At 40.0% G+C, this 72,089-nt stretch overlaps 1 pseudogene; it reads left to right on the top strand.

The window, feature by feature from the left end:
- Positions 1–14,192: 14,192 nt before the first annotated feature.
- LOC122806197 lies at positions 14,193–51,360 on the top strand (annotated as a pseudogene).
- Positions 51,361–72,089: the final 20,729 nt, after the last annotated feature.

Genomic DNA, 72,089 nt, shown 5'->3' with positions numbered 1-72,089 from the left:
GAAACAGTTAGAATATGCAGGCACTATAAGCCTTTAACCAGAAATTCCCTGCTCAGAAGGGCAGAGTCCAGCCTCTCCTCCCACAGGAGTGCAGACCGCAATCCTTCTTAACGTAAAATAACTGGCCTGAAGCCCAAGTGCTTAAACCAGAACTAATACACTTTTAGAATAACAGACAGAATATATATATATATATATATATATATATATATATATATATATATATATATATATATATACATACTATATATATGGATTCACTTTCAAACCTTGAAATACTGAAATTGTCAAATTTCAGTATCTCGAAACAAAAATATTGTAAGTTAAAAGCACGAACCACAGAATTTGTCCCAGGGCAATTAAACACGTGCCCAGAACTACAAACAACATACCGTACCATTGTAAATCCATCTAGGTGGAGGGCTATGACCCCCCACACTCCCAAGTGTAGGGGGCTGCACCCCCATACCCCCCTAAATATATATACCAACTCTGGAATAGCACTACAGTAGGGAAAAGGGCATATCTCCCCACAATGGGCAAGTGTTTATTTGCCCTGGGATAAATTCCATGGTTTGTGCTTTTCACTTTCGATATTTGATTCTCAAGATACTGAAATTCGACAATTTCAGTATTTCGAGGTTTGAAAGTGAACTATGTGGGAAAACAAAAAACAAAAAAATCTTGCTTTCTTCCCACTTTCTGGAATTTAAAAAAAAAATTCTGTTACAGATTTGCTGTTCTGAACTGTTTGTAAATTTCTTGGAGGCCATTGCTTGCTTGGGCTAAAGGGAAGTCTCTGTGTTCATTAGTGGCAGTGGTAAACACTGAACAGCCTGCCTGCCCCTGTGGGAGTGGTTACTGCCTAGAAACTGTAGTTTTATTGGCCATTTTGGGTCAATTCCAAACTCCTTGATCCCCCTCTCTTAAAACCCTCTTTTGCACGTTTTTGCCCGTAGCGCAGTATCGGGCAGCGCCGCTTAATCAGGTCTAAACTATTCCCGGCTCCACAAAGTCTGCTCTTCACTTTTTCCCTTAGAACTGTTCCAAATCTCAAAGTAAGCACTCTATTTTCCTTCTAAAACCCAGCAGTAGCTAGGATAAGTGTCTTATAAGTAAGCACTAATAAACTAAAGTTCTACACCCTCTTATATTCCCTTTAAGTACTTGGCTCCCTATTGGTCCTTTTTGATCAAGTCAAAAAGTAATTCCTTATACTATTCTGGCATGTCCAAAAGTAAGTTTCAGGTTTACTCTCCAGTCCATCTGGTGAATATGGGAATCTTGAGGCAATGTTACAACTGCCTTATGTACACAGACCACCCTCTCCTCTTCCCAACAAACTCAAATATATGTGAGAGATGCAACTATATAGCCAAACTGGAGGCTGAGCTCTCTCAACATAGTACTGGTACGGTCAGTCTGGAGGAGAAGGTAATCACACACACCACAAATCCATTCTCACATAGACCTATCGCAACAGCAAACTAAACACATAAACACACAAAAACATACTCAGAGGCTCTAAATAAAAATCTGCCCAAGCAACAGAGACCTCCAAAGCAGACATCCAAGCAACTGCTACCCCACAACAATACCCATCTATCACATAGTTCACAAAGTCAGTGTGCCACACAGTCACTGCCCTTAAGGGTAAACAACACACCTAATACACTTGTAATAGGTGAATCTATTGTCAGACACACTGACATCCCTCTCACCAGGCTGAACAAGGAGAAGGTCACTGTAAGCTGCCTGTCGGGTGCCAGGATCTGCCACATAACAGAAGCACTCAGGTCACTCCAAAGCAAGTACAAATATGACTCCGTCATTGTCCATGCTGGTGTGAATGACCTGAGATGTACCTCCCTGGATTACATGAAAAGAGACATAGAGGAGCTCTCTGACCATGTGGCCCAGGCCGGTATGACCCTGACCTTGAGTAGCATCTTACCCTCACCAAGAATGATACCACAGTATAAAGACAAAATGATCAATTTCAACAATTGGCAAAAGTATTGGTGTCACTCAAAGGGGATCCAGTGTCTGTCAGCCTGGAATGACATGCTTGACAACCCACGTTGCTTGGCTAGGGAAGGCTTGCACCTGTCACCCCTGGGTTTTCGAATACTGGCCAAGGCTCTTGCCACCCCCATAGTGCCTTTTTAAGGCAAGGCTCAAAAGATAAACCCACCTCCTTAGACAATGCAAGGAAAAAGAAACTAAGGGTAATGCTGCTCAATGCCAGAAGTCTAAACCTCAAGATGCACGCACTCGAGGCTCTCCTCAGTATGGAAAATATCAATATCTGTGCAGTAACAGAAACCTGGTTCAAGGCTCCCGAGAGCACCCCAGCACTACCAGGCTATACCTCATACCATGCTTTTCAGCCCCAAAACTCGGACCGAACCACAAGAGGAGGGGGAGTATCCATATTCATCAAAGATACCCATACCTCCAGGCTAGTGGCACTGCAAGAAGCATCTGAGACCATCCATGTGCAACTAACAGTGGGCAAAACTGCCTTCCAGTTTGTAGCCTGCTACAGACCACCCTCCCAAACTCAGGAACCCCACTCGGCTTTCCTGAAGACACTGGAGAATATGAAGGTCTCTCCAAACACCATTATATTGGGTGACTTTAACTACCCAAACATAGACTGGGAGCACTACTCAAGCCCCAACACCCTAGCCCAATGATTCCTAGAAATTATAAACTCAAATGCTATGGAACAACTGGTCACCACTCCCACAAGAGGGGAAAACATATTGGACCCGATCATCACCAACATGGGGACTCTATGTTCCATACCAGAGGTATACCCCTCATTGGTAAGATCTGACCATAAATTAATCACTATGGACATCCATATCCCATCCCCACCCCCAGCAAAGGAAACCACAGTCAAAAACTTCTCAAAAGCAAACTTCCCACTTCTCAAAACCGGGGTGGAATCCTTCAAAGCCCCAGGGCCAGTCGAAAATATAGCCCAAACCGCAGAATCCTTTACAAATGCATTCTATGGATACCTACAGGAATGCATGGATCGTGCTATCCCATATAAAACCAAGACACACTCCTCCAAAGGCAGGAGACCTGTCTGGTGGACCCCAGCCATAAATAAGCTGTACAACAGAAGGAGGAAGCTGCTACATGATAGAGCAAAATCCCTGAAAGGGAAGGCAACTCTGATCAGTACTAGCAAGAAACTATGATCCCTCATAAAATCATCTAAGGCTAGCTTCAAAAGAAAAATTGCACAAGACGCTAAAGATAATCACAAGGCTTTCTTTAGTTATGTCAGAAACCTGGGTGGAAACTCCCAGATATGTTCTGAGTTAGTACAAAATGACAAAAAATACACTGAACCCACAGACATTGCCAACATCCTGGCAGACAGGTTCAGTGCAAACCCCCCCCCAAATGAGCAAATGACTATCCCAACAGAGTGTAGCCTCCCTGACATCACAGATGCACAGGTGAGAGCTGCCCTCTCCAAAGCAAAAAACACAGCATCAATGGGACCGGACTGGGCTGCGTTTTACATGAGCTCCAAGAAGAACTGAACCCTCACTTAAAATCACTGTTCAGTCTCAGCCTTATAACAGGATATGCACCCAAAGAATGGTGTACAGCAACAGTGGTCCCACTCCATAAAGGTGGTGCCACAATAGACTCTGGAAACTATCGCCCTATAAGCCTAACTAGCTTGGTCTGCAAAGCTATGGAGCTTATCATCATGGAACTCATAAACAAAGACATTGGGAACCTCCAAACACTGGATCCTACCCAATTCGGCTTTGTTAAGGGCAGATCTTGCCTCTTGAACTTGGTCAATTTCTTTGAAACAGTCACCAAGGCCATAGACGAAGGGAAGGTAGTCCACACAGCCTACCTTGACCTTGCAAAAGCCTTCTACACAATACCCCACTCGGGCATCATAAATAAGCTCACCAGCTTAAATATAAACCCCTATGTCACAAGATGGGTTGCAAACTGGCTTAGGGATAGAACCCACATGGTTAGAATTGCAGGTGCCATGTCAGACTCTAAACCAGTTACAAGTGGTGTCCCACAAGGCTCAGTCCTGGGACCGCTCTTGTTCAGTATATATTTCTCTGAGGTACAGGCTTACACAGGAGGACTATGGCTGGCAAAGTTTGCAGATGACTGCAAACTGGGGGCCATAATCGACTCTCCAGCTGACACAAGCATCCTCCAAAAAGGTCTCACAGAGACGGATAACTGGTGCCAGAGCCATGGCCTAAAGCTACATGCCAAAAAGTGCATAATCATCCCCTTTGGGAAAAACAAAGTGCCCACAAATTACCACATAGGTGGTAATCCATTACGTACGGAAGAAGTAATGAGGGATTTGGGGACCCAAGTAGATTGCAATCTCTCCTTTGACAATCACATTGCCAAAGTGGTTAGAAAGACATTCGATATAGCCCACCTTATCATGAAGGGGTTCACATCTAGATCAAGAGAGGTCACTGTGCCCCTCTACTCATCACTCATCAGGCCCATAATTGAATACAATGCCCCCATTTGGGATGTACCTTACCCGACACCTGCTACAACTAGAAAGACCCCAAAAGTACCTCACCAAGAGGATCAAGGGACTCAAACAGATGCCCTATGCAGTTAGGCTAAAGAAACTCCAGCTCTACTCAGTTGCTTACCACCTACTCAGAGGCGATCTGTGCCTGACGTATAAAGCCACGTCCAACCCAGAATTAATGGACATGCTCCACCTCAAGAAATCCAAATCCATCAGAACTACACGCTCCAGTGACTTAAACCTCAGCACAGAAATAAATAGAACATGCTGGAGGGACAGATTCATATCCCAGAGGCTCCCCTCACTCTGGAACAAAATCCCAATCCATGTCAGACAGAGCCCCTCAATGACCGTCTTCAAGAAGAATCTTGATGTTTGGATGGGAGATCGTAAATTTATCCCTGGGATCTCTTCTATGTCACTGCTAGACAGAGGCACGGTAAACTAACCTTAAATGGGCTATCTTCTGTAACCTACTATACAGAGGCACAATCAACTAATCTAAGAAGGGTGGCGAAAGCCAAACACACTCTGGCTAGGCTTGTAAATGTCCTAGGGCAGATAGCCTAGTAACATCCTATGAACCTATGATATATATATATATATATATATATATATATATATATATATATATATATATATATATATATATATATACATATATATATATATATCAATACAGATCAGATTCACATTGCCGAAAGTGCAGTTCTCTGAATCACATTTTGCCGAGACCACTTGTATTACACTTCTCCGAAATGGCACTTTGCTGAAACGGAAAAGAGTTAAACAACATTAACTAATTTTCTCTTATTTCCATTGCGCCCCCCACACCCCCTGCTAATTATATACACTAACGCCGTGATCACACTACAGTGACAACAGTATATTTGTTCATACACACTGCAGTGCAATCGTAAAGTGCCATTTTGGAGAAGCGTAAATTCGGAGTTATGGTCTAGGCAAAATGTAGTTCGGAGAACTGTACTTTTGGCAATGTGAATGGGAACCATACACACACACACACACACACACACACACACACACACACACACACACACACACACACACACATATATATATATATATATATATATATATATATATATATGTATAGTTCCCCTTTATAATCTTGAAATATTGAAATCTCGAATTTCAGTATATCAAGAGCATGAAGGAGAATTTTCAAAATAGCAAAAGAGCATAATCACAAATTTGAATATCTCTAATTTGCAGTTATGGCTTTACGCTAAGTTACTTGCAGGGTTTTGTGTGGTGTCCCGTGTAGTGTGTGGATTTAGGTGCGATTTAAGGTAAGTGAGTGTTTTGTAAGGGTTTTGGGTGGGACTTTGATTGTATGTGAGTGTTTGTAAGCTGTACGTGTGGGTTAGGGTAGGCAGGTGAAAGTATGAGTGTGAAGTGTTGGATGTGTTGGTGTTTGTATATGTGTGATGTATGTGTGTGTGTGTGTGTGTGTGTGTGTGTGTGTGTGTGTGTGTGTGTGTGTGTGTGTGTGTGTGTGTGTGTGTGTGCATGTGTGCGTGTGTGTGTATGCGCACGCGTGTGCGAGAGGGACTGTAGAATGTCTGGGTGTGAGTTTGCTGTCATTTTCTGTTTGTGAGATCTCAGAGTTAGTATATGTAAGTAGGGGGATGTGGGTGGTGCAGCAGGACTTGCCCCCCTGCTAATATGCAGTGTAGGTGTGTTGAATTGTGTTATTGTGTTTGTGTATGTTTTGTTGTTTGATTTGTTGTAGTGTGGGTAGGATGGTGTATGTGTTGTGTGGTGTATGGTGTGTTAATGTTCGTGATTTTGCGTTTCGCGGTTTTGGGATTTTGAGCGTTCACCTTTATGGTTTTGAGAAACTGAAATTCGAGATTTTGAGATTATAAAGGAGAACTATTTATATATATATATATATATATATATATATATATATATATATATATATATATATGTGTGTGTGTGTCTGTGTGTGTGCATATATATGGTTGTACTTAATTTGGTCGAATGCTTTTTTGGTCAAAAAAGTATAGTATAGCTTCATTATGTGAGAATGGTAGTTTGTGGGAATGGTTGATTGAGCAACTGCTGGTTTGGCTGACATAGGTAAATAGCTTTTTGGTAGGGCTGGGAGTTCATGATCAAGTATGTGTTTGTTAGGGTCAGAGAAAAGGTTAGATAAGGAGATAGGTTTAATGTATGTGTGAGTGTGTTTGGATTAGGTTAGAGTAAAAGTCAAGTAAGGTGACATATTTAGTGGTTTGTGTATGTATGTGCATGGGTCTATATCACTTCAGCAAAGTGACAGTTCAGGGAATGGCATTTCATCGGAAATGCCATTCATCAAAATCCACTTTTTATCGCAATCTCATTAGTAACAGTTCAAGAAACAGCATGTTCGATGTAAGTGAACTGAAAATGCCATTCGCTGATCTGAATTTTCTCTGAAGTAATATAGACACATGTGTGCTTGGGCACATGTGCATGCTCATGCAGGTGTGTGTGTGTGTGTGTGTGTGTGTGTGTGTGTGTGTGTGTGTGTGTGTGTGTGTTTGTGTAGTTCTGCTGATTGCCCGAGCTGTTTTTTGTAGTGGTAGTATTACCAAAAGTTTTTTTCAAGGTAAGGTATATGGTTAGAACAAGTAGCATTGTTAAGTTTAGCATTACCAAGGTAGTGGAGGGGGTGCCAGTCATAACCTTGCATCTGCTGCAGATCCTAACACTAGCCATGTACCTTAATTAAAAAAAAAATGCTTGAAAACTACTACTATTCAGACAAATTTGAGCTTACTTTTGTTAGGATAATAGTTGCACATCAGAAATAAAACTTTTGTTTCCTTTTCAGAAACACTGGGGATACATTATTTGTGTTGTCAGTATTATGAATGGTCAACATGTTTTGTTTGATGTTTTATTTTTCAGTCATTTAAAATGTCAACCATTAATGATATAATCACGCAAATGCATATATCCTCCTCTCTTTCTATGTGTGTGTGTGTGTGTGTGTGTGTGTGTGTGTGTGTGTGTGTGTGTGTGTGTGTGTATATATATATATATATATATATATATATATACACACACACACACACACACACACACACACACACACACACACACAGAGCTCTCTGTTTTTCTCTCTCTGTCTCTCTGTCTCTCTCTCTCTCTCTCTCTCTCTCTCTCTTTCTGTATGAATGTATATAAGCAATAACCCATGTCTGGGTGTGGGTATTGCTAGATTTACCCATAGCTGGTGTGGTTTGGTCACAAGGGCGAAGCCCGAGTGACCAAATAAAGACAACCATGGGTAAATTTAGCATTATCCACACCCAGATGTGGGTTATTGCTATTATACAATGACATTTAATTAAGAAAAAATAATACTTACTTTTCTTAAATAATGTCTTTGTATAATACCTCCATGGTTCCCTTCCGTGTTTTTCCGCTATCCTGGGGCTTTTTCTGATGTACTGCACATGCATGTGTTCCCACACTTACACAGTACATCAGAGCTGTGTAGAGGAAGCAATGGAGCAAGGAAGATCTCCGTTGCTTTTTTAAAGCTATCTCACTATGTCAAATGAGTTTGACATACCGAGATATCTTTAAAAAAAGCAATGGAGAAAGAAAGATCTCTGTTCCCTTTTTTAAAGCTATCTCACTATGTTAAACGAGTTTAACATAGCGAGATACCTTCTATCTCGCTATGTTAAACATATAACATAGCGAGATTATAGCAACGAAGATCTTCCTTTCTCCGTTGCTACCTGTGCTCACACAGAAAAAAAAATCAGGACATATACTAATGGAAAAAGTCCAGGCGACCAGACCTTTTCCATTAGTATATGTCGGATTTAGAATGGGCACGCTGGCCAATCAGCATGCATGTTTTGGAATGCTAATTGCCAGTCATTGTACATTTGTATAATTATATATATCTATAATATATATATATATATATATATATATATACACATATAGAGATCGATATAGATATGGATATATATGAGTAAATAATGAATAATCACAAACGAGATTGTTCAAAACACAAAACATGGAATGAACTCATCAGTGATTACCATTTATTACAAACTAAATCATTTAAAGAAATAATCATAAATGTAAAACAGTAGGTTATGTTTATTTCCAAAACAAAAACAAAAAATAACTTTTACTTGAGGAGCTATTCTTAGTCCACCCCTGATACCTCGTAGCTTCATCCTTAGCATTTTTTTCCCAATATACTCAGCATCCCTCCTCAGCACATGCCCAAACCAATGTAATCTTGTCTCTCTGGCTTTGTCACCAAACCTTCCAACCTGGGCTGACCCTCTAATATACTTATTCCTGATCCTGTCCACCCTTGTCGCACCCAGTGCAAATCTTAACATCTTTAATTCTGCCACATTCAGCTCAAACTCCTGCCTTTTTGTCAACGCCACTGTCTCCAACCCATATAACATAGCTGGTCTCACTACCCTCTTGTAGACCTTCCCTTTCACTCTTACTGGTACTCTTCTGTCACAAATCACTCCTGACACTCTTCTCCACCCACTCCATCCCACCTGTACTCTCTTCTTCACCTCTCTTCCACACTCACCATTACTCTGAACTATTGATCCCAAGTATTTAAACTCATCCACCTTAGCCACCTCTACTCCTTGCATCCTCACCATTCCTCTATCCTCTCTCTCATTCACACATATATTCTGTCTTAGTCCTGCTGACCTTCATTCCTCTTCTCTCTAGAGCATATCTCCATCTCTCCAGGATCTCCTCCACCTGTTCCCTATGCTCACTACAGATCACAATGCCATCTGCAAACATCATAGTCCACGGGGACTCCTGTCTGATCTCTTCTGTCAACCTGTCCATCACCATTGCAAATAAGAAAGGGCTCAGAGCTGATCCTTGATGTAATCCCACCTCCACCTTAAACGCATCCATCACTCCCACTGCAGACCTCACCTCTGTCACATTACCCTCATACATATTCTGTACCACTCTTACATACTTATCTGACACTCCCGACTTCCTCATAAAGTACCACAACTCCTCTCTAGGCACCCTGTCATATGCTTTCTCTAAGTCTACAAAAACACAATGCAACTCCTTCTGACCTTCTCTGTACTTCTCCATCAACACTCTCAGAGCAAACATCGCACCTGTAGTGCTCTTTCCCAGCATGAAACCATATGCTGATCACTAATCATCATGTCCCTTCCTAACCTAGCTTCCACTACCCTTTCCCATAACTTCATGCTGTGACTTTATCAGTGTAATCCCTCTGTAGCTACTACAGCGCCGCACATCACCCTTATTCTTAAAAATCGGTACCAAAACACTTTTTCTCCATTCCTCAGGCATCCTCTCACTTTCCAAGATTATATATGTATATATATATATATATATATATATATATATATATATATATATACATACATAGATATATATATATATATATATATATATATATATATATATATATATATATATATATATATATATGGGATTGGTACTGATCCCCAAAGGAACTTTTAAACGAAGCACAAATAGCCGGGCTTACTTCCGTGAATGTACTTTTTACCGAAAAAGCACTTTTGCGGAATTATGCCTGCAGCTAGAGGGAGTCGTGGAGGAATGACTGTTGCGGTGATTGTACTATGGTGTGGATAATGGAATATTCCCTTTTCTTCACTGTAGTGCAATCTCGGAGTGAGAAAATTAAAGTAGGGGGTGTGTGGGGTGCAGGGGGGCTTGCCCCCCTGTATTAAAATAGATTTATCATTTTTTTTAGCGCATTTTAACCAAAGTGTTTTTCAGTGAAAGCGCTTTCGTTAAAGTGTGTTTGGACTATTGAACTTTCATTCAATAGCCCTAGATCCATATATATATATATATATATATATATATATATATATATATATATATATATAGATATATACCTATCTATCTATCTATATATATATATATATATATATATATATATATATATATATACATGTAAATTTGTGTGTGTGTGTGTGTGTGTGTGTGTGTGTGTGTGTGTGTGTGTGTGTGTATGTTTGCATGTGTGTGTGTGTGTGTGTGTGTGTGTGTGTGTGTGTGTGTGTGTGTATGTATCCCCCCGTCTATTTAATAATACTGGAATTTTACATCTGTGATGAGACTGCTCAGTGAGTAAATCTGACATGCAGGTATATAAGTAGTTAAAACTTTTTTCCCACATTACTTGAAAATAGAGGGTGTTTTTTCCCATTAGTTGTTATTCTTTAAAACACATTGTAGCTTTTTCCCATCCTGATGATTCCCACAGACAGTTGGCAGTGATTACAGGACGGCTTGTAAGCTGGGATTTTTCCAGGCATGACTAAGTTGTAAAAAAGCCCCTATTTCCCGAACTCGAACAGTAAACATAGTTCACATCCTCATTACCATCCTCTGTGACCCACAGAGAAAGTTTTTTATTGATGAAATCATCACATGCCTTCTCTTACAAAGACAGAAGAACTCTGCTGGTATGAGTTTATACTTTTGTTTTTTTTTAGATCTTTACCACTAGTGACTGATAAGTATTGAATTAATTTCTCTTTTATACACATATATCATGCATATTTTGTTTTTATAATGTCATTATGACTTTATGATGTGTTTTGTATGACAACTGTGTGTATTTTAAATTTTTTTCTTTTAAATGCATGGAGGACGTAGATTTTAATTTTACAATCAGCCTATAGAAATGATGCTTATTACTGGCTGTCAAAAGATTTCTGAGTTAACCACATACCTTATTTATTCCCTTTAATTCTAATTTCTGACAAGTTACTTAACTCTCTCATTCAAGTAATAAATGCAGTAAAACAAGAAAAAATATTAATATATCTCCTAGCTGAACAGATGTAGAATTTGAAAATAATGTATTATTTGATTACTGGTTTTATTTCAATGGAACAGAAATAAATATTTCAAGCAAAGACAACATAATATTAAAATAAAAAAATACACTTACATTTTTTTAAACTTTTGCAGATTAAAATCTTGATGAAAACATTACTGCTATGACAGGATATAATGAGCTCTCAAAGAACTTGCTTAATGCAGCTAAATGAGCCTACATATAACTCATAATACCCTGGGTTGCTTAAATGCTGGTAAGGCTGTACAACTGCACATTACCTTTTGGTTTTTATCCAGTGACCAACAGGATGTGTCACATAGTGCAAGAAAATTGATAGAGGCATACAAAGGGTTCCTGTGTTAAGAAACACACATGCACGTGCTCACATGTATACACACACACACACACACACACACACACACACACACACACACACACACACACACACACACCACATGCATGCGCATATAGGCACATAGCTTTTCTACCTGATTAAAAATGGTACCCATTTAGGATGGCTCTTCCAAAATGACATCATAAAATGTACGATGAAATCATATTTCAAGAATAAGAATTAGAATGTGAATTTTCATTCTTCTCTGAAATTTCAAAATAATGTTGGTATAAATTACTCCAGTTCATCAAATAATGAATTTGGAAGACATTGGCTAATCTTTGTATACCTTATATAAGAATTGTTCTTATCCTTTTTCTTTAATGCTTCCTTAACATTTCATTCACTTCTAATTTGTTTTCCCATTACCCAGCTCTACCCATATCTTCCAGGTGACATAGGGGCTTCCATTCTTTCTGTCAATAGCCAGTTATCTGGTAGCCAGTTTCATTAGATTTACACCTTTCTAGAATCACTTTGTCTCCTCATTTCTTTTACAAATCTTGCTACCACATACTCTTTGCTGCAAATGCTGCCTTTTCCACACAAAAATGTCACAGTGTTCACTGCATTCCCATCTAGTAATCCTAAAAGACTTACCTGAATCAACAATGTATCCTGTTCATCTTTTCCACAGACACATATGTGAGTAGGGTAAATGACGATGCTTATTATATCTTTTCAGATACACATTCTGCAACAAACTTTACATAATTGTAGATAGCTTCTTATGCTGATATTTCTAAATGTTAACTGGCAAGCCCAAAATAGGTCTGGCAACATAAACCTTAAATTAGTAGTGCATATGTTAAACTTGAAAAATATTATGTGTTACTATGCTTTCTCCTAGTTTCATGGCAACATATCATGATTGGGCGAAAAACAAAATCATCACATTCCAAGCTAATTTCTATTCTTGCACAGTTCTGAAGTTTTGAAAGCTATTTGATGGGTGAAGGGAGAGTTTAGAGTTGTCTGCGGTGTGTGTGTGTGTGTGTGTGTGTGTGTGTGTGTGTGTGTGTGTGTGTGTGTGTGTGTGTGTGTGTGTGTGTGCGTGTGTGTGTGCGTGTGTGTGTGTGTGTGTGGATGTGCATGGGTGTGCGTATGTATACATGTGTGTGAGTGGTGTGCGTGTGTGTGTGTGTGTGTGTGTGTGTGTGTGCATTCACAGGTGTGTTTTGTGTGTGTGTGTGTGCATGTGTGTGCGTGTGTGTGGGTGTTTGTGGGTGTATGTGGGTGTGCATGGGTGTGCATGGGTGTGCGTGCGTGTGTGTGCATGTGTGTGAATGGTGTGCGTGCATGTGTGTGTGTGTGTGTGTATGCAAATTTTTATACATGCCCAAGACATATTGCCATGTTTTGTGTGATACAGAAGTAAAGCATATAGTTTTTTCTATATACAGATTGTACATCCAAGGAAGGTCATTATATTGTTAATTTTCAAATTTTCACTGTAAAAATGTCAATAATGTTTTCAAGCTTTTTTCCCTGAAAATCCATCATTTTTCATAAATGCAGTTTGGCACAAACAAAGTTGTCCTGGACTCATGAGTAAAGTGTAGGTGGGGGAGAGCTAGGCTGGGGATTAAGGGATTGGCTAATCACTAGAGTCATGACAAGGTAGGTAGTGAAGGGGGATTGGAGTAGTTAAGGAAGTGAGGTAAGGAAGGGTGGGACTCAGGATGGGTTTAAGTGTGGAGAGCTAAAGGAAGTAGTTACATTTGGCATGAGATGGGTTTCAATGGGGATTTCCTATTAAGTCCACGGTGGAGTTGTGGGGGGGGGGGTTGTAAGAAACTCCGTTCAGTGCAAGGGAAAGAGGACATTTTGGAAGAGCTGGTAGGTAAGGAGTGTAAGGCAGGGCGTTTGTGGGGTCCATTTGATATGCTGCCTTTTGTTAGCTACAAAGTGTGACTGTTGGGGTTAGTGCCAAAGAAACAGCCTGGGAAGTTTAGATTGATTCATCATCTTTCATTTCCAGAAGGGAGGTCAGTGGATGATTTTATTGGGGATGAAGAAGTTAGGGTGCGTTACGCCTCTTTGGACAATGCAGTGCAGGTGATCAGGGAATTTTGGGAGCCGTGGTTGGTTAAGGTTGACACTGTATCGGCTTTTCGTTTGTTGCCCATCAGGAGGGAGGATTGGCCATTGTTGGAGATGAAGGTATGCGGTAAGTACTATTTTGACACTGCCATGCCGATGGGTTGTTCCATGGCATGTGCGACATTTGAGAAATTTAGTACCCTTTTACATTGGATTTGGAATCAGAGGGTGGGGAAGCAGAAGGCGGTGCATTATTTGGATGATTTCTTGTTAGTTGGGGAAGGGACGGTGGGATGCAGGAATTTACCAGTATGTGTGAGGAACTGGGTGTACCTTTAGCACAGCACAAAATGGGAGGTCTAGCAAGAGCGTTGCAGTTCCTGGGGTTAATGGTAGATGCAGAACGGGGATTGTTTCATCTACCTCAGGATAAGATAGAGAGGTTGCGGTCAGCTATACAGGGGGTGTTTGACAAGAATAAGACTCGGGTTGGTTCAGTCATGGAACTGTTGGGTCTTCTGAACTTTGCCAGTCAAGCAGTACATCCGGTTCGGATGTTTTGCAAGGTGTTAGCTTATATGCTGAAAGGGGGTAGGAGCAAACATCAATGGGTTAAGGTGACCAGGCTAGTGCTGGAGGATTTGAAGTTGTGGGATAATTTTGTGCGACAATTTAATGGTATTTCCTTTTGGCAATCAGATTGGGTAGGTCAGGAAGAACTTCAGTTGTTTACGGATGCAATGGGTGGTATCGGCATGGGGGCTTAATTTTGGGGGAAGTTGGTTTACAGCGCAATGGCCTCCAGACTGGAATGAGGAATGGAGGTGTGATGTCACTTTTTTAGAACTGATGCCAATATGGGCAGCTTCGGTGGTGTGGAAGGAGCAGTTGAGGAATAAGCGGGTAGTTTTTCATTTGTATAATATGGCTGTGGTGAAGGTGTTACAAAAGAAGACAGCTAGGGCAGAATTGCTGTTGAGGATATTGCGGAAGTTGGTATTACAGAGCCTGTTAATAAATTTTTCTTTTACAGCGGTACATGTGCCTGGTGTTAAGAATGATATTGCTGATAGTTTGTCCCGCTTTTAGTTTTGCAGGTTTCGAGGGTTGGCTCCAGGGGCAGTCGAGGTGCTGGAAACACTGCTGGAGGAGGTGTGGAATCTTGGGACAGGCTAGTCAGGCGTCTGGTGCAGCATTCCTGGGCTTCTTCTAAGAAGAAGGCATACGGTAGGGCTCTTTTTTGATTTTAATCAATTTGTTTTGCGATTGCCGGACGAGGTAAGGGTATGGTCAGTGGAATTGTTTTTAACATATGTGGCTACTGCATGGGAGAAAGGTAAGGCTTCGCAGACAGTTAAAGTGGATCTGGCGGTTATTAGCAATTTTGCTAATTTTGGGGCTTGCAAGATTTTATGAAGTTCTGGACATTAGGACTTATGTTGAGATGGTAGGGGAGGGTGATGGTGGAGCGTAGGGATACATGGTTGCCAATTACAAGGGGGATATTGAAGATTTTGTTAATGGGTTTAGGATTATTACATGGTGGGTCGCTGGATTATTTTATGTGGGGCACTATATGCACGTGGTTATATTTTGGCACTTTCAGGGTATCGGAATTGTTAGGTTCCTTAAGTTGGAAGGATCTTATAGTGACTGAGAAGGAGGTCAGCACTGTAATACAGAAAAGCAAGATGGATCAGTTGGGTAGGGGATGTATGGTAGTGCTCAAAGCAGACAGGAACCTTCACTTTTGCCCAGTAATTTGGATTACAGAATTTAGGAGGAGGAGGTTGTGGTGTTCAGAGAGGTTGGTGTTTTGTTCAAGGGATGGCAGGGTAGTTTCCAGTAGTAAGTTTATTACTTTAATTAGGAGGATTTCTGGTTGCATGGGATTTCCAGCTGAGAAGTTTGCGGCTCATTCTTTTAGAATTCGGAGGGCTTCGGATTTGGCTAGACAGGGCAGTTCAATTGCGGTTATTAAGAGGGTGGGCAGGTGATCCTCAAATGCCTTTTTACCTTATATTAGACAGTAGTGTTTGTGATTATTAACAATTTTTCTTTTTCTTTTAGGGAAGCTTATACTCATTTTGGGCCATTTGTATATCCACTGGACTGAGAAGCATCCTTTAATCAGGGAGGATGGAAGTAATCTGGGTTTATCTTATTTAGGATGTTCTATGTTTTGGCATGGGTTAGGGGTATTCATTGGAATAGGTTGCTGTTTGAATTTCAGAAGGCTAAATCACGGATAGGGTGTCCTGATATAATAATAATTCATTTGAGAGGTAATGACTTAGGTATTTTGACTAAGAAGTTATTAGCGAAGATTATTTTGCAGGGTTTGTGGAGACTACAGGATAGGTACCCGGGTATGCAAATTGTGTGGATGGAGTTGATTCCTCAATTGTATTGGAGGGAGGCATGCAGTTATAAAGCTATTGAAAGGGCCAGGAGGTTTGTTAACCGTACATTGGAGGGGCAGCTAAGAAAATCGGGGATACATATCATTCAACATGGGGACTTTGGGCAAGGAGAGATAAGTTGGTATCATACAGATGGAATTCATCTGAAGGAAATTGGTTTGGATTTGTTTAATTTGCATCTCAAGCTGTTTCTACAAGAGATGCTGCAGGTTAAGGTTTAGGAGGGGGAATAGTCTGGGATCAGGCTGGTGGTGGAGAAGAGGGACAAGATTGTTCTCTTCTGTTCCCCCTCTAAGGATGTGGTTTGATTTGGCCAATGGTTTTGTGTGGTGGAAGGTGAGCAGGTATGCTGCCTATTACTAATGGGGGGGGGGCAGGTACGCTGCCCCGGTGTAGGAAGTTTCAGGGTGAGCAAGTACGCTGCCCTGAGGTATAATCGAGCAGGGTGAGTTGTTATGCTGCCCTGAGGATCGTTGTGGCTGAAGGCAATTGATATTGTTTATATGTTTGAAGTTCATATTATGATAATATATAATAAAGGTTGTCAAATGGCTTTGTGTGTCTAGAGTGGTTTGTTCAAAGGGGGGCCGGGACAAATGCAGTTTGGCTCAAACAAAGTTGTCCTGGCCCCGCGAGTGAAGTTTAGGGGGGGGTGGGGAAGAGCTAGGCTAGGGATTAAGGGATTGGCTAATCACTAGAGTCATGGCAAGGTAGGTAGTGAAGGGGGATTGGAGTAGTTAAGGAAGTGAGGTAAGGAAGGGTGGGATTCAGGATGGGTTTAAGTGTAGGGAGCTAAAGGAAGTAGTTACATTTGGCGTGAGTTAGTCCCTCCCACCCTTCCTTTTTTGGTGGAGGAAGATTTGGTTGGTTGGAGCGGAGAAGAAGGACAACATTGTCCTCTTCTGTTCCCCCTCTAAGGATGTGGTTTGATTTGGCCAGTGGTTTTGTGTGGTGGAAGGTAAGCATGTACGCTGCCTATAATTTGTATGTGTGTGGGGGGCAGGTACGCTGCCCTGGTGGAGGAAGTTTCAGGGTGAGCAGATACACTGCCCTGAGGTGTAATCGAGCAGGGTGAGTTGTTACGCTGCCCTGAGAATCATTGTGGCTGAAGGCAATTGATATTGTTTATATGTTTGAAGTTCATGTTATGATAATATATGATAAAGGTTGTTAAATGGCTTTGCGAGTGTAGAGTGGTTTGTTCAAAGGTGGGCCAGGGCAAATCGCTAATAGCACGACATGCATACATTTTGCTGTTCACTTTTGTAATACAGAGGGTTATGACTGGGTCTCTGATCATAACTAAATTGTTTTGCACTTTTTTATGATACAGATATCAAGAAACTCACCTTGACAGGAAAGTGATGCAAAGATCAAGAGGGGAATATCGATGTCAATCCCTAGGATATATAACAACTGAGGTTTGACCAGAGAGACCTGATCACAGTTCTTTGTAGTTCAAGTCATACTTCTCAACTGTCCAGAATTTCACAGAATGTCTAGATTGTTTGCCTTATATTTTTGGTCTATTTCTAACAAAATTTGTGGTTTTCTGACAAACCACTGAAAGCTGAAGTCTCTAAATAATGACAGACATTTGTGTTTCAGGCTTCATATCTTGTAGAAAATGTATGCTAATGAAAAAACTGTTATTATAGCAACATTCTTAATTAATAAGATGAATAGTTAGAATTTTTGTCCCAGATTTTGGACTTTGCCACCCGTTATTTTTTGTACTCTCCTGAATTCTTGTGTTGAAAGGTTGAGAAATATGATACATGGGGGCTTAGCTGACTCAGATAAAAAGTGTAGGAGCATATTGTATTTTACAGCTTTGAAAACTACAAAACACTTAGTGCCAGATTTCAAAAGACTTGCTGTCAGTATAAGTGACTTTTTCCAGAGTTATCCTGTCATGATTACAAAAGACTTGCTCTCAGTTTAAGTGACTTACTACTTTGTATGACTCATCTATCAATCAGGTTTACATGGGGCCAGAGTCCAAAAGACTTACTCTCAAATGTAAATGACTCCAGTGGAACAAACAAGCAACATGTGGGATAGCTAGTCCCAAAATGAACCACCGGCAGCACTGTTAAATCCATTATACTATACTTTCAATTTTGCACTGACGGTGTAGCAAACCATTTCTTTATGGTATGAGGCATTTTTATGAAAAAAATATTAAACAGTTCCTCAAAATGTGGTAAAGGTTTTGAGTATAACCACAGATGTATTGTTTCTAAACTGTAGTAACATTAAGACAAAGTTTAGAGATGTCAGATAAATAAATTGCATACATATACAAAACACAAAATAATGTAAAGCTGCTCGTGCAGACTCCAGCCTTAGAGGATATTTAATAAAGAGTTAAATGATTCCTGATTAAGAAATGCAATAGTAGTAATTAATTCTAATTAGAAAATGGACAAACTGTACATCAATACACTTACTGGAGAATGAACGTTCTCAGGCAGGGTATAAATGTACAAGTAATGTCTGGTAAAAAATTAGTCCGCCGCTTCACAGCAGCATATCAAGCTGCCGTGGAACTTGGACTGAAAAAAAAATAATGGCCGCCATAAGCAGCAGTTCTGCTGTTTAGCAAACGTAAAATGTAAAAAAAATAAATAAAAGAAAAAGAAAGAGACTGTGTGTGTGTGTGTGTGTGTGTGTGTGTGTGTGTGTGTGTGTGTGTGTGTGTGTGTGTGTGTGTGTGTGTGTATGTATATGTGACATCAAGAGAGTTGGAGAGAATGTGAGAGCGATCATGTGTCACGGAATGCGTGTATGAATGCAGGGGAGACTGTGTGTATATGTGAGAGATCGAGAGAGAGTAAGAGCAATCTCGTGTGTGTGTGAATGCATGTATTAAAGCAGAGGAGACTGTGTGTGTAAGAGTGAGATTGACAGTGATGCTGTGTGACTGAATGCCTATATGAAAGCAATGAGACTGTGTGTGAGAGATTGAGAAAGAGTGAGACTGATCTTGTGTGAGTGAATGTGTGCATAAACGCAGAGGAGACTGTGTGTGCATATATATATATATATATGTGTATGAAAGCAAAAGAGACTGTGAATGTGTGTATGAGAAAGAGAGAGAGAATGGGTTCTATGTTAAATAGTTGTGTTTTACTTTTATTTATTTTTTAAGTACTGTATTATTTGTTTTATGTATTTTTGATGTAAAATGATTCCTCCAACACCATTAGCATATACTACAGCAAGTTTAAAAGATTAGGCAGAGGAACTATTTTACATTAAAAATATGTAAAAAAATAACATAGTACTTAAAAAAAATAAGCAAGTAAAACAACAATTTTACAGCGAACTAATTCTCTAAGCACAATAATGCCCTCCAGGATATGTGTTAATGTGTAATTAATGCCCTTTCATGGCTGTAGAGGCCTTCTGCCTGTAGGGTCAGGTCTCATAACACACCTGGGCAGGTGTTAATTACACATTATACAACAACCCCCCATTAATATTCCAAAACGTGCACACTGATTGGTCAGCGTGCACGTTGTAAATCAGAGTTATAGTAATGGAAAAAGGTCTCCATTGCTTTTTACAACATGTCTCGCTATGTTAAACGAATTTACCCACGGTTGGTGTGGTTTGGTCACGAGGGTGAAGCCCGAGTGTCCAAACAAAGACAACCGTGGGTAAATCCAGCAATACCCACACCCAGAAGTGGGTTATTGCTATTATTGCATCTCCGTTGCTTTTTTAAAAGCTGTCTCACTATGTTAAACCCATTTAACATAGCGAGACACTTTAAAAAGCAACGGAGATCTTGCTTTCTCCGTTGCTTTTTTCAAAACTGTCTCGCTATGTTAAATGGGTTTAACATAGCGAGACAGCTTTAAAAAAAGCAACGGAGATTCTCCATTGCTTTTTTAAAGCTGTCTCGCTATGTTAAACTCCTTTAACATAGCGAGACAGTTTGTAAAAAGCAACAGAGATCTTGCTTTCTCCATTGCTTTTGCCCACAGCTCTGATGTACTGTGTAAGTATACGCATGCGCAGTACATCAGAACTGCTGCAGAATACCAGACAGCTGTGAAAGGGCAGCAAGGAGGCATTATACAATGCCATTATTTAAGAAAAGTAATTTTTTTTTTCTTAAATAATGTAATTGTATAATAGCAATAACCCACTTCTGGGTGTGGGTAATGCTGGATTTACCCACAGTTGTCTTTGTTTGGACACTCGGGCTTCACCCTCGTGACCAAACCACACCAACCGTGGGTAAATCCAGCATTACCCACACCCAGGCATGGGTTATTGCTATATTAACGTACACCCTGTCAGGCATTATTGCTTGCTTAATTCCATTAATTCTAAAACAGGTGTCTGTTTTTACTAGTTAGGAAACACTAAGCTCCTAGTAAAGAACAGAAAAGTGAAGTTTCATTAATTTTATTATTTCTGACTTTAGGTCCTGTTGTTACTAGTTAAGAAACACTAAACTCTTAGTAAAGGAAAAGTAAAATCAGTGTTATTTACTCAGGTCTGGAGTCTTTAAAATGCAACCCTCTTACAGTCACAGAGCCATGGTGAGCTACAATCTCTGCAGTCAGTTCCTCTATATAATTAAATGTTTTGCTTCACTTTACAGTATCATTTTACAAGTACACTACCATCATTCTTAATAAGGTTATGTCACATGACCCATTTCATAAATTAGCAAACCTCTTGACTCCCAAAAGAATTGCAAAAATATGATATATCCTGTCTATCTTGCACAGTGTAACTAAAAAAGGTATTCAGTTCAAAAGTACTAAACAAAATTTGCAGGTACATTCTCCTCACAGACCATATGATACTGTGTTTTATTAAACACTACCAAAGCTCTTACTCACAGAATGAGTAAACTGTCTGCTCATAATCAGAATTTTCAAAATTGCTTTACATGTTATTTTGCCGACCCTTACCTATCTTCTTTTTGTTAATCACAATTCCTTTAGACCACATCCTGCAAGATAGTTTAAACTATTTCAACCATATTTGCCCTTGCCATGATGAATCACTGACACCATCATCAAGCCTCCTTTTTCACATTTTCTAACTCGGTTGGACAGCTGTGTCAACTCCCACCATCTCCCTGTCGATTCAATGCTACTCTTCTACCTTCTTTGACAATCCTGCCTTAGTGTCACAGTAGTTCTGTCACACTATCCGTCAGTCTCTTTGCTGGATGTCCTTGTTTCTTCCTGCCTTCTTCCTGTCTGCTCAAATCTTATTCACCACATTGTCTTCTGCTTTCCTACACATGTCCCTGAAACACCATAAACTGTTCTTTTTGACTTTGTCTGCAATTGTAGCTACTTGGGCTTCAGTTCTGATGACCAATTTATTTTTTCATCTGTCCTACAGTGTGCATCCTACCACCCATCTCAGCCCCTTCAACTCCATCATCTCTATCTCCCTTAACTGCTCTGCCTTCACTGACAGGTTTCCCTGCCATACAGTAGTAATGTTCCGTCACTGTTTTATACACTTTACTTTTTAGCTTTGTTGGCATTCTTCTGTCACACACTACCCCTGACATTCTGTGCCAGTTAGCTGCAAACCCTTTAATTCTAACTTCAGCCTCCTCATTCAAACTGTCTCATCAACCTTGCCTTCCAGATACTTAAAGCTGTTAACCTGTTCCACTATTTTCCCATCTATCTCACTTCTCAACTTCTTCTGACTTCCCCCATTTGCTGCCATTACAGCTGTTTTAACGGTACTCAGTTTTATCCCATGTGCCTTCAGCTTTGCATTCCAATCCTCAATCATTTGCTGAAGTTCCTGTTCAGAATCTGCTTGCCATGCCTCATCATCTGCATACAGCAGTTTAGTTAACCTGTCTCCCTCAGTCATGTTTACTAATGTAGCCCATCACCACTGTAAACAATAGTGGGCTTAGAGTTGAATTGTGATGCACACCCACTCCCACTGAGAACTTTCATGAGTGCATCAGGAGTTTGATGCCTCTGTACAGTTGTGCATGCCTTCTTTGCTCTTTTACACCAGCACTAAAATGATTATTCTTCAATAAGCTGTAGTGGTGCAGTGGTAGCGTTGTTGCCTCACAGCAAAAGGTTCTCCCGTTCGATTCTCGGCGAGAGCGCCTTCTGAGTGGAGTCTGCATGTCCTCCCCGCAGTCCAGTGGCATTCAAAAGACATGCGTGGAATGGGCGTACCTTCGTTGAAGGTTGGGCATCGAGCTGGCACCTCAGCACCCATAAAAAATCTACTGCCAATTATTAGTGGACCAGAGTTCCGCTGTGGTGACCCCTAACCGGGAAAAGCCGAAAGAAGAACTAGAATGATTATTCTTCAGCTAGCTGGGATATGCCTTGCTCTCCTTATTGTTGACTTACCTCTGAAGTCATCTCTCCCCTAAGTTGCCCAGCATCTTCATCATATCTGCCATGACCTTTAACTGAGCCTGCTGCATTCTCTAATTTAATTTTACTCAGTACTATTCACACTTCTTTCTCTGTAGCCTCTGTCTGAGGCAGGGCAGCTTCTATGGGGATTTCTCTATTCAGAAGCTGATGGAAGTATTATTTCCATCTGCCTTTGATGCCTGAGGGCTGGTGAGCAGGTTGTTACTGGCATCCCTTATGAAGAGTATCTGATGACTGTTTTCTTTATTTTTCTATCTTTGCCTTGCAACCTAATAGTTTCTTTGTGCCATCTACTGAGCCCCTTTCAGAAGCTGGTATAGTACCTCTGATGCCTTGATCTTTGCTATTGTAACTGCTCTCTTAGACTCTTTGTTAACCAGCCTGTATTCCACCTTAGTCTGGTCTGTCTTTTCTATATCCCACTTTTTCCTGTGCCCCTTCTTTCTTTTGATGAATTCCTGCATCATTCTACCACCAGCTTTTCTTATTTACCTTATTTCCATAGCTGGGTCAGTCACATATCTGTTCTATAGTACTCACACATACTGTTTTGAGACTGTAGCATTCTTCTTCAGCTTCATCTATTTCATCTTCTTCCTGAGGTTCTAGAGCCATGTGTACTTCCTTGAACGTTTGTGTTTTCTCTCATGACAATTTCTTGGTTTTCAACCTAGTCTCTATTGACCTTAGAATGTTCTATGACCACTGGTGGCAGCTGATTATCACAACCAGTGGTTTATGTTATGGGCCCACTACTTCACTGGGGATGATTTTTCTTACTTGGGGAAGTATATTTGAGTTGCATGTTGGCAACTATCATATGTGATCTTCTGATATTCTCTTCTGCTGACCCATGTGTTGATCACTATAAAGCTATTTGTCAGACAGACGTTTAGAATGGCATCTCCTTCTTTATTCATGTTTCCCTACCCATATGGACCCAGGCAGTCATCATACCCTGTTCTGTCTGTCCTGATATGCCACCTTGCATAACTTTCATTAAACTTTCAAAAGCTGTCTGCAGTTCTTTATCCCCTTCCCCCCAAAAAGCCAAAAAATATATGCTGTATTTCCCGTTTTAGGAAGGAGATGTGAATTATATAGCCAAAGCTAAGCAATTTGATTACTGAAAGTGTCAAAACTCTTACCTGCTATCCATTTCTTGTTTGTTTATTGATTGTTTCTTTTTACTTTTTTCATTATTATTTTGTCAATTTCCTCTTTTTATCCATTTCTACTTTTGCTCTTTATGTCTTTGATTTAGAAAGTCTTTCTCACCTGGCTGCTTCATACATTTAGAAACTACTTTCTTGAAACTGTACCGTATGTTTCTTAACTTCTTTCTGCATAAATTACTTCTTACACTTCTTCATTTAGAAGCCAGTTATCTTATCTGATCAGATCATTAATTCATATGTTGTTTTCACTCTGCATGTCACCTTGTCTACTGTATTGCCAATCATGGATGAAAGCATTTTTGAATCACTTCACGCACATAATGTATGTTGGCACACAACAGATAGATGGATAGATAGATAGATAGATAGATAGATAGATAGATAGATAGATAGATAGATAGATAGAGGTAGAGCAAAGCATAGGTGGATCAAAAAATATGCATTTGACTGGACCTGTGACATTTGATTCCTACTCTGTCTGATGGACGCGTTTCAAGACTTACATGTTATCAAAATAACATCAAATTATTATTTCCTTACTATAGGTGAGATGTCCTGCAAAATAGTAGTTTCTGGAAAAATATCTCTTATGTAGTTCTTTGACTTCTGAAAGGGGTAGTATGAAAAAAATCCCTGCTATTTGTTTCAAAAGATCTTTGTTATATTGAACCACTATATTCTATTATTTATAAAGGATTTTCTTCAGACAAATCATAGTACATAAGTAAATTATTCCTTTTAACTAATCTATGCTTATGGATATTGCTTATTTCCAAACTAGTATCCAAAGAACACTATACATTGCTTATGTTTATATATTTCTTAATAACATGCTTGTGTGGAATTCATTTCTTCCTAAATAATGCTTTACAGGTGAATAAACTAGTAAACCATTTATTTGATGTCAAATATAATCAACTGACAATGCAACGATACTTCAACATTTCCCAATGAGTTAGGTCATGGCTGAAGAATGCTCAACAATGATAAAAAGTATGTAGACTTATTTACCACCTTTAATCACAAATAAGAACATATTGCCTCCATGTTATAAAACTATTGCTGAAATGTAGGAGCTGGCATATTAACACATCTGAATACCTGTTTTGAGGTATGTGTTTTATGGCTTTTGATGGATGAGTTAATACTCTGTAACTACTTCTAAAACTATATGTAAAGTATAATCAGAGCATTATTCCTCTGCGCAACAGGACTTTGAAACCTCCAACCAGATTAATGTCTATATTTTCACCTTCCTGAGCCACAATATTGTTGAGATCAACTCCAAAACTCAAAGATTTTGGCATCAGTGAGTCATTCCTCTTTCCTAAGAATATGGCCCTGTATCAATGAACAGCTTTAGAGCGTTTTGCATTGATAGATTAGAAAATCCTTGAGTGAAATCAAAGAAAACAAATCAATAAATCCAAATAATAAATAGTTGGAATATGCCTGCATTAAAATTCATTAGAGACTATAACTAAATTAAATTTAAATTAGGTATGTAATAAATGTAACCTAAGTAGGGTTGCATGGGTTTGGCACTGTTGACAAGGGAGGTGTAGAGGTGCTTTCCCATTTGCAAAAATAGGTTTGATTTTTGTGCAGTCATTGTTTGGCTTTTGACACAAATGGGTTTGAATAATAGCCTTTTATCCTACAGGCATGCTCTTTTAGGAGTGCTACAGACATTCTGACATATAACTCCCTAGTATAATGAGTTTGTAAGGTCACTTTATTTGCCTACCAGCCTATCCAGTACTCATCCCTTTACCTCAGTGTCTGATATTGTACATGGGTCCACTGATTCTGATTACTTACACTAAACAAACTTAACCCTACTGAGTACACGAGGAAAGGAAGGTTTCTTAAGAAATGGTAAATATGAGTAGACGGTTATATGGCCTCTGTCAAAATCATTGTCCCCAAGTTCTGTTCCAGTCTGAAGCTCCAATTTGCACAGATTGTCTGTATTCTGAATGCTTGAGAAAATTGTACTGCTAAACAATAGACTGAGAATTTGACCCACTGTTTGCCCAGCAAAGGAGAATAATGGAAGTCTCCCTTAGGGATGGATAATGAGCAATATCAGATGAGTTCTGTTATTCTTATTACGTACAAAATGTGGAATTCAGGAAACCTTAGGACTAATAAGGAAATGATTTACAATGCATGTTCAAGAACAAAAATTGCTTCAGACTGTAAAAAATACATAAAGATTAACAAGGAGCAGAACATTCTAGACATTCTTTGTGTTTCTAAGGAAATGACTTGTTATGTCATGTCACACTTTACTACTGTTGATGTGCAGTGATCATGGGGTTATAAAGGTTACATTTTTTGCTAGACAATTCTAACAAACTAATATCTCAACCAATGCACAGAAGTTTAATAACAGATTATATGGAAGTGAAAAATCACCACGTAAACGATACATTTGGTGGAAAAAATGTAAAAGGACTGTGATAAGTCTGTAAAGATAAACTGTTTAAATAAAAAAAAAAAAAACAATAAAAAATTCACTATCAGGCTCTAGGAACACAACATCAGGAGGGTATATTTTCATAAGAACAAGATACTTCATTAAGGTGAAACACAAAAATTAAAGAACTGGAAAAGAGGTTGAACTTTAACTTTGAAAAATGAAATAAACAAACTGGACAGACAAATTAAACAAAGGGCCCAGATTCCAAAAAGACCTGCTCTGTAATGACCAGTTACACTGAGCAGGCTGAGAGCATGCATTTTTGAACCTGGTCCCTATAGTAAGTCTTACACCAATTTAAGTCACTTAAACTGACATCAGGTCCTTTGGAATCAGGGCAGACCTATGCTGAGAGTAACTCTTTTTGAATGTGGCCCATAGTGTGAGACAAGATCAAGAGAACTTTGAAGAAAATGTATACAAAGGTACTGAACATTTTGTAGACAATTAAGATGTATTAGAAATAGAGACATACAAATTATCAATTTGTGCAGGTTCTAAAATTTATTCTCAGACACAACCAATTTTAAATATATTTACAAAGTCTTATGCAAAACAGTTTGGCTCCACAAAGAGGGTGATACATTTTTCTAATAACATCCAGGTAAACTCAGATATTGAAAACAAATTAGAGTGTATCGGAAAAGAACTATACAAACTGCACCTAAGAAAAGCACTGTGAAGACATGGAATTAGTAACAATGACCTAAGAATGCTTTGGCATGAACTTACAGTATCATTATATTTGTAATTTAATAGGTCATTTAAATATGGGAAGATTCCTCAAGATTGGAGGGATGCACTTGTTAAACCTATCTTTTAGGGAAAGGGAGCAGGACAAACCCAAGGTCATACAGAGCCACAAGTTGACTTTCATTTTGTGGAAAACAATGGATAAAGTCATTTTGGATTAATTATTGTCAGAACTGAAAAAGTTGGGACTTGATACCATATGTCAACAAGCATATGTTGAAAATTAATCTATAAGTACCTGTAACATAATATTCTATAACAACAGAAAAAGCTATAAATAAAAGCTTTCGGTGTGATATAATTTATAAAGACTTAACTTTAGCATTGAATAGGGTCATGCACAAAATAAACTGATCAATAAATTAGAATAAGTACTGATGTACTCTTGATAAGATGGATAGCTGCATGGCTTACAAATAGGACATTTCAGATAGCATACAGCAAGTGGATAGGTGAATTTCTAGGGTACAGTCAGAGTGTCATACAGGACTCTGTCCTAGACCCATACTTGTTTAGGTTGTATCTTTCAGATCTATATTTTTCATTGCATGTGTTGTAATGGCTGTATGCAAATAATGTGAAAATGAGTAAACTGAGTACATGCATTACAGATAGGGCATTTTTTGCGAAATAACTTGACTAAATTGACCATTTGGACATAGGAGAATAATATGCTAATAAATACATCAAAAACTAAACATATGAGATTTGGGAGCCATAGACTGAATGGTGAATATTTAGTAAAGCACAGAGTGATTGAAACTGTAGATTCAATCAAGGAACTGAGTATATAGCTAGGCCCAGTTTTACATAAAAGGAACACATTCAAGTATATAGCTAGGCCCAGTTTTAAGTTTTTCTAATCATACCATCCGATTTGTTAATGATAGTTATAGGTTGCATCAAAGCATTTTATTAGATCTAGGGAATAAGAAATGATGAAATCATTGTCTGCTAGTTACATTTGACCCATAGCTGAGTATGGAATAACAATATGGAAACTTTATAAGAAGACAAGCATGAGTAAATTAGAAAGAGTATAGTGGAAATATTATCAAGGACATCTATGGATATGAAAATTTAAGTTATTATGAAAGACTAAAACATCTTGACTTGTACAGTGCCTCATACAGACATGTAGAAGGAGGCCTTATTCTGGTATATTGGGCAGTGAGATACAACTACCTCTGGGTATGTTTAGGGTTATCCAGAAGTAGTAGAGAATCACCAGATATTCTACACAAAAGATGTAGACATATATATGGACAAGTGCAAAGAGCACTTCTGGCTGACATCGAAGATTGAAACAATACTAGTATCATAAACTTTAATCATACCTTGACTTAGGAATGGAGTCCACTCCCATCATGGTTTTAGAAACCCCCAAAATTTGAAGAAATTAAAAAAGAAAGATTATTTAATAATGAGAGGTGGTTCTCTGAGAGAGTAATTGAAGAATGAAATAGACTAGCACATTGCATTAAAGCAAGAACTTGTTCAGACATTTTTAAGAACAACCTAGGTACTTATTTTGGGAATAACTGTTTTGGTATATTGGCAGGCTAGAAGGGCATTATTGCCCATGCCTGAAATATTTGTATGTATACATGTACAAATGCAAATATCCTCATGGGATATTTGTTAATTTAAGTAAGGCAAGATAATGGCTCATGATTTTGAGCACTTATAGGTTGTAACACAATACGGAATGTCATTGTTCAGTATCCCATTAGGAATGTGCACAATCCCAGACTGATGCTAGCAATGTTGGGCTGCAGTACATGCAGTCATGTGGCTCACCACTGCACACTGACATTGTTAGAGTAGAGGATAGTGCTTGACTAGATACAGGAGTAAATGGGAGCTAGTTGCTGTATCTGCTCTGTGGAACAATATGCTGCCCATATTTAATATATAATTATTAAAATAACCTAGCTGCCCATATGCCAAACTGTTACTGAACTCTAAATACTCCTCAATGGCCCTACAGCATGATGCTGCTGCAAACAGCAGCTTATTGAGCAGGGGGCACTGCAGTAAGCTTCTATGGGGATCAGCATAATAAGCTGAAGTAATTAATGATCCCTGTCACTGAATGGCAAAAATATATCTCCACAGGATGCTGTCAGTGAATTGTGTGATATTATTAACTTCTTATTCATACACACATGCTGGTAACATACATAAGTATGGACAAATTAAATAAGAACTCTTGGATAAATCACAGCTTTAATAGATCCTCTTTTATTTAATATCATCATCAATACACTTCACAAGGCCTCTAAATCTTTTGTTATACAGCATGCAGAGGATTTTACCCTTGACTTCTTTTCCCCAGCCCTTACCAAATTCCCCCCAATAATTACTCAGGGCTCCTTCTCTTCTGTTGAAACTTGGCTACTCTATGCCTGTCTCCTACACAACTCCAACAAAACCAAACTCATGATATTCACTCCAAAATGCCTTATAGAACTACAACTCTATTTCAGTATTAACTCTGAAAACATCACATTCTTAGTAAGTATCTCAGACATAGATCACTCAGTGTCAAAATAGATGAAAACATAATGTTTGACCATTATATAGCTCAAGTAATAAAAAAGCACTCTAAAAACTTGGTGGCCTCTATAGATCCAAACCTTACTTTACCAATACATTCTTAGGTTCATAGGTGTGTATTAGGCTAATGGCCCTGGAGCCTATACAAGCCTAACCCATAGGATTATCCTGGCATCGTGCCACCCGACCTTAGTTCCCAGTGCCTCTGTTGAGTAGAGCCACTGGAGAGATCCCCGGGGTGAATTTTCTATTTCCCAACCACTCATCAAGATTTCTCATGAAGAAGGCCAGTGAGGTGCTCTGTTTGACATGTATGGGAAGTCTGTTCCATAGTATGGGCAGCCTCTGGGTTATGAACCTGTCCCTCCAGCATGTTCTGTTGATTGTGGTAATGAGGTTGAGATCTCTAGAGCATGTGGTGTGGAGGGATTGGGATTTCTTCAGATGTAGCATTTCTAACAGGGCTGGGTCAGACATGGCTTTGTAAATCAAGCAGAGATTGCCTCTAAGTAGGCGATATGAGTCAGAGAATAATTTGAGCTTTTTGAGTCTGTCCATATAGGACAAATATTTAAGGCTTAGGATCCTCTTTGTGAGGTACTTTTGCAGCCTTGACACTAGAAAAGCAATAGCATCTACTTATTACCTTCATTTCTGCATGTGCCTCCTGTACTTAAAATCTTAAACCACCCCCAAAACCAAAACTGGACTTGAGACAATAAAATTGCTAAACTGGCTACAAATTTGCCTTCCTACTCCCACCACTGTCTAACCATTATTGAACTAAAATGGATAGAGCTTCCAAACAAGCTTCTCTATTTATATTTATTAACATTTCACACTCTACCCCATCACACAGAAGTTTCCACATCCATTTAGAATACATTACACATTTACTTACCGGACAGAAATCGTGACTCCAATAATCATCTCCAATAATTAATCTTTCCTTATGACAATCAAATAAAACATCTCAGCTGTCAATTATTTCTAGTATAAATATGCTGCAAAGCTTTGAAACTCCATTCACTCCAGCTAAAGCAAATAGAAAATCTCCCTATGTGTAAGCTACATCTAAGCCCACCTTAACCAGTCATTGCTATATTCATACCATACTACAGATAAACTCCAACCATAACAGCATAACACCTCGTCATGCTTAATTTTTCTTTCTTCTATAATTCTATACCCTTCAGCCACAAATGGACTTAAAGAACTATCTTGTGCATACCAGCACTTTTGCTCTGTTGACTTGTTTTATAAAGTAAATATTATGCGCAAAGCTTCTGTATTATTTAGCATGCTGTGAATTACTGTATCATTTCGTATGTATCAATGTCCTGTAACTGCACTATACGATCATACTTGAATGTGTTCCTTTTATGTGAACCTTTTGTTCCCTGGCTTCCACTGAAAAAGGTTATGCAAGATTCCCAGTCAGATTATCCCAGTAAGCAAATGCTAATTAAAAAAAAAATAAATAAAGTAAATACACAAGCAAAAGAAAAAGAGGTACTTCTTAGCTTTCAAATATTGCTATAGTCATACAGTCTAAGGTCAGAAACTACTTCCATTTCTCATTAAATCCAGTAATAAACTCAACTAGATCTATGAGGTTGATTAAGTTGTTCTTTAATTATATCAGAAAAAAAAATGAAAGAAATCTGTGTCATGTTTCTGTGTAGTGAAGTGCTCACCCAGCTATGGACCATAAAAATTTACTTGCAGGAAGTTTTGAGGAAATGTACAATAAGCAAAGTCATATAACATAGTATACAGGTAGGAGGAGAAATCCATTATGTATTTAGAGAAACACCTGGCATGGAATTAAGGAGAACTTTACTTAATTCTTGTCAATCACATTAACAGAATATTAAAATGTGGGCACATCTTTGATCTATAGCAACAAGTTGCATTGGTACCAGTTCATAAAATGTGTGTGAGGGGGTTCACATCCATCCTAATCGAATGTAGTCTTTTCAGCCTAACATAATGTTATATAAGGTCATGGAGAGAAACATTTTTAAGAACAACCTGGGCACTTATATAGGAATAACGTTTTTTGGCACATTTGTAGGTAGAAGGGCATTGCTGCCCATGCCTGAAATATTTGTATGTATGTATGTATGCATGTATTCTCATGGGATATTTGTTGATTAAAGTAAGACATGGAGCTTAATACACATTTCACTAGTGACCTATTTCTGTTAGAAATTGAATAGCACACTTTTGTTAAGAGGAGATTTTGCCTTTTGAATTGTGTGAATTCTTTCAAAAGGGTTTAAACCTCATGCTGCTATACAATTTGACTCTTCCTCATAGAGAAATAACTGATGAATTAAAAACAAAAAATGCAGATCTGCACATAATTCCACGTGAGTAACAATGGTTAAACACCAAGAAATTAGAGTAGGTGGTTAACTGGTGCTCCTAATGATGTTTACTAGTGCTGCTCTTTTCAAATTTAAATGAAGGAAGATGATCTATGAATAACCAAATATGCTGATAACCACAAACTATGTAAAATAATTGCTTCAATAAGGCATGCTGAAATGATCCATTATGGCATATAGAAATCTGTCATCTGTGCTAGTAATAATAATCTCACCTTTAAGGCCAATAAATGTAGTGTCAGGAGACTTGACAAAAAAGGACTAAATTATGATTACAGACCAAATGGTCAAGCCACAAAAAATGACATTGTCACTAAAGATGAAGGAGCAGCAGTTTAAACTTTGAACAGTGTGTAACTAACAAAGGCAAAAAGCGTCTTTCATCTTATTATAAATGGCATGTTTGGTTACTCCAGGGAAATCATAGTACCACTTTATACACAATCTATCTGACCTATCATTAAATACAGACCTGTGTTTTGTAGACTTTCAAGAAGATCCTGAAACAAATTGAAACGCTACAGTACTCTGTTAGGAAAAGCATTGCGGTGAAAAACTTGAGCTATTCAGAAAGGCTTCAGGAACTGTAATTATATTCTGTTTCTACAAGTTACAAAGAGGTGACTTCTGCCTTGTGTGAAAATGCCTGTTTGATCTGTTTGAAAGCCTATACCAGGAAATCGCTGCTTGTTTCAGATAATGACAAAGAAAAAAAATCAGTAATAGTTTTCAGTAACCTTCTTTTAAAATAATACATGGCTATATCTGTGTATGAATACTTCCACATGCACATATGTACACATGCAACCATATATACATATAGATAGATAGATAGATAGATAGATAGATAGATAGATAGATAGATAGATGGGTAGATGGATATTATTTGGGCAAACAAGGAAAGCATCGGACAAAAACTAGACAAGCACAATTGCTTGAAAATACAACCTATGAAAGAAAGAAAGAAAGAAAGAAAGAAAGAAAGAAAGAAAGAAAGAAAGAAAGAAAGAAAAAGAAAACTTTAATTTTTTTTGTGGGGGCTGCATTCCCTGATAATTATATATACCAATTCCAAGATAACATTGCATTGAGAAAAGGGAAAATTCCCTGATCCCTGCTCAGGGCCAGTGTCAGCATTTTGGGGGCCCCAGCAAATGGCAAGTTGGGGGAACCATGTGACAGTTCCAAGTATCCCGGTGTCACTGCCATCCTTCCTTAGCAATCTCTTAGCTTCTGTGCAAAGTTTTAAGAATAGTACGCACAGACTGATCTGTAGCTGCAGTGCTCATATTCCGACAGGCCTGTGTACCACAATGTGAATGCCCCATTGTATACTACAATGGGACATTCACAGTTACTGGCATCTATTTGCAACAATGGTACATTACAACAACTCTATGTACAGGGCTGGACTTAGGTGGAATAGCACCCTAGGCAATGCCTGCTGTTTTATGACCCCCCCCGACACATATACATATATGCATCTCCCAGTACTCACCTCCTCTTTCCTCAACAGTGGGCTCTCCACACCATGGACATTTATGTTTTTCTTCCTTTTCTCACATTTTGTCTTACTCTTCAACTTTTTCAAGTAGCCATGACTTTCAATATGCACTGAAGTGGATATTAAGTTTTTTTTTTCTTTTTAAATGACTTTTTCATCCAACGATAACTTGAACAGAAATTATGACTGAGCAAAGAAATTTAGTGTTGCTGTTCAGCTTTAGTTTTCCCTGAAACCTTGCAACATGCCTTTTCTGGCCAAAACAGCATAATAATAATAACCACTTAGGAAATAATGGAATTAGGCTGTGACCCCCCCAGAATCCCTGGATGCCTTTTAGAGCATTTCCAAACCATTAAGCCAATGGTGGCTTGAACAAAAATCACCAGTAAGGCAAGACTTTCAGTCCTATTTTTTTTTTTCATTTCAAGAAACCCAAAAGTTGTGCTCAAAGCTTAATGTCCACAGCTGAAAAATAGTAGCTTATAATAAATCAACAAGCCAACTGTTGTGTAGTTGTGAGAATACACATATCTTATCTGGAAATACTGCCTGCCTTAGCAATCTCTTAGCTTGTGTGCAAAGTTTTAAGAATAGTACGCACAGACTGATCTGTAGCTGCAGTGCTCATATTCCGACAGGCCTGTGTACCACAATGTGAATGCCCCATTGTATACTACAATGGGACATTCACAGTTACTGGCATCTATTTGCAACAATGGTACATTACAACAACTCTATGTACAGGGCTGGACTTAGGTGAAATAGCACCCTAGGCAATGCCTGCTGTTTTATGACCCCCCCCCCGACACATATACATATATGCATCCCCCAGTACTCACCTCCTCTTTCCTCAACAGTGGGCTCTCCACACCATGGACATTTATGTTTTTCTTCCTTTTCTCACATTTTGTCTTACTCTTCAACTTTTTCAAGTAGCCATGACTTTCAATATGCACTGAAGTGGATATTAAGTTTTTTTTTTCTTTTTAAATGACTTTTCATCCAACGATAACTTGAACAGAAATTATGACTGAGTAAAGAAATTTAGTGTTGCTGTTCAGCTTTAGTTTTCCCTGAAACCTTGCAACATGCCTTTTCTGGCCAAAACAGCATAATAATAATAACCACTTAGGAAATAATGGAATTAGGCTGTGACCCCCCCAGAATCCCTGGATGCCTTTTAGAGCATTTCCAAACCATTAAGCCAATGGTGGCTTGAACAAAATCACCAGTAAGGCAAGACTTTCAGTCCTATTTTTTTTTTTCATTTCAAGAAACCCAAAAGTTGTGCTCAAAGCTTAATGTCCACAGCTGAAAAATAGTAGCTTATAATAAATCAACAAGCCAACTGTTGTGTAGTTGTGAGAATACACATATCTTATCTGGAAATACTGCCTGCCTTAGCAATCTCTTAGCTTGTGTGCAAAGTTTTAAGAATAGTACGCACAGACTGATCTGTAGCTGCAGTGCTCATATTCCGACAGGCCTGTGTACCACAATGTGAATGCCCCATTGTATACTACAATGGGACATTCACAGTTACTGGCATCTATTTGCAACAATGGTACATTACAACAACTCTATGTACAGGGCTGGACTTAGGTGAAATAGCACCCTAGGCAATGCCTGCTGTTTTATGACCCCCCCCCCGACACATATACATATATGCATCCCCCAGTACTCACCTCCTCTTTCCTCAACAGTGGGCTCTCCACACCATGGACATTTATGTTTTTCTTCCTTTTCTCACATTTTGTCTTACTCTTCAACTTTTTCAAGTAGCCATGACTTTCAATATGCACTGAAGTGGATATTAAGTTTTTTTTTTCTTTTTAAATGACTTTTTCATCCAACGATAACTTGAACAGAAATTATGACTGAGCAAAGAAATTTAGTGTTGCTGTTCAGCTTTAGTTTTCCCTGAAACCTTGCAACATGCCTTTTCTGGCCAAAACAGCATAATAATAATAACCACTTAGGAAATAATGGAATTAGGCTGTGACCCCCCCAGAATCCCTGGATGCCTTTTAGAGCATTTCCAAACCATTAAGCCAATGGTGGCTTGAACAAAAATCACCAGTAAGGCAAGACTTTCAGTCCTATTTTTTTTTTTCATTTCAAGAAACCCAAAAGTTGTGCTCAAAGCTTAATGTCCACAGCTGAAAAATAGTAGCTTATAATAAATCAACAAGCCAACTGTTGTGTAGTTGTGAGAATACACATATCTTATCTGGAAATACTGCCTGCCTTCAAAACCCCAAAAGAAGACAGACACTGCCTGTGTATCCATCTGGTTCAAATGTCCACAGTTATACATATTTAAGTGACTGCTCTCCTACATATACATAGCATGCCTTTTCACTCATCACTCCTCACCCTCACCCTGCCTCCAAAATGCAGCCATCTGTAAACATGACTGTTGTGTGATTGTGAGAAAAGTAAAAAACACAATGACTACAGTAATGCATTGCACTTTATTGCTCCTATACAGTACACTGCTCCTATACAAGCTATAGTAACCTTCTCTGTATACCTCTGAGGTCTGTGAGAAAAGTAAAAAAAGAATGACCACAGTGTCCTCAGCCCAAATGCAAGGTATAATCATCTTGTGTGCATTTCTGTAAGGTGACTGTAAAGAAAATTAAAGAAGCAATATCCACACACTTCCTCAGCCCCCCCATAACCTACAGCAACCTTGTTTTAGAATCGGTACATTTGAAGGCGTAGGCTACAATTATGTCCATGTCAAACTCCATTTATACAGTCTACGGTGTGGAAGCCAGCAGACTCCTAGTAGACCTAAGTATCTGAATGTTCTGTGATATATTTTATGCATTATATTTGAAATATAATGCTACCCAGTAGAGGGGGGAGGGCTGGCATAAGGGTTTAGGTATTTACCTAACAAATACAAAAATCAAGGTTTGATTCTGATCTCTGGTTATTGTCTAGGCTTGCAGCAGTTTGAAATTTGATAGCCAAGTATTTACACATGAACCTGTAAGAGTAATGTATTTGTCCCAACATTATTGTGTGCACACACACAGAAAAATAAAATCAGCTATATTTTTTACACATACACACACACACACACACTACATGTTCCTTCAGGGAAAAGGGAGGAATTCCATTTCACCTGCTGCATATTTCTGAGGTGCTGGGGTTAACCAGAGCTCATAGATAGACAGTCACGCAGACAATGTATGGCATGCAGACTCCACATTGCCAAGAAATCAACCAGTGCAAAGCACTGTGGGATGGCAGTGCTACTTGCTGCACACAGCGTCTCTTCCTGCTAAACCACCAAAGACAGCCATCTATCTCGTGTAAGGCCTGTTATGTTTGTGATGGCGAGTGAAAGAAAATATGACCAGCTTGTTACTTTTAATACTGTGCAACCCCTCCACCCATGCACACAAGCATAATGGCAGCTTTTATGTTAGAACGTGGAATAAATTATAGCCAGTGTGTTACTCTTACACTACAACACACACATCAGCAATATCAACACTAGTTTTACACTTACTTCAGTAAATAGAATACACTGTACACCACTGGTACTGCCGCACAAGATCAGTGCCTGTTGTTTAGCAGTCACCAAACAGCAGCAGGGGTAAGTCACTTTTATTTACCACATTGAGGAGTGATACATACATGTCACTGTCCCCAATTTCACAGACTGGCCCTTATTTGACTCTTTCCCTTGTAAAAAGTTTGATTTGCTGGTAACTCCTTCAAGATTGCAGACAGGGTAACAATTTAAAATGTCAGGGCAATTTAGAGGGAGTTCTGAAATAAGGAGACTGAATGGCCAAAACAGCAGACTTACATACACTAATTCTGAGATGGCCATTTCCTGGAATATTCCATTTTGTCTGAGGTATGGTAATTTTTGTGTTGGTATATATAAGTTTTGGGGTATGGGGGTGCAGGTAGGCTTTCCCCCTGCACAAAAAAATAAATAAATAAATTAAAGGAGAAGAGCAATGTTTGAGATTCACTCTTCTCCTGAATTTTCAGTCTTTTTTTTTGGTGTGTCAGTACTTGGCATTTTGAGAGCCAGCATTGTAGTACTTACTTACAGATAGTCAGTCAACCCAGACATCAGAGTTTCATGCTTCTTTTTGCCAACAATACATGTTGATGCAAAATAAGTTATACTGGTAACGTTTTAAGTGAACTGGTGTAATATTTAAAGCGTTTTCCTCAGTTTTTAAGTCTTTATTCTATTCTTTGTGGTGTTGCCCAGAATTCCTCAGCAAAAAGGTTGAGTTATGGTATCTAGTGTTCTGCCAGGATTTATACAACTCCCTGAAAGAGAAAATCTTTCCTGGAGATAGGAAACATCAGTTTTTTTTTTTTTTAAATGTAAGGTAAGGATGAGATCAGTCTCTCTCGGCTGCTGATCTCTAATGTGTACCTTGTTCATTTTCATTCACTGATGATCAACTTTGTCCTAAGAGGGTTGTATCACAACCCTGTTTTGGTTAAAGAACATAACCAGAAAATGAATTTTTGTGGGCCTCCATACAGTCAAGGATGATTAAAAGGGATCTCCTGCAGTCACAGGTACTGCAGATGCCTAAAGCTGGCTAAGTTGTTAGTTTTAGAGGAGAGAATGTCCACCAGCAGGTTTTAATTATGCTGTACTAGCTTTTGTCAGTTTGATTGACATGTTACACAATATCAAAATACACAATATCAACATAAGATAACTTACTGTGGTTGGGGGCCCCATAACCGGGGGCCACCAGCAACCATTCACTGGTGCCTAAAGCTGGCTATGTCCCTGCTGCACTGCAATCTCACACAGACAAAAAAAAACATCCATATCCACAGCTAATAGGGTTTGGCATTATTGGCTTGAATTTGTCCAATAATAAAAAGAAAAAAGTAATGGACATTCAGAATTGCCATATAGCTGAAACACCTGATGTCCTTAAAGGGTCATTTGCATATATCCCATGTTGCCTCTAATACAAGAGGCTTAAGGAATCACACAGTGGAAAGACTATCCTTGCTAAATTTTCTTTTGTTTTTTACTGATTATTTTAGTGTGTGACCTTTTTAGCCATTATTTTAGTTTGTTAGTTGAGATATTTTGCAGACACCCTAATGAGTTTGGATGTCAGCTAAGTATGACAAACCCGTGTTTCTAAAGGTTAACTAAACATTCTACTTATGCTGTGGTGGTGATTCTATAAGAAGGCTGGAACGTGTGTGTTTTTTTTTTGGACTGAATTTATCTAGTAATGGAATTTAAAAGAAAAAAGTTATCGACATTCAGAATTGCTGTAAAGTTTGCATATATATCCTTTTTGCCTCTTGGATAAGCAGTATTTAATTGTTTTGTTCATGTAAGATATGTACAACTTTTCAGTGGCATGAAACAACTGTACCAGTTTCTGAATCCTGAATTTCCTGACTGTTGACATCCATCTAAAGCGAACGCTTACTTTCCCAGTGCTGTACTAGTCCCTTGAGCAGAACCTGTACTAACACTCAAAAGAACCAAAGGTTTGTCCTGCCTCGTGTATATCATTCCCTAGTGTATCCTGCCTTGAGATTTCCTTAATTTCCTCACTGTTGACATCAACACTTTCCCTCCACCCCACCTGCCTCTCACTACCTCACCACTTCCCTCCTAAGTCCCTTAACCTTCTCTCTATTACATCAAAACAGGCCCCACCTATCATGCACTCTTCTACTCCTAAAACATTTATTTCCACATCCTTCTTCTACTTCCTCTATACCATGCCACCTCCTATACTCACTTCCATCTACACCATCCACCCCTGCCTCCCCACCTTCCCCACACAACACACTTCCGCAACATCTCAGCCTCTTTAGTTCCCTCCCACCCTTCCCTCTCTTCAAAGTAAAACTTCTCCCAATCACTACTAAATACTACAAACCCAGACCTTTTCATTACCAGACACTTATAACTAAGTACAAACCAAAACAACTTATTCCTTATTTCACTTACCTCTGCTTAGCCGGTGACATTCACCCTAATCTAGGACCAAACTTCTCTCCTACTAACCACACTAGCTCCCACAATACTTACACTAATAAATACCTCAAATTCCTCACCATCAATGCCTAAAGCCTAAAAAATAAAATAACCCACTTTCATGCCTGGCTCACTCACAACTCACCTGACATTGTAGCCATCTTTGAAACCTGGCTAAAACCTCACATAAGTGACTCTGAATTCCTTCCCCCTGGATTTCAATCACTTTGATCTGACCGCCTAAGTACTCGAGGTGGCGGTGTTGCACTAGTCTACTCCAACCAGCTGTTCTTTACTCCATATCCTAATCCCATTCCTTCTTTCAATAATGCTGAACTTGTAGCAGGCCTTCTAAAAATTAACAATCATAAAAACATCTGCTTCATTTCCCCTCTATATTCCTCTAGGTAACAACACCAACACCCTGGAAGACATCCTGTCTTGGGCCTCCTCAAATATTAAACTGGGAACCTACATATTGGGTGATGTAAATATAGACTGGAACAAAATCAACAACCCTAACCCCACCATGTCAATCAATCTATTTAACGACACTCAACTTACTAACACCATCACTAGACCCAACAAAACCAACCCCCCAGGTTCAATACTAGACTGGATCCTAGTATCTCATCCCAATAAAGTGATACAATCTGGTGTCATACCAGACCCATTAGGAGACCACCTCCCTGCCTTCACGCATCGAGCTTCCCTCACCCCCCCCCCCCACACTCCCACCAGTTTATCCACACTCGGAAACTCTCTAACTTTAACCCTACTACTTTCTCTGATTCATTCAAGAATACCAATTGGAACCCCATGAAAACTCTTCCATTTGACTCAGCCGTTGGCCTTTTTCAATTCAACTTTCTTAAATGTCCTTAACTCCCTAGCTCCAGTAAGAACAAACAAAAAGAGTAAAAACTAAGACTACCCCATGGCTTACTAAAGACACCAAAAAGATTATGCTACAAAGAGATAAAACCTGGAAAATATACCTCCAAACTAAACAACCAGACATCTTACTTAAATACAAACAACTAAGAAACTTTGCCAAAAAACAAGTTATCAAAGATAAAAAGTCCTACTACATCAAAATACAAACAAATCATGCAAAAAACCCCCAAAACATTTTGGAACTCTATCAACTCTCTCCTTATGCCAGGTACTAAAAACAATCCCTGCCCCGACACCAGCAAATCTGACCTTGAAATTGCCTCACTATTCAACACCTTCTTCACCACTTCTATTGCTGAGTTAACCAAGACCTTTACCAACAACAGTCCTCAACCCCACCCCAACCAAACATCCTCTCCCTCCTCTCCCCCCCTACCTTTGAACTCAAACCCATCTCCACCTACCAAATAAAGAAACTACTCTCTAAACTAAAGCTTTTCTCCAATGCCCCCGACAAAATTCCCTCCTCCTTCTTAAAAATAGCCTCCGATGGTATTGCTTTCCCTATTAGCATCCTGATCAATAGATCCCTACTTGAATCCTATGTACCCAAACTATGGCACTCTACATATATTCTTCCACTTCACAAGGGTGGCAAAAGCTATAACGTATCCAATTTCCGCCCCATAGCCATCCTTTCCCATCTCTCTAAACTCCTGGAAAAATGCATCCACCTTCAGCTCTTGGTATTCCTTACCAAACACCAGCTACTCTCTCCTATCCAACACGGCTTCCGTCCAGGACATAGTACCAACACCGCCCTTCTATCCTTCTTACATACTGTCAATTTAGCCTATGACTCCAGTAATTTAGCATCCTCAGTTCTGCTGGACTTCTCTAAAGCTTTTGATACCATCTCCCACACCCACCTAATATAAATCATCTGTCTAATCTCAATCTTTCCCACAAAACTCTCTCCTGGTTCTACAGCTATCTTTCTGACAGGTCCCAGGCTGTCAAATGGGGCCAGGGCACCTCCACCTTCTGTTCTACCCCCACTGGAGTACCCCAAGGATCCATACTTGGCCCAATTCTATTCAACATCTTTATTAATGACTTTTACAAGACCATACTCAATACTAAAATTGTTCAATATGCTGATGATTCTACTTTGATCTGCTGCGCCTTCAACTTAACATATCTTCAACTACTGACACAAACAGCCTTCTCAACTACTGAAAAGCGGATGCTCCAAAATCACCTCTCATTAAATGCTAACAAAACTAAAATCCTTCTATTCTCTCCGTTTAAGTCCTCCCCTATTGATAAAAACTCATTCCAAATAATCAGCTATAACAACTCCATTTTAGAGGTCGTTCCCTCCGCCAAACATCTTGGTGTAACCATTGATGAACACCTAAAATTTAATACTCACGTCCAGCTAAACATAAAGAAAACCCACATAAAACTTGGCCTACTTTATAGAAACAACCACTTCCTTTCTCCTGCTACCAGACTAACTCTCGCCACTACTTATCTCCTTCCCTCTCTACTGTATGGCGCCCCTCTGCTTACTAATTTATCCTCCTCACTATTCTCAAAACTAGAAATATGTTACAATAAAATCTCCAGATTTGCTACCAAACCCAAATCTTCCTCTCTTCATTGTTCCTCTCTTCACTCATTAAACTGGCTTGAACTCCATTACCAACTTGACTTTCACCAAATCACGACTGCCTATAGACTACTATTCCAACCTATCAAGTGCCCTGCACAATCCACTATCTTACAACCATATACTCCCCATAGAACACTTAGATCTACCCACCAAAACCTAATCACCATCCACAAACCCAAGCGCCCAGTTGGTCACCTTTTGCTTTCCTTCACCCTAGCCAAAAAATTGAATGCTCTTCCCTCCACTCTTAGGACCTGCAATAACCTCGAAAACTTTAAAACTCTTCTTCATTCTCACCTTTACTCAAACAGGAAATGCTACTGTACTCTTCACCCTATACCTCTCAAGGTCTCCTCCACTTTTACTCCTGGTTAACCTCTCACTTAGCTAACCTTGCTCATTTGTATTATGTATATATAACTATACTGTAAAATCCAGCCTCAAGGCCATTTGCCTGTCTTTTACACCTAAACAAAATTGTAATTGTTTGTTTCTTTATGAATGCTACTTGTTTATTTGTCAGTAATGCAAAGTTCTTACTAATTATTTATGTAACTATGTATTGTTGGAGCTTTTCTCCCCAGGCCTTCACTGAAAACAGGCTCCCCGAGCCCAGTGGACCTCCCCGGTTATCAAACTGGAATAAATAAATAAATAAATAAATAATACAAAAGGTTTAAGGAATCACACAATGGAAAGTCTAGCCTTGCTAGATTTTTCTTTTGTTTTTACAGACAAAAAACCTGGTAAGTGTGATCAGCTGATTTTTGATTACACATACTGTTTTTTTTTTCCACTACATACTGCTTTTTTATTTCGATGACATGAACATTTGAACAATCATATCTATACCATATAGAGAACTATATATACCGTGTATATATATATATATATATCTATATATATATATATATATATATATATATATATATATATATATATATATATATATATATATATATATATCTAGATCTGTACATGTGTTTATGCCTGTGTCTGTATCTGTGGAATTTCGCACCTAATGCTGAGAATGAATTACCCACACTACAACAGAGCAAGTGAAAGTAACTGAACAGCTACACTTTCAGAGACTCAGAAAGCCATCACTGAAAGTCACTGAACAGGGGATTTAAAATGTTTTGCCATTAGAAGGGAGAATATAATGTAAAAAAATATGTCTGTCTGTATATAAACACACACACACACACACACACACACACACACACACACACACACACATATATATATATAAACAACATATAAAACAGTATATATATATATATATATATATATATATATATATATATATATATATATATATATATATATATATATTTATATTTAAAATGTTTTTAAAAACATTGGTAGAATTAGTAGAATTAATGCATGGTATATTGAAGAACCCAATGACTCAAGTGCCAACAATGTTCGGCCTCCCAGTAGGGGGCCTAGCGGGAGTGGGTGTACACCAGTGTTCAGCTCTGAGCCCACTGCTGTTCATACTGCTGACAGACTACATTAACAACCAGGTCGGAGGGGACAGATCAACAAAGTTGCTGTATGCAGACAATGTGGCATTACAGGCAGACTCTGAGCTGGAACTTCAGCAAAGGATAGGAGAATGGAATGAATAACTGAAGGCACATGGGGTGAAACTAAGCACAGATAAGACAGTGGTAATGGCAGCAAATTGGGGAAATCAGAAGAAGCTAAAAATAGAGATAGAAGGGAAGATAGTGGAACAGGTAAACAGCTTCAAGTATCTTGGAGGGGTGGTTAAGGAGAAATGAAGTCTGAATGAAGAGGTCAAAGCTAGAATCAGAGGGGCTGCAGCCAACTGGCATAGAGTGTCAGGTGTAGACTAACACAGAAGAATGCCAAAGAAGTTAGAAAGTAAGGTAAACAAGACAGTGGTGCGACCAGAACTACTGTATGGTACAGAAACCTGGGCAGTAAAGGCAGAACAGTTGAAGAAGCTAGAGGTGATGGAAATGAAGTGCCTGAGAATGTTGGTAGGATGCACACTGTGGGACAGAAAAAGAAATGAAGACATAAGTGCAGATGCCAATGTAGCTCCAATTGGAGAAAAGCTCAAAGAAAACAGATTACGGTGGATTGGACACGTGCAGAAAAGCAGAAGACAATTTGGTGAGGAAGATTTGGGACAGGCAGGAAGAAGGTAAGAGGAAGTGAGGACGCCCAGCAAAGAGGTGGATGTATTGTGTGAAAGAAGATCTGTGACAGTCAGGCATGAGTGTTGAAGAAGGCAGGAGTGTGGCACTGAATAGAGAGAGTTGGTGACAGTTAACATGATACCCCGACCCTATGTAGAAAAAATTAGAAAAAGGGGACTGATGATGAGATGATAATGTATTTTATATATGTAGAAGGTAAAACACACACACACACACACACACACACACACACACACACACACACACACACACACACACACACACATACACACACACACAAAAACAAAAAAAACGCACACACCTTGTTTACGTAGAGGGGCTTCACCCCCCCCCCTGCACCTCCCACGTGGGGGCTCTGCGCCCCACACCTCCAACTTTTATATTCTCACTCCGAGATCACACTACAGTGGGGAAAATGGAATATTCCCTTATCCCCACTGTAGTCCGATCTCGCCCACTACCACTTCCCCCTGATTCCCTGTACTTTTACAAAAGTTTTGCACAACCACTTTTTTCGATAAAAAGTGCTTTCTCGAAACTGTGACAGTCCGTTTCACTTTCGGTGAAACAGTCTTTCGGTAGACTGTCCTAGACCCATATATGGATATATAATATATATATATACACATATATATATATATATATATATATATATATATATATATATATATATATATATATACCTTTTTTCAGATATTATGGAGACTTAAAAATATTTCCGTATTGCTTCTGATTGCACTGCACACCAGTTTACCTCTCAACCCCTTAGTGCAAGAATTAGCAAAAAGGCAAGAAAAAAATGAAGGAAATAATGAGGAACTCAGCCTTAAAAATTGGCTTATTTAATGGACATACATATGCAGCTATTAAAATAACAGGTGATGCATTAGCATGCATTTTCATATTTTTTTTATAGGCATACCTCAGTACAATTGAAAATGTTCAGATATGTGTCTCATATTAATGAAATATTCCACCAAAATGTAATGTATGGCAAAGCAGTGAGGACAGCAATGACTGGATGGATAGATGGATGGACGGATGGATGGATGTGAATGCCAAACTTCATATCCTTTGAAAATGGTATGCTAAGCCAAAAGCTCTGCTGCTAGCAACTTTCTTACATCTATAATAGCAAAATATAAAAATCTGACCCTGAGTTTTACCCTTCATCATCTCCCCATTATTTTTAACTTAGTCCCTTACTTTTGTGCTATGAGGTTTTGTGGGCATAAAGATACAAAGACTGAAACTGACTAACTGCTTTGTGCAAAAAACACAAAATATATGAACATATTTCTTAGCCGTTCATGAGTTTTCAGAATGTACCTGAGTTTGTCTCACATTTTTACTCTATCCCTCATCATTTTTTTAATTTTCTGGTAAATCATAATGGATTAAAGTACGTCAATAGTACCACACAGTATAGTTTGAGAAAAAAAAAGCATATTAATAGCAGATCATTAGCTCTTGGAGAACTAAATTATTTTTGCTGGAACTCCTGACTCACTTGTGCTTCTACTGTTTCTGCTTGCTAATCTAACAAATCTAAGCCCACATATTGCTGGAATATTTTACCATACCTACATATTCTGATTTTGAACAATTGACTACATATTTTGCTAGAATATTGAGCTTTACATGCATGTACTTATGTTAAACAATTGACCATATTTCTATAAATGACCCCCAGGACTGAAAAAACTCCATGTAGGCTTTGCACCAAGTCTACAAGGAGTTTGCTTGTTAGTGTGATGGTGCGTGGTGCGCAGTGGCATGCGGTGCATATTAATGAGGCTCAGCATGTCTATGCTAGGTTTCATGGCCGGCAAAATTGTTGCCGGCCAGGAAACCATGTAAGCAAATATGAATATAAATTCTGTGTAAAATAGAGCACCTACAGTATGTGAATTTGCACAGAATACCACAATGACCACCAGGGTTTCACAGATAGCTGTGACTCTGCTAGTGCAACATATTTCCACAAAAGCCAACATAATGCAAGGACATTTAACCAGTAATAGGGACATATTTGCCATAGATGTCACATAGACTTGTGGTAGAATGAAACTCAAACATACCTGTCACCCTCTTTGAGGAAAATTTGGAGACAAAGGCATACATAATGCGGGGAACCTAGGCAGAAAAATAAGGAGAGATTTTTAATATTGCACTTCCAAACTTAGAAAGTTGATAGAATAAATAGGTGGTACATTAGCATGAACTTTCTGAAGAACATGAAGGTTGAAACTCAAATGTCAGTCATCAGTTTCTGACTTCATTCTGCAATGACATGACAATGATTTGCCAGAAAAGAAACATGTTATGAGGAAAAGATCACAAATAGGAGAAAAAAATGGACATTCTGAACAAATCCGGACAGTTGAGGGATATGCACTCAAATCCAGAGGTCATCCCAGTGATAGGGTAGAAAGCCACATATTTGATAAGGAAAACATATGAACATCCTGGGAATATCTGGACAGTTGAGGTGTACGAATGTGAAGTATATTGTCCAAACACAGTACATGATAGTGTACTACAGTGCAGATTCTTGTGATATCCCATTCCTTGCATTCTACACTCAAGGGAAGTGTGTGTATTGAATAGGGACACACAGATGAAATGCAGGAAAGAACACAGGGAAGGAGGACAGGTGAAATTCCCTCATGTACAGCAGAGGAGGGCATGTTAATGGAAGATGGTTGTAGCAGCAACACCAAACACATATCTACATAGTACAGTACGGAATGTACGGTGAAAATGTGTTGACTGTGACTGTCACACAAAGTGACATAACAATGGGGAGGATATCCGTGTAAGATAAGCAACCTTGCATGAATAATGCAGAGGACATTTATCTGGGATCTGACATATAATTGGGTTAGGGTGTGTATTGTGAAGCTGTGCAAAATTATATCTCTAAAGAAGACTCTCAGTGGAGGTCACCAGCAAGCTTGTCACAGGTAAAGGTTCACAGAAAACATTACAAGAACCAACCACAATCATGGACAATATCAGAATAATACAACCAGTAATCCCATGCCTTTGACATAACATATGTGATGTGGAGTGATAAGAGATAAACCTGCACACACACACACACACACACACTTCAACAACTATTATGATATGATACATCCACACTCATGAGGGTGACCATGCACAATGTCCTCCCACTATAATAACAACAGGAGGGACACTGCTATATCTGTATCTGACAGTATGGGCAATGCATGGCATATATACATATATATATATATATATATATATATATATATATATATATATATATATCAAAATCTACACTGTCACTAATGATAAACATGCCATTAATGTTGTCAAACAACTATGTAACTACCATGTGCATAAGCAGTACAGGTAGCACACATGTACCTGGTGTAACAACTTGAGTGGTGTTTTGCACCATCAGACAGTCATGTATATTCCACAGAAAGAATATCAAGGTATGGCCAATAAGCTGTGAGACAGCTCACTGTGACAAAGATGGTATACTTCAGTTACACATCACTGGAAGATGAATAGAGAGATACATGAAGAAGGGTGCATTGTACACAGTTAGTGGTGTGATAAAGACTTGGAACCATGAACATGTTATGGCCTTTGATGTGAATGTCCTTCACATAACCATACCTCTCAACTGTACAGATTTTCACAGAATGTCCAGATTTTTGCCTCATATTTTAGGTTCGTCTGTCATAAAATTGTGGTTTTCTGGCAAATTACTGGCAAAATTACTGGTAAATCATTAAAGATTAAAGTTAGAAAATAATGACATACATTTGAGTTTCAGACTTCATACCCTTCAGAAAAATCATGTTAATGTAAAACCTGTTATTCTATCAACTTTCTAAGTTTGGAAGAGCAATATTTAAAAATTGTCCCTATTTTTGGGCCTTTGTCTCACTTTTATTTATGGCTTTGTCCAGATTTCTGTAAGAAGTTGAGAGGTATGCACATAATCAGTACTTGTGTTATGTTCAAGGGAGTAGTCAGCACTGTAGCCACATGCTGGTGGATGTACCACTTACCGTCCACCCCAGGACATGGGTCACATACCTATTGGTCTGATTATAGGGTGTGATGTGCACATTATACTTGGGTGGTGTGTTTGTTTCCTGATTCAACAAATCCATCCATGTTTCTTGTCAATGACAGTGTGGTCATGGCTATGGGAGAAGATTTTGGTATGTATTGATACTGTCTGTATTATACTAATATCATAGTTGAAGTCTGCAATCTGTAGTCCTTCAGGTAGCTGTTTGGACTCAGCAAGTGTATGTCATCTGCGATGTCCATCACTTAACTAATGGGTAGGAAAGGGTCTAGCAGACACTCCTGATGTACTGACCTGATCACTGGACCTGACACATAGGTCACGTCACACATTTTAACATAGTGAGATGCCACATATGTCATATACTGATCTATCCATTTGGTGACATAGCTGTTTATGGCCACATATGACAATATTGACTGAATACATCAGTGTGGATTTGTGTCATATGCCTTTACCTGGTCAAGTTCTGCAAGATGATACTGTTATCATCATGATGCCCTCGATTATCACTTTGAGGACATCTGCCACATGTAATGAACTTGATCTAGCATTAACAATTCACACAGGTCTGTTGCGCACACCTGGAATATTAGTGTACATGTAGAAGAGGTCCATGGTGACATGTTGTTTTATCCCACAGTTGAGAAGAGTCAGGATGCCTCTACATGTGCATGCATCAGGTGCTGTCCCCCCTACTCAGGTAGATGCATGTTGATGTACACCCGTGTATGGGAACATAGGCCATGTGAAGGGTATGTAGAACTATGTATTCAATGGTATCAGGAAGGTGTATGTGCTGAGTTACGCCATAGATGATCTGTGATGTTGTCACAGCCCATTGATTCCATGTGATAGGCCTGGATTAATGTAAGACAGTGCATACTGCCCATCATGATCTGGGCTAGAGTTTAACACAATCCCCCATGCAGATATCATTGAGAAATCCTCCAAGCTGGGGATTAACCCTTACATCAGTTGATGTGCAACCAATTGGCTCACTGACAGAACACATATGAAAGTTCCGGAATCAACCTGTACCAGTAGAGCTGTCACCACTGGTAAACCCCAGGGATCTGTGCTTGGCCCTTCATGGTTTGAACTCTATTTCTCAACAGTTCAGGCTAAAATATATGGCCTTTGGTTTACCAAGTTTGCTGATTCTTGCATATTGTGTGCAATTATTGAGTCCATCAATGATGATAACAGTACAGGAGGGCTAAAACACACAACCGAATGGTGACAAAGGCACACAATCTATATATAATTGAAGAAATGTGTGTTTATAATGCTGTCCATATGAAAAGTGGAAGTCCATGTTAATCACAGCATTAACAACAGTCCAACCATGCAAAGACTCAGTGCTGGAAACACTGGGAATACATGTAGATATCATTCTGGACTTTTACCACCAAGTGTCCACACTGATATTGAAAAAGTATGTTGTGCACATCATAAGTCACACCATCATATTCATAACTTAGGAATGTATGACAACACTGTAGTCAAACCTCATCACAACACTTCTCTTTTCAATGTACCTCATCAGACACATGCAGCAACTGTAGGGACCACAGGGCTTTCTCAACAAGATAACAAAGGGCCTACAAACCATTCCATCATGTATGTGGATAGATTGAAAGCCATGTCACTGTAATATTTATTATATAGGATGAGGAGACTTCTGCCTGGCCTCCAGGCCAGTCTCTGACCCTGCCCTGGTGGGAGTACTGCATATCAAAAAATCTGATATATCTGATGCCATCAGCAGTGTCTGTTTCAGAGAATATAACAGTGTCCCACATGCTGATGTAAAATGCCGTCTGTTATGTCAAGCAACAGCACACACACAATTGACTACAGTGAGAATAGAACCGCTTTCAATGTAAGCACACAGACTACAGAACACAGTATTTTATACAAGTGCCACAGCTCAAGACCAATTTGGAGAGTCTCAGACAACACTTTATAGCAGATGACATCAGCAATGTCTGGTGAGGAGAATATAACAGTATCCCACATGCTGGTGTAAAATGTTCTCTGTAATGTGAAGCAGCAGTTCACTCACACACAGTTAACTGCAACTCCTCGTTTTGTTTCCTCTTGTTCATAAATATGCAGACCACTAGAACAGCAGCTTCAAGAGAGGTGCATAAAGGGAAGGTAGAAATAGTTATTAGTGCTGCTTATAAGACTGGTCTAGTTATTGCATGATGCTTGGCACAAGAATGTGCCTGTGTTATAATAAGCAGTCGAACACAGGAACATGTTAATACAGCACTAGCACAGCTGACATCTGAAGGTCCTAATGTTTCAGGAATTGTTTGCCATGTGGGAAATGAAGATCACCTAGAAAGGCTAGTCAAGATGATTGTCAAGCAGTATGGTGGGATTGATGTTTTTTGTATCTAATGCAGCAAAAAAACCCTTTTGTAAGCAATATGCTGGATTGCAGAAGGAAATTTGGAACAAGATTATTGATGTAAATCTGACAGCAGTCTTCCTTTTAATAAAACTTATTGTTTCTCATATGCAGAAACGAGGTGGTTGTACCATTGTGTTAATATCCTCTATTGCCATTTACAATCCCACACTGGGTATTGGTCCATATTCTGTAAGTCTGCCCTTCTAGGATTGATCATAGTCCTGGCTTATGAGTTTGGTCCCATGAATATTCGTGTGAACTGTATTGCACCCAAACTCATCAAGACCAGATACAGTACATATCTGTGGCAAAATCCAGATCTAATGAAAGAGGTAAATAAAAAATTGCCTTTGAAGCGGTTTGGGAGACCAGAGGAGTGTGCTGGTGCAGTGTCTTTCCTTTGCTCTTCTGATGCTTCCTATATCACTGGGGAGATTCTCATTGTGAGTGGTGGAGGCCACACCAGACTCTAGGAAGATTTGGGTATTGAAGAGGAAAGATGAAGATTCTGAAAGCTTTGATAATTAGGCTCCTGCTTTCAGTATGTGCAGCTGGGAGGATTTGGTTCTTGCCCATTCTTTCATAAAGGAACAAATTGTATGTTTATATCTGAAGATCAGAATTTCATAGCTTTAAAATATGCATAAAGATGTTCCTGTATCATTTCACTGGTTCTCACAGAATGAGTTAAATGTCCTTTCATGGTTGATATAAAATGTTTTTCTGTAACACAGAATCAAGAATGCTAATCAGAAGAAAGTCATATGAGGTGAGAGGTTGGCATAGTGGTTAAGGTGTTTACCATACACACACAAAGTGCAGGGTTTAATTCTCACATGGGTTAATTAGCCAAGCTGAAAATGGTACTAATCTATAAACCTATGTGAGAATAGAGCCCCTACATTTCTATGTACACAGGCTGAAGAACACAATAGTTTACACAAATGCCACAGTGCAAGTCTGACTTTTGCACAGCTGTAGATCACCTTATGGTGGATGACATCAGCAGTGCATGCTGGAGAGAAGAAGTTGGAAGCCCTGCATAAAACGGATCTATAAGCAGGTGCAAGTATCAAAATACTGTCAATTCATGTGATTGGAGCAGTAACTACAGGGTACACACTTCTGCTCTTCTGGATAGACACAAACACACACACACACACACACACACACACACACACACACACACACACACACACACACACACACACACACACACACACACACACACATACACACACACACACTTGACTGCAGTGAGAATACAACACCTACCTATCTAAGCATACAGACTACAGAACAAAGTACATTATGGAAGTGCCATGGCCCAAGTCCGACATCTTACTTTTACATGGCTGCAGTTGGAATTATAGTAGGTGAAATCAGCAGGCCATATGGGAGACAAAATTTTGGGAAACCTGCATAGGCTCATAGCTTCATATGTGCGTAGGAGGGTACTAGTCTAATGGCCATACAGTGTTTAGAAGCCTAGCTGTGTAAAAAAGCACAAATACCCTTAATGAGCATAGCTGAATGGTAGTTCTTAGCAGAGCAATTTTGTGAGCAGCACCAAATGACCCTGTCTATGAGGGACATAGGTGCTACCCAAAGGTGACTTTACAATCACCCAGTGAGTAGTTAAGGTTGTGGTTGAATGGGGTCATTGTGGAGCACTGATTCACATGCAGTGGGAGCCTATTACAGAGGAGTATGAGTTGTTGGGGGGATATATCTGTCTCCCCAACATGTTCTGTTTATGCCACAGGCTTAGTTGAGAACTATGGTCTAAGTTATTCTTGTCCCATTTGATTTGCAGATGTGCAGCATTTTCAGTAGGCCAGGGTCTGAGACTGCTCTGTAGGGCAGGCATACGTCACCTCTCAGCAGCCTGCATGATACCGAATATAGTGACAGGTCTATCAGTCTTTCCATGTATATCATGTTTGGAGTCCCTGAAGTCTCCCAGGCACAACTCTATGTTTTCTCTAATTGCTGCAGGTGTCTGGTGATGTGTAGACAGAAAGGAGCATTGCACTTAATTAGTGATCTGATAAGGGTAGAGTACAGCAGAGGTATGACCACCCTGGTCTTGGATGTGATGTCACTATGTATGATGTGTGCAATGCAGAATGTGTGTGTCACTACTATAGACACATACTGATGAAAGTGTAGATTGCTCTCAACATGTGCCCCCAAGTCTCATAACACTGTGTTTGAGCTTAGACGGGTGCTATGTATATCATAATTAGCAGGGGTAATTCATTGCCAAAGGAGACAATGAGGCATTGTTTGCTGTAAGGTTCAGTCTGTGAGTGTGGCACTGATAATTTGCCTCTGTCAGCCCCTTCTGTAATATGATACCATCACTGAGGGAATCTATATGAGTGTGTCCTATTAACAGTCATCTGCAGAAATGGTAAAACACAGGCCACCTAATGTTGGCTGAGCTTCAGGAAAGTAATTTCCACACAGTTGATGGCCCATAACAGATCCTTGGGGTATTCCTTTGGTAAGTGGCTGAGGGGTGCATTACCAACTTTGAGAGTGTGTGTCCTGTTGATGAGTCAGTTGGCTATCCAGCTAGTACCGTATGGCTTAATTCCCGGATGGGACATTTTCACAATGAGACATGACTGGGGGATATTGTCAAAGGCCTTGGATAACTGAACTTATGTGGTATGTCCTGTTATCTGTCATCCAGGTCTTCAGGGTCAGTGTCAAAGAAGTCCATGAGGTTCAATAGGCAAGATCTATTCTTGACAAATGATTCATACTCCCCTGTTAGAGGCCACCACTGTGTGTGAAGCAGTGGTCCTCAATGACTCTGTTCAAATGCAACCTTCACTACCTGTTGGGTGATTGTAAAGTCACCTCTGGGCTGGCGCCTATGTCCCTCAGAGACAGACCCAAATACCAAAGACCCAAATACCTCCCTTAAACTATACTTGATAATCATTACACATAAGAAACAGAATAAAATTATCAAGTATAGTTTAAGGGAGGTATTTTAATATATTTTTAATAATATTTTTTAACATTCATATTCATCCTTAGGGATATATCAAATGTTTGGTAGGGTTTCATTTTCATAGATTTCCTTGTCCAGGTCAGTATATGTTAATAGGTTATAGATTAGATTAAATAAAAACTTTACTATTTTAAAAGAACAGATGATTTTATAATAACATACATTACATATAATAAGAAGATGTCATGAGAATAGTATACTTTGGTCCCTAGGTGGACACATATGTACATAATACACATACGCTTTAAGGAAATATTTTAAAACGTTATTAGTTATAGAGAAAGCGTATTACATTTAACATAATAACAACAAAATATATATAATTTATGTACATATTTCTGGTTTAGTATACTCATACAGAACTTCTTTGTTTTAAACATAATGTTTTTAAATGTGACTGTTTGTTTAAAGTTTTATGACATCACTAACTGTGGTATTTAAATGCGTACTGGCGCGATAACCAGAGTTTGTCTGATGAAGTTTGAACATTGATTCAAACGAAAAACGCTTTATGCGTTTCACGGAATTTGGGTTGTGAAATAAAGTATTCAAAGTTTTCGAGGAGGAGTCGTTTGTTGCACTTGCTATTTGTTTAGTCCGGAGACCCGGGCAGAAGTAAGCTGTGGTGACTTGGGCTGAACTTGCTATTTGTTTAGTCCGGATACCCGGGCAGAAGTAAGCTGTGGTGACTTGGGCTGAAGGAGCCGCCGTCTGTGGTTTGTGCTGTTACTTCCATTTTTTCGCATTTCAGAAGTTGGTGTTCGTTTTACAGTTCTATATCTGTGTGTCAGCCATTAAGCCCTTAAGGCAAAACACCTGATTGGTCTTAGGCAAATCTATAGTGAGACACACACAGATGTTCCCCCTTATGAGGCTGTACAAGGAGAAAGTGACTGTTAGCTGCCTGTCAGGTGCCAGAATCCGCAAAGTTATACATGCACTCATGTCTCTCAACAACAAGCACAGTAACAGCTCTGTCGTACTCCACGATGAAGTTAATGACTTGAAACATATCTCACTGGACTATATGAAGAGAGGGGTACATATCACAAGATCGACAACTTAAAATGTCGACAGTTACTTCACCGACAATTCAAATAACCGACATCGCAAATCACGGACGTTTACCAGGTAAGGGATGTAAATTCGCTACTCATGCCTACCATGGTTGCATGACACTACCACACTTACTAAACCATGGTAGGCATGAGTAGCGAATTTACATCCCTTACCTGGTAAACGTCCGTGATTTGCGATGTCGGTTATTTGAATTGTCGGTGAAGTGAATTTCGACATTTTAAGTTGTCGATCTTGTGATATGTACCCGAAGAGAGATATGACTGAGCTGTCAGATTATGTGTCCCAGGCAGTTATGTCTGTAGCCTTAAGCATCATTCTACCTTCACCCAGGATGATGCCTCAATGCAAACAAAGCCATTACTGACTTCTATGATGGGCTTAGCTACTGGTGTCAATCCAGGGAGATCAAGTATTTGTCAACCTGTGATGCTATAGTCAAAAGGCCATGCTGCTTTGCCAGGGATGGCCTTCATCTGTTACCTCTTGGCTTTCAGTTACTGACCAAGGTACTTGCCTTATCCATAGTGCCTTTTTAGGCAATGTCATAAGAACAAAATATCTGACATACAAATATCCTCAAAAGACAAACTCAGGGTTATGCTGCGTAATGCTAGGAGTGTAAATGACAAACTGCACTGAATGGGGGCACTTATTTGGGAGGATGTCGATGTTTGAACAGTCACAGAGCCATGGTTCAGGGATGCAGAGAGTACTCCAGCCATGAAAGGCTATAATGCCTTCTACATGTTCAGGCTGCAAAATGAACATGAAAGAAACAAAGGAGGAGGTGCATCCATCTTCATAAAAGACAAATACACCTCAAGACTGGTTAAACAGTACATCTCCCTAGACTTAATCCAAGTTCAACTAACTGTAGGAAAGACCCCCCTCCATGTCATTGTTAGTATAGTTCCACTGATATGAACCATGAAAACCACACAATGCCTTCCTGGACTTACTTGAGTCACTCATAATACAGGCAAACACCCTAGGCATGGGTAACATTAACTAGCTTTCCATAGACTGGGACATATATATGAACTCAAACATGCTCGCCCTAAGGTTCCCGCACTTTGTAAACACAAATGCTCTGGGACATTTAGTCTGCACCCCCCAAGGGGATGGAATGTCCTTGACCTAGTTCTCACCAACACCGGAGATTACTGCACCACCATATGTGTGAGATCTTTCCAGTTAAGGTCTGACCATAAATCAGTCACGTTCAATGTAACAATCATACCTGACCCACCCACCCTGGATCCAAAAGGTTGAATAGTTTTTACAAAGCAAATTATAGCCTAATAAGCTATGGCATACATAGTTTCAAACCTTCTGCCACCATTGACAGGAAAAACTTCTATATGAAGGTGTACAAAAAGGCCCAGTATAAACAGCTATACAAGTGTATAGACTACGCTGTACCAGAATGGATAAAAATTTGCTCATGAAAAAACAAGCTGCCCTGGTCAACATCTAGCATAAATAGATTATAAAGAAACTGATCTCCTGGAATTAAAGGGAGCAGTCTCAACAGAAGAACACTGTATATAGCTTGAACAAGCAAATGAAACATCTTGTAAAGTTCTCTAAATCTAAGTACTAAATTAAATTAACAGGCATCGCTAAGGACGATCACAAAGCACTCTTTAGCTATGTCTGTAATGTAAAAAGGAAGGCCCAGCTTTGCACCGAATTCATAGTGGATGGTACCAGTCATACTGAACCTGAGGACATCACCAACCTGTTAGCAGACAGGTTTGGTAAAAATTTCACACCGTTGTCTCTAGCGATCATACCTCAAAGCACTCCTGTCATCAGTTCTCTACCTATTACTGTATCTCCAAAGAACAGGTCATAACTGCACTTGCCAAAGCCAAAAACACAGCCTCTATTGGACTTGATAACATCCTGGTCTGCTTACTAAATGTTGTAAAGCAAGAGTCAGTGGAACTACTGGGTACTCTCTTCAACCACAATTTAAGTACCGTCTTTGTTCTGACAGAGGAGAAAACAACAACCATACAACCCCTTGCATGGTGGGGGGGGAATCCCTCAACCAACCTGGTTAATTATAAACCCATAACCCTGACCAGACTTGTCTGTAAGGACATGGAAAAAATCATATTATATCTTATCAACAAGGACACTGATGACCTTCAAACTCTTGACCTGATTCAGGCTGGCTTTGTTAAGGGGAGATCATGCTTCTTAAACCTAGTGGAATTCTTCAAGAGTGTCACCAAAGCCCTGGATGAAAGCAAATCAGAACATATTGCCTATCTTAACTTGGCCAAGGGCTTTGACACACTCCCCCATTCAGGCATATGTGAGAAAGTCACCCATCTGGCAATTAAGCCATACATCATTAGACTGGTTGCCAGCTGGCTCACCAACAAAATGCATACTGTCATACTTGGGGATCTCACCTCTAACAGCAGACATATTTATAAGTGGTGTTCCACAAGGGTCTGTGCTGAGCTTTCTGTTGTTTGGAATATATTTCTCAGAAATTCAGGTGATAACAATTGGCCTGTAGCTCACAAAGTTTGCTGACAACTGCAAACTGTGTGCAGCCATTGAATCCCCAAATGATGTCACCATACTACAAAATTGGCTTACATACATAAGTGATTGTTGCCAAAGCCACAGACTTAAACTTAACCCTAAAACATGCACTAATATCCCTTTCAGCAAAGGAGAGGTACCTGCAAATTACACTATTAATAATACCCCCTTAGTTCCAACCCAATGGTGAGAGATTTGGGAATGCAGGTTGATAGCAACGTCAACTTTGATCATCATATGTCCACAGTGGCAAGGAAGGCCTTTTACTTTCCACACCTCATAAATAAGGTTATAGCATCCAAGAGTAAGGATGTCATCAATCCACTGTACTCATCTGTCATCAGACAAATAACAGATTACAGTGCTCCCTTTTGCATGTACCTCACTGGACACCTGCAGCAGCTGGAGAGATCTAAGAGGTTTCTCAGCAAGAAGGTCTAGAGACTTCAACACATGGACAGACTAAATGCCCTGTCACTGTACTCTACATTGTATAGACTGCTGATAAATGACATTTGCCTGGCCTACAGATACATATCTTTCTGATGCCATAGACTATAAGTTCGGCTACAGTCTTAGAAAAGTTAGACTTGTGATGTGGTATGTGGGTTAAGTACTGTGTTCTCTAGTCTGTGTAATTAGATAGGTAGGGGTTCTATTCTCACTGCAGTCAACTTGATTGATATTACAGAGAGCCTTTTACTGCAGGATGTAGAACACTGTCATTACCATATTCTCAACAGACACTGCTGATGCCATCAGCTATATCAGATTTTTGGATATGCAGTCATCCCACCAGACTATGGTCAATCACTGGTCCTGAGACCAGGCTGGTACAACCTCATCCTATACCAGACAGATTACAGTAACATGGCTTTTAATCTATCCACACACATCATGGCATAGGTTCATAGGTACATAGGTTCATAGGTTCATAAGAAAGTACTAGGCTAATGGCCCTGGAGTCAATGCAAGCCTAGCCCAGTAGTGTTCCCAGTCATCTGGCTTACCAGACATTATTTCCCTGTGCACCTATCTAGCAGAGCAATTGAAGTGATCCCCAGGGTGAATTCCCTATTTCCCATCCACTCCTCAAGATTTCTCTTGAAGAGGGCCAGTGAGGTGCTCTGCTTGACATGAATGGGGAGTTTATTCCAGAGTATTGGAAGTCTCTGGGTTAGGAACCTATCCCTCCAGCAGGTTCTGTTTAATGTGGTGATTAGGTTGAGGTCTTTGGAGCACATGGCATGGAAGGATTGTGATTTTTTCAGATGAAGCATGTCTAGCAAAACTGGGTCAGACATGGCTTTGTATGTCAAGCAGAGATTGCCTCTAAGTAGGTGATATGAGATGGAGTAAAGTTATAGTTTTTTAAGTCTATCTGTATAAGGCATGTGTTTGAGACCTAAGATCCTCTTAGTGAGAAACTTTTGTGGCCTCTTCAATTGTTGGAGGTGTCTAGTGAGGTACATGCCAAATGGGGCATTGTACTCTATGATGGGTCTAATGAGGGACGAGTACAGTGGGATAATGACTTCTTTTTTTCTGGATGAGAAACCTTTTATGATGAGATGTGCCACGTAGATGGACTTCCTAACTACAGTGGCAACGTGGTTATCAAAGGAGAGGTTACTATCTACTTTTGTCCCTAGAACCCTTATTACACCTTCAGATTTAAATGGGTTCCCTTCGATATGGTAGTTTGCGGACACCATGTTTTTCCCAAGGGGAATGATGATACATTTTTGGCGTTGAACGTAAGGCCATGGTTTAGGTACCAGTCATTCGTCTCTGTGAGGACTTTTTGATGGATGTCCATATCAGCTTGAGAATCAATAATAGCTCCCAGTTTGCAGTCATCAGTGAATCTGGTTAACCAGAGACCCTTGGTGTTGGCTTAAACTTCAGAGAAGAAGTAGATGCCAAACAGGAGAGGACCCAGCACCGTTCCTTGTAGGACTCCACTTGTTATTGCCCGGTAGTCAGATTTTGAGTCTGCTACTTTCACCGTGCGGGCTCTGTCAGTGAGTCAGTTGGCAACCCATCTAGTGATGTAAGGGTTTATACCAAGATTAGTGAGCCTATCAATGATTCCCAAGTGTGGAATGGTGTCAAAGGCTTTGGCTAGATCAAAGTAGGCTGTGTGGACAGCCTTGCCTTCATCCACCACTCTGGTCACAGCTTTGAAAAAGTCTATCAGATTGAGCAGACATGATCTGCCTTTCACAAACCCAAACTGCGTAGAGTCAAGGGTTTGAAGGTTTCCTATATCCCTGTTTATAAGATCTGTAATAATACGTTCCAAAGCTTTACAGATCAGGCTCTTCAAGCTGATTGGGCAGTAGTTTTCAGGGTCAGTAGTTGCACCCCCTTTGTGGAGTGGGATGACTGCAGCAGTGCACCATTCAGTGGGAACAAACCCTAAACTGAGGCTGTAGTTGAACAGGACACTCAGGTGTGCTGCTCATTTCCTTTTGTAAACCATGTAGGACACAACCCGGTATATTGTCAGGTCCCATGGAGGCTGTATTTTTAGCTTTGGTCAGTGCGGTTTCTACTTGTGCAGTTGTGATAATAGGGACTTGGTATTCCTCGGGTTTGTGGATTGGCCCTTTAGGGGTGAGGGGTGGGAGTTTGCAATAAACCTGTATGCCAAGATATTAGCAATATTAGTTGGTTCAGTATAGTTGGAGCCGTTGTGCTGTAGCTCTGAGCAAATCTGCCAATTGTTTTGCAGATTCTTGACATAACTAAATATAGCCTTGTGATTGTCCTTGCTATTTGTAACAATTTTGTTTTCATAACTAGCTTTGGTGGATTTGATAAGGGATCTAAGGTTTTAACTCAGATTTCCAAGGGAATTTTTCCAAGCATTGGAATTTACACTCTTCTGCAACGTTTTTTTTCCTCCTGTTGTAGAGTTTGTTAATGGTGGGGGTCCACCAGATTGGTTTCCTTTTTTTGGAGAATAGCATCTTGGTTCTGTTTGGTATAGTCCTATCCATGCAATTGTATAAGTGCTCATACAGTGCCTTGGTGTATGATTCAGTAGCCATACTCCCATTCTGCATTTCTAAGGAAGATGTGAAGTTTGCCACTTCTGTCCTTAGAAGCTCAAAATTAGCTTTGGAGAAATTCTTCACGGTGGTTTCCTTTTTGGGGGGTGGTGGTGGAATCTGGATATCAATGGTGATTAACTTGTGGTCATATCAAACCAGGGATGGGGGTTATCATTGGAGTAGAGCAACACCGCCCATGTTTGTAATGACTAGGTCCAGAATGTTATTTCCCATAGTGGGGGTGAGGATGAGTTAGTCCAGGGAATTGGAGTTGATGAATTCCAGGAAACATTGGGCAAAAGAGTTGGAACAGGAGTAGTTGTCCCAACTTATGGAGGGGTAGTTAAAGTCTTCCCAGTATAAGGGTGTTATGTAGAACCTTGATGTTCTCCAGAGTGTTCAGGAATGCAGAGTGGGAGTCATGGAACATTGTGGGGGATCTGTAGTAGGCTACAATGTGAACTGCAGTTTTGTACAGTGTTAACTGCACCTGAAGTATTTCTGATGCATTATGTTGGGCAACAAGTCTGGAGGTGTGTATATCCTTTATGAAGATGGATACACCTCCGCCTTTGGGCTATGGTCAACACATCCCTTAAGGCTTTGATCCAGATTAGGGGGCAAAAAGGTGTGATATGCATTGTAACCTATTAGTGCAGGGGTGCTCTCAGGAGCCTTGAACCAGGTCTCTGTTACTACACAGATATCGATGTTCTCCAGTTTGAGGAGTAACTCGAGTGAGCGCATTTTGAGGTTTAGACTTCTAGCGTTGAGTGGCATAACCCTTAGGGTGCTTTTGCTAGCAGATGTTATGGTGGTAGTTTTGTCTTCAGGGCATTGCCTAAAAAAGGCACTATAGGGGTGGCAAAAACCTTTGCCAGTATCCGGAATCCCAAGGGTGACCAATGCAGGCCATCTCTGGCAAAGCATCGAGGTCTGTCTATCATGTCATCCCAAGCAGACAAATACTGGATCCCCTTTGAATGACACCAGAATCTTAGCCAATTGTTAAAGTCATAGTTTGTAGGCCCTGTGTTATCTTGCTGAGAAACACCTGTGGTGTGGCATATGTCTGTTGAGGTACATGCAAAAGAGAGCATTATACTGTATTACTGTTCTTTATTACTGTTCTGATGAGGTTTGATTACAGTGCTGTCATATAGTCCTAAGATCAGAATATGGTGGTGTGACTTATGATGTGCTCCATATGTTTGTCCTGGAAAATCATTAAAGAGAAGTTAGAAAGTAATGATACACATTGCAGTTTCTCACTTCACAACCCCTACTATAAAGGTATGAAATTTGGATGCTATTAACTGTCTAGCTTTCCAAGGCCAATATAAGTCAAAGGTATAATAAGCAGTTCAACACAAATACATATATACTAAGCACTAACATAGCTATGCACCCTGAACATCAGACACAGCTTTTGTATCCCTGAATCCAAAAGACAGAAAACAGGGATATGGCACAGTTATCATCACTTGCACAGGGCGTTGTGTGGGGGTGCAGGAAGCCTAGGCTGACCCAAAAGGTCAGTGAGTATTTGTGAGTAAGAAAGAGAAGAAGATAGACATTGGGATAAAGCAACAAATGGCCAGTTGTTGCATGTGTGTCTGTAGGGGTCCTCCAGGTGAAATTGGTGGGTGCCTGCATGAACACAGCCAAGCTCTGTGCTAGCTTTACATCTTGATCTGTCAGACAGTTGTGAGCCATGCATGGTAGAGGTGGCAGTTCATTGTTGTCCTCCCTGACCACAAGAACTGGCCTGCTAGGAGATGCACTGGCACATTCACCCCCAAGCTTAGATGCATTGCTACTACTTGAACCTGATTGATGTCTGTTGGATGAGCTCCCTTCGTGGGGATGCCCAGGACCACAACCCCATGGTCGGCATGTCTGGGTGTGAACAGCACACTCACTGATGGAGCAGTGAAAGTATTGCCACTACGGGAGTGTGATGGGGTGCAGCCATATTGGCTGACAGCAGATGATGTGGCTGACCTATGCTCATGAGGATATTATTCCCCTCCCAGCAGATGTTCCATGACAGACACCTCTCGGTCCATCAAAGACACCCTTCATTCCAACATGTCATTCATCTGCTACAGTGAATCGGCAACACAATGAAGGCAGTCATGCATGTCAGACTGTGTCACATCCACAACCCTGAGCATTTGTCTGGAGCACCTATGAGAATGTGTCTGTGCCTCCATGATGGCTCTAAACATACATTGAGTGGCACAGGAAGTGACACCTGCACCAGGTGGAGGAGGGACAGCAGGTCCTCTCTGAGCACCTCTATCAATCTTCCTATGTGGCACCTTGCCCACACTTTGGCTACAGCCAGACTCATCAGACACTGAAGCCACAGTAACCACGCTTCCCTGATTAATGTCCTCGCCCTACACCTGTCCAATATGTGTGGGCTAAGTGGACTGGGTAGGCGTAGGCCTATTGGCTGTGTCTGATGGAAATGCAGCGGATGGCTGTATGTCAACTTCTGTGTCAGATTTAACCTCTTCATCCCTTGATGTGCCTCAGTTTGGCCACCATCATCATCAGAGTCTGCTGATATGCTGACATCAGGTGGCACAGGGCCCACACTCCCACTGTCATGTTCACCTGTGATGAAAATCATGAAACACAGGAATACATTAATACCTGCAATACTATGGTGCAATATATTCTAACAAACTAACAGTGCTGCCACTATTACAGACAGTACAGCAGTACACACAACAGGCCTGAGTTTAAAGTCATGCACTACAATATTTCTTTAAACTGATCAGCAGTACTGACATAAAAATATTTAGCTTACCATCTGCAGGAGACATACTGTGCTGTAGTCCAGATGGTCCTGGAAGAAGTTAAGCAAGAGGTAAGAGCAATATCATCACAATTAACAGTAACACAGGGGGTAATACATTTACCCCTTCATATGAGTCTTAACTCGACTTTCAACAAGAACGCGGCTGACAACTCCAACCTAAGCTTATAACTGTAGCAATCTTCAATCACTTACCCCCCAAAAAAGACATGTGACACAGAATTAATTTCATTTTAATTGTTTTATTATACAACAGTATTCAACTGTTCAGATAACAAAGCCTACCTGGAAGCTCCTTCTGGGACATACTTGTCTCATAAGGTATTGCACCCACATCCAGGACATATTGTAATGCACTCTACTGGGAGCTGTCTGGATCTCTAATAATGTGCCAGGACTCTTCATTGGGGGTTAGTGTTTTTTTCCCTAGCAGGCTCTCCCCCAGTAACTGTTTGACCATGGCCCACTGCAGCTGCTCACCTCCATGCAGATGTTATCATGTCAGTGTCCTTGTGGCGCACCTGTTTGAATTTTCTGCCATGGCCACCCACAGCATTAAGGTCTTGTACAATCTGCTGCCATATTTTCATCCTCTATGCCATATCTCCCCATCCCCTTTCCAGGAGAAAAGCACCATGTTGCTGAAACCCATCAATAATTACTTGATTTTTGGCATCAGTGAAGGGGGGGGTCTCCATGGACTGACACGTCAGAGTGACATACTTGTAGGTCTCCTAAAAGAGCACAGAAGTATAATACACATAAGTATCACATAACTAAAAAAATAACTGTTTGTAGACAAAACAGAAAAGGTAGCCAATCAGTATTACCCACTGGAAAACATAAAACAATCTAGAAATGTGAAATATATCAGGCAGGATGCAAAACAAGGAGTGTAATAAGAGCAGCATATCCTTATTTGTGCCATAAGAGTAACTCACCTTTGATCCCCCCACCAACAGAACAGTCCATTCTTGTTTGTGCCATAACAGTAACTCATCTTTGCCTCTCCCCAAAAAAACAGGCAAATGACCCATTTTGCTAACAAAACATAGTTGAAATGGTAAAAGTGCTATCAAAGGACCTGTGACTGAAACATTTGTACATATTTACCACACAGCATTCAATTTTCATGTATTGTCAGTCATGTGTACCTCTCAAATGGTTTGGCAAACATGCTCCACAGCACAGCAAGGTAGGACTGCCTTACAGGTTCTGCCTGCCCCCACTCCACCAGCCCCTGCACTGTTCCCAGCAAGTCTGGGAACCAACCTGACAGCACCACCTCTTCCTCCCCATGCACTACCTGACCCTCAAGTAGTCCTGCCCTGGAGGATAGTCCAGTGGCTCCCTCTGGGAGCAGTGAGAGAGGTGTTGAGCTTATTGCCCATGCTGAACTACCAGGGATGGTGCATAGGTTTGTGTGCCACACTCTTGATGCTCACCTACACCAGATGGAGGGCCTGCTCTCCCTCATTTTACATAGGACTAGGAGGAGAAGACACTGAGCACTCCAGCCAGTGGTGGAGTGAGGTGACAATGATGACACTCCAGTGGGTGAGGGCTTGATTCTCACTGTCTCTCAGCTTGATGACCATGGGTCCTAGATGTCCCCACCCTCACTCCATCTATGGTGTCTAGCGATGTTTTGTGTCCATCACCGTTCCTGTGTCTTGTCTTGATTGTGTTGTGGTCACCCTTATCTCTGGAGGTGACAGTCCAAATTCAGTTAATATTCTGCATATATTATCGGTTTTTACTGTTGAAAATAATGGATAGCTATGGTTCTTTCCTACCTCCCTCCTGCACATTCCTGTATTGCTTTATATTAGCTCTTCCCCCTACTTGCTCCTGATTACACCACTCTCCTATCTTCCCCATTTCTTTTCTTTAAAGCATTATTGCACAATTGTGAGCATCATGCATCAACATGCAGCAACAATAATACAAAAGAACTTAAAAGTGTTCAGTGCAGTTGTATTTGAACCCAGTACCATCTGACCCAAAAAGGAATGTATCTCTGCATTAACATGTACTGCCACTGAGTCAGTTAAGTAGTTAGGCGTCCTCCGCAGATGCAATACTAACTGTCAGACTTTAGCATCCCCATTTCACCACTGTCCTATCTACCCAATTTCTTTATTATAGTAACATTGTATCATGACTTTAAGACTACCTAGAAATGACTATGATAAATATGCTGCCTGGCTAAACTGTGTGTGTAATACTTAATGAAATAATCTCTTATACTTTTATTTATTTAACATTTTCTTTACTGGAAAAGTCCAACTGGGGCAGAATCCATTTTCAGCAGAGGCCTGGGGAGAAACACTCCAGGCATGTATTTGGGATGTAGAAGGAAACCAAAGCACCCAGAGGAAACCCACATGAATGCAGGGAGGACATGCAGACTCTACACAGAAGACACCTCAGCTGAGAATCGAACCACAGAAACTCTTGCTGTGAAGTGACAGTATCAAACACTGTACCACTGTGCTGCACTGCATATGCAATATGCTTCAAGGAGAAATCACCAGTTAACTGTGTTTACCATGTGGTCCACAGCAAACACACTGCATTTTGCAATAACACCTGAAATGTCATTTAGCATCACATATTAGCAAACGATGAGGACTACAGCTGATAAAATAGAAGGGGCTTAGACAGGTACACAGGCAAATCTTTCACAGCAAAGACACATAAAAACAAGCAGTAAGAGTTTCCCCTAATGCTTCGTTCAACCTGTCTGCAAGTTGAAAAATTAAGTTTACATATTTGATTTTTATCTCTCACCCAATCAAGGAAATCATACTTAAGACATGTCAAAATCATACCTTTGAAGGGACAGTGATAATGTATTCTGCCATTGAGAGATTTACGTATTACTCTTCAGCAAAGTAATGGCAGTCTGAAGATGCCATAACATGACATTTATATCTATCAAGATTAAACATGTGAAAAAGGGGTTGACAGGAAAGTGGTGAAATGGGGGGGGAGCAGAAGAGATGACACAGGGGAAAGAATAGAGGAATTTGCAGGAAGGTAGTGGGGCAGAACCAGTTATCCACTTCTTCACAACGTAAATGTAAAAGTGTAGACAGAATCTGCTGAATTTCAACTGTCATCACACCAAGGACAGGTGACAGCAATAATGTTGTACAGCCAATTGTACCAAATCAAGTGTTACAAGAAGACACACATAGGTGCAATGGAGAGCTATGTATGGGTTGTTATTTTTTTCTATTTATATATTTTTTGTGGGACATGTGCCCATTTTATTACTTTTTTTTAACTTTGAAAGAAAAAAGAATGTTGGGGAAGGGGCTTAGGAATGTGAGGGTCAAGTAAAAAGGTTAGGTAAGGAAGCAGGTGCAGACATACAGAACAAACAAGAGACAAGGATGATGGTGCACATAAAAGGTCAGAGGATACCATGATTAGGGATAGGAAGGGGACATCAGAGGTGCACCCATGTCAAGCCTGAGACCAGTGAGAATCTACTCCCCACTCTCAGAACTGTCATCACTGTCTCCTGTCTCAGTTTCATGTGTCAGTGCTTAAAGTGGCATCATTTTGGTAATGTGAAGAAGTACCTATTCTACATGGCCGATTTCGGCACTGAGGACCATTTCCATTATACCCTCTACCAGCCCTGTCAGCTCTTGGTGAGTGACAAAATCATGACCTCCACTACTACTTCTCCCAAAGAGTACCAGCACACCAGCTGCCAGGGAGGGGGCTACCTGATGCAGATGGGGCAGGTAGGGCAGGGGTGTGTAGGCAGCAGTGACAACTTGGGACCCTTAAATGCTGGGTATCAGTGTTGAAGGGATGTCAGGCTGATCTGCAATAGTCAGTTTACCTCTATGTGCTGCATGTCAGTTTTGAAAAACAGAAATTTATGACAGCAGAACATTTTAAGCCGTATAAAATATTGTCCCCCACCAAAAAATAAAAAAATGAGAAAGAAGGGATGGGGTAAGACAAAAAGAGAGAGAGAATTAGATCCATTTCATGTCATGTGACTATACACTTTCAGAAAATAAATAATTCTGGTTATTCAGTCTATACACATTTTCCACATCCGGATATGATGGGAAGGCCTTACTCTGTTGCACTGGCAATCAATTACACTTCTATGATATCATAAATATGACTATTTATTTCAGTTTTGCCATATTGCATACAATTACAATACTTACTAGGCTTACAGTAAGACCTGATACATACATACCCCATGCCTCTCTGAGGTGAGATAACCTCTCTAGGTGCACCTCCTGATTCACTGCAAAATCTTCATCAGCTGAATGACAAAGAAGCAACATAAAAACATTAAATAAAAAAGCCTTGGCTGTGTCCTGTATTTTACATCATTTAATACTGATGGGTCAGTGTACTTACACAACTGAGGGATGTCAGCAGTTCTAAACTCATCCTAACATTGGCTAAGGAGGTCCTTCTTGTGCCATTTTAGGTGACTATAGTGATGATGACAATTCTAGCTAGTGCTTGGCATGACAGATGCACTGGAGACAGCCTTTGCTATTCTGTTCTAAGCCTCAGTCTTATACTGATATGCAGTATAGTCCTCTGCAGCAGATTACTGTTATAGCACTTCACAAGGATGATTACTGTGCCATATCCTTTTTCTATCTTTTGGATTTAGATATGTAAAAGTTGTGTCTGATGTTTAGGCACATAGTGAACTTAGTACTCAGCTGCATTCATGTTGTTGAACTGCTCAGTGCACTTTTGACTTATATTATCCTTGGAAAGTTAGACAGTTGACAGCATCAAAATTCCACAACTTTATAGTGAATGGTCTTACAAGGGTTGTGAAGTCAGAAACTGCAATGTGTATCATTACTTTCTAACTTCTCTCTGTAATGACCCCCACATAACACCCTGTGCAAGTGATGATCACTGTGCCATATCCCTGTTTTCTATATTTTGGATTCAGAGATACAAAAGCTGTGTCTGATGTTCAGGGTGCATAGCTAACTAGTGCTTAGTATCTGCATGTGTATTGTTGAACTGCTCATTATACCTTTCATAGGATCATAGAAGGTTACTAGGCTAATGGCCCTGGGGCCCTTACAAGCCCAGCAAAGAGTTTATGCCCAAAAAAAAAACCTCATTCAGCACCTGTCACCCCTGTCAATAAGGGATAAAGGTGGAATACCTGGGTCAAATTTGTGGTTTCACATCCACTCATCAAAGTTGCGCTTGTAGAGGGTCAGGGAGGTACTCTGTCTGACATGTATGGGAAGTCTATTCCAGGGATGGGGCAGCCTCTGGGAGACAAACCTGTATCTCCAACAGGTTTTTTTGATGTTGCATATTAGATTTAGGCCTTTCGAATGAGTAATGCTCGAGGAGTTAGTCTTATGAATATTGAGCATCTCTAGTAGGGCAGGGTCTGATATTGCCTTGTAGGTGAGACACAGATTACCTCTGAGCAAACTGTACAATACCGAGTAGAGTGATAGTGATTTGAGCCTGTCCACAAAGGACAGGTGTTGGAGGCCATGGATTTTATTTGTGACGTATTTCTGTGGCCTTTCCAGTTGGTGCAGGTGTTTGGAGAGATACATACCAAACGAGGATTTATACTCAATTGTAGGCCTAATGAGGGGGAGTATAGAGAGGTAATAACCTCCTTTTTCTTGGATGAAATCCCTTTACTTATGAGATCAACTAAGTATAATGCTTTTCTGACCAGTGCCGCTACATGATGTTCGAATGTGAGATGTTGTCAAACTGAGTACCCAGGTCTCTCACCACAGATTGTGTGCTAAGGAGGCTGCCATTGATGTGGCATTCAGTAGGGGCCATGTCTTTGTCAAATGGTATGGTAATACTTTTTTTGCATTTAACGTAAGACCATGACTTTGGCACCAGTCATTTGTTGCTGTGAGACCCTCTTGCAGTATGTTAACATCATTTGGGGAGTCAATGACGGCACTCAACTTACAGTCATCCGCAAACTTAGTCAGCCACAGGCCCTTTATCTTTGCCTGAACCTCTGAGAAGTAGATGCCAAACAGTAGGGGTCCCAGGATAGATCCCTGGGAACACCACTAGTGACAGGTCTGCTATCAGAGATGGTGACACTTATTTTGACCTTCTGGGTCCTATTGGTGAGCCAGTTCACCACCCACCTGATGAGATAGGGATTTATGCCAAGTTGAGTTCGCTTTTTGATGATGCCTGAGTGGGTGATTGTGCCAAAGGCCTTGGTCTAGTCAAGGTAAGCTGCATGTACTGACCTCCCTTCATCCAGGGCCATGGTGACAGTCTCAAAAAAGTCAACCAGGTTCAACAGGCAACATCTGCCCCTGACGAATCTGAATTGGGTGGGGTCAAGTGCTTGGAGACTGCCTAAGTTCTTATTTATGAGATCCATAACACTACACTCCATGACTTTACAGATCAGACTTGTCAAACTAATGGAGTGATAGTTTCCCACGTGAGTAATGGCACCACCTTTGTGCAAGGGGATGACAATGGCAATTCTCCATTCTGCTGGAATGAAGCCTGTAATTAGGCTGTGGTTGAATTGGGTGCTCAATTGTGAAGCTAGTTTTTGCTGGAGATGATGCTGAATACAGCCTGTGATACTATTAGGTCCCATGGAAGCTGTTTTCTTTGCCTTGGATAAGGTCTTTAACACTTGATCTATGGAGATGTGAGGTGTGGGACAAATATCAAGGATGTCAAATGGGCCTTTGATCTTACTTATGAGGTGTACAATGTAAAATGCCTTTCTTACCACTGTGGACACATGATGATCAAAGCTGACATTGATATCAACTTGCATCCCCAAATCTCTCACCACTGGGTTGGAACTTAGGGGGGTATTATTAATATTATAATTTGCAGGTACCTCTCCATTGCCAAAAGGGATAATAGTGCATGTCTTTTGGGTTGAGTTTAAGTATGTGGTTTTGGCAACAATCATCAATGTATGTAAGCCCATTTTATAGTATGCTGACATCATCTGGGGATTCAATAATTGCACACAGTTTGCAGTCATCAGTGAATTAGTTGAGCCACAAGCCATGTGTTATCACCTGAATTTCTGAGAAATATATTCCAAACAGTAGGAGGCCCAGCACAGACCCTTGTGGAACACCACTGGTAACAGGTCTGCTGGTAGAGGTGGAATCCCCAACTATGACTGTATGTGTTCTGTTGGTGAGCCAGTTGGCTACCCATCTAATGATGTGTGGGTTGATCCCCAGATGGGTGAATTTCTCACAGATGCCTGAGTGCGGAACTGTGTCAAAGCCATTGGCCAATTCAAGAAAGGCAGCATGTACTGATTTGCCTTCATCCAGGGCTTTTGTGACACATTTGAAGAATTCCACTAGGTTCAACAGGCATGATCTGCCCTTAAGGAAGCCAAACTGGGTCAGGCCAAGAGTTCAAAGGTCACTAATGTCATTGTTGATAAGGTACAATATGATTCTCTCCATGGCCTTACAGACATGGCTGGTCAAGCTTATGGGTCTATAATTCCCTGGATTTGTTGAGGGACCCCCTCCATGCAAGGGAAGTACCGCTGCTCTTTTCCACTCTGCCAGGACAAAGAAAGTACTTAGACTGTGTTTGAAGAGAGTACCTAGTGGTTCCGCTAACTCTTGCTTTCCACCATTTAGTAAATAGCCTGGGATGTTATCCAGTCCCATAGAGGATGCGTTTTTGGCCTTGACAAGTGCAGTTATGACCTGTTCTTTGGAGATAGGTAGAAAACTGGTGACAGGTGTGCTTTAAGGTATGATTGCTAGAGACAAGGGTGTAAAACTGTTGCCAAATCTGTTTGTTAATAGGTTGGCAATCTCTTCATGTTCATTATGAATGGTACCAGCCACTATGAATTTGGTGCAAAGCTGGGACTTTCCTTTTACATTACAGACATAGCTAAAGAATGCCTTCTGATCATCCTTAGCCATGGATGCTAATTTATTTTCATAATTAACTTTAGAAGAATTTACAAGATGTTTCATTTGCTTCTTCAAGCTATGGAGGGTGTTCTTCTGAGACTGCTCCCTCTAATTCCTGGATATTAGTTTCTTTCTCATGTTGTATAATCTGTTTATGCTAGATGTCTACCAGGATGGCTTGTTTTTTTCATGAGCAATTTTTGATCCGTTCTAGTATAGCTGAGTCTATACACTTATAAAGCTGTTTATACAGGGCATTTGTGTACACCTCTTTATAGGAGTCTTTACTGTCACTGGTGTCAGGAGGTTTGAAGCTATGTACACCATCACTTAGGAGGTTGTAGTTTGCTTTGGAGAAACGTTTCAATGATTTGGATCCTGGGGGGGAGGGTCAGCTATGATTGTTACATTGAACGTTTCTGATTTAGGACTAGACATTACCAGGGAGGGTCTCACACACGGGGTGGTGCAGTGATCTCCTATGTTGGTGAATACTAAGTCAAGGACATTTGTTCCCCTTGTGAGGGTGTGGACTATCTGTTGCAGAGCATTTGTGTTTACAAAGTGCAGAAACCTTAGAGTGACTGTGTTTGAGCTTATATATATATTCCAATCAATGGAAGTCACCCATGCCTAGGGTGTTTTGCTGTATTATGAGTGACTGAAGTAGGTCCAGGAAGGCACTGTGTGGTTT

The sequence above is a fragment of the Protopterus annectens genome, chromosome 7.part0 (assembly GCF_019279795.1).
Source record: "Protopterus annectens isolate FY-2018-M chromosome 7.part0, PAN1.0, whole genome shotgun sequence".
In the NCBI taxonomy this organism is placed as follows: Eukaryota; Metazoa; Chordata; order Ceratodontiformes; family Protopteridae; genus Protopterus; species Protopterus annectens.
This window is presented reverse-complemented; position numbering and strand designations above follow the sequence as displayed.